General features: G+C 55.5%; 3 protein-coding genes across 5 annotated transcripts in view; 1 reads left to right on the top strand and 2 right to left on the bottom strand.

Moving 5' to 3' along the window:
* Nucleotides 1–2865: 2865 nt before the first annotated feature.
* MYL3 (myosin light chain 3) lies at nt 2866–8405 on the bottom strand. The gene is made up of 7 exons (XM_023231685.2): nt 8224–8405; nt 5966–5993; nt 5682–5831; nt 4469–4642; nt 3375–3452; nt 3222–3263; nt 2866–3092 (listed from the first exon to the last, which is right to left on the bottom strand). The coding sequence occupies exons 1-6, from the start codon at nt 8356–8358 to the stop codon at nt 3235–3237; spliced, it is 594 nt and encodes a 197-aa protein (XP_023087453.1). The 5' UTR covers nt 8359–8405; the 3' UTR covers nt 2866–3092; nt 3222–3234.
* A 14650-nt stretch (nt 8406–23055) lies between these two features.
* PTH1R (parathyroid hormone 1 receptor) lies at nt 23056–49219 on the top strand. The gene is made up of 16 exons (XM_023231686.2): nt 23056–23175; nt 26568–26622; nt 28994–29116; nt 39399–39501; nt 41210–41344; nt 43293–43403; nt 43512–43630; nt 43811–43905; nt 44097–44292; nt 44737–44890; nt 46394–46454; nt 46781–46847; nt 47133–47227; nt 47894–48035; nt 48118–48159; nt 48701–49219. The coding sequence occupies exons 3-16, from the start codon at nt 29042–29044 to the stop codon at nt 49085–49087; spliced, it is 1782 nt and encodes a 593-aa protein (XP_023087454.1). The 5' UTR covers nt 23056–23175; nt 26568–26622; nt 28994–29041; the 3' UTR covers nt 49088–49219.
* A 16072-nt stretch (nt 49220–65291) lies between these two features.
* The window catches only part of CCDC12 (coiled-coil domain containing 12), a 55775-nt gene continuing 52092 nt past the window's right edge, over nt 65292–68974 (bottom strand). The window contains exons 4-8 of one of the 3 annotated variants that reach the window (XR_002735534.2): nt 68929–68974; nt 68652–68686; nt 67551–67627; nt 67122–67454; nt 65292–67044 (exon numbers count right to left, since the gene is read on the bottom strand). The exon at nt 68929–68974 is cut by the window's right edge and continues 16 nt beyond it. Coding sequence is in view for 2 of the 3 variants with exons in the window: in XM_023231482.1 (XP_023087250.1) it covers nt 67587–67627; nt 68652–68974 (364 nt within the window). In the remaining variant the exon portion in view is untranslated. The other 2 variants (XM_023231483.1, XM_023231482.1) reach the window with 2 other exon arrangements.

Raw genomic sequence — 68974 nt, 5'->3', positions numbered from 1 at the left:
TGAGACCCCTTTGCCCATAGTGTCATCTGCTCTGCATGCACCCCTTTGGGGGGATTTTCTTCCTTCCCAGGCCCCCCCCCCCCCCCCCCCCCCCCCCCTCCCCGGAATCACCTTCCAGGCAGACTACTTGCAGATAGTCCTTGATCTGGCCCTTGTCTCAGGGATCACTTGTAGGGAAGCCCAGCCTAAGACACTCCATCTCTCCCTTTTTCTCCCTTTAGCAATAACTCCCCATCTCCCCTCCCCTAGCCCCTACCATTTGCTTTCTGTCTATGAATTTTGACTACTCTAGGACCCTTAGATAAGTGGACTCGTACAGTATTTTGTGTGTATGTGACTGATTTATTTCACTTAGCGTAATGTCCTCAAGGTTCACCCACACTGTTGCATGTGTCCACACGGCCTTGCTTTGTCAGGCTGAGTAACACTCCCTTGTGGATAGACCGCATTTGCTTACCCATCCGCTCCTCCACGACACCCGGGTTGCTCCCACCTTTTAGCTACTGCGAATAGTGCTGCTGTGAACGCAGGTGTGCAAATATCTGTTCAAACCCTGCTTTCAAGTATTTTAGGTACTTGCCCAGAAGTAGAATTGCTGGTCATCTGGTCATTCTATTTTGTGGGAAACTGCTATAGTGTTTTCCACAGTGGCTGCACCATTTTACTTTCAAATTTCAACAGTGCACAAGGGTTCTAATTTCTCCACATCTTCAACAACACTTGTTACTTTCTGTTGTGTTGTGACAGCCATCCTAATGGGTGTGAGGCAGTATCTCACTGCGGTTTTAATTTGCACTTATCTAATGATTAGTGATGTCCAGCATCTTTTCATGTGCTGATTGGTTATATCTGTATATCCTTTGGTTTTTTGTTCTGTTTTGTTTTGTTTTTTTGAGATGGAGTCTTGCTCTGTTGCCCAGGCTGGAGTGCAGTGGTGCAATCTCAGCTCACTGCAACCTCCGCCTCCCAGGTTCAAATGATTCTTTGGCCTCAGCCTGGGCTAATTCTTGTGTTTTTGTAGAGACGGGGTTTCACCATGTTGGTCAGGCTGGTCTTGAACTCCTGACCTCATGTGATTTGCCTGCCTCAGCCTCCCAAAGTGCTGGGATTACAGGCGTGAGCCACCACGCCGGGCCTGTATATCCTCTTTAGAGAAATGTATACATACAAGTAATTTGCCTATTTTTTAATTGGGTTATTTGGGGGGTGATTGTTGAGTTACAGAAGTTCTTTATGTATTTTAAATATTATCTTCTCTCCATTAAATCTTTGCTCAACTATTTCCTGCTCAGATAATCCTTGACCTCATTATTTAACGTGTCACCCACTTCCCAGCTTACACACACACACATGCATACACACACCACAGCCCTCCCTGCTTTCAGTCCTTCTCTGCCTTTAGCACCATTCGACACTCCACTGTCAGAATTTGTCTGGTTTGTGTGAGTTCTACAAGGGCAGAGGTTTCCAGTGCCTTCTCCACTGCAGTGTTCCCAGCACCTAGAACAAAGCCTGGCACACAGTCAGTGCTCAGTAAATGCTGAGAGAATGAAACAAGGATGCAACAGACTCCTGCGACATACTCACCCCTCACATGCACTCTCTCCCACATTGCCGGCAACCCCCATCCACACACACTCTCACACACACTCAGGACTCCCCACACCACACAGCCCCTTGGGCAGTCTGATCCACACCGGCCGTCCAAGTCGCTCTCACCCCACCACATCCCCCCTGCCACGCAGACACGCGCATCCACATGAGGTCATGAAAAGGCACCCTCTGGAGCTGCCCTGACTCCTGGGTCCTCCTGGCCTGCCAGGTGTTTCCCATCCAGTGTGGCCCACTCCCCATTTAAAGCCTTTGATCTCCCCCACATTTCTATATCTGGGGCCCCCAGCCTCTCTGCAGGGCTTTGCTCTCCCTTCACATCAAGCCTGCATGAATCATCTCCTCCAGGAAGCCTCCGCTCTCCATCTCATCAGCCTCCAGGACCCAGGGGAGGGACCCTGGCCCCAGAGCAGGGGGTGGAATGGGGCAGGGGTCTGCAGGTGTGTGCACCTCTCTCCACCACGCAGGGATTGCATGCTGCCTTCTGCTGAGGAGCCTGGGGCTATCCCCACAAAGCCTCTACCTCTGACCTAGAGCCACACTGCTGGCAGAGTGGCTCAGTTTCCCCATCGGAGTCAGGGCAAGGGGGAAGGCCTCTTCAGTTCTGACAGCCTGGGGACAAAGTTAGCTCTTGCCCTGCCACCCATTCCCAATGTCACTCAGGCAAGGCCATTCCCTGTGCTGGACCTCAGCTTTCCCACCCATGACAGGGTGGCTCTGGGCCAATGCCCCATGGTCACCCAGTTGGTGGATATGCAGTGAGATGGCTCAGATAGTGCTCTCAGGCTCCCAGCAGCCTGCATCCCTGTTAGTGGCCCCAGCACGACTGCCTCCTACAGAAGGCTGGTTGGGGGGCAAGCACAACAGAGAAGCACTCGGCCTCCTCCAGCTCAGCGTCCATAGGCCACAGAATTCACAGAGGCAAGCCAAGGGCCACAGAGAGGAAAGAAGGAGGAAAGGGAAGAGGGGAAGGAGAAATATGGGACAAAGAGGGAAAGGAAAGAAGGAAGGAGGGGAGGGAGGAAAGAAGGGAGGAAGGAAAGAAGGGGGAAGGAAGAAGGAACAGAGGGAAGGGAGAAAGGAAGAGAAGAAGGGGAGGAAATGGGAGGGAATGTAGGAAAGAAGGGAGGAAGGGAGGGAGGGAGGTGGGTAGGAAGGGAGGGAAGGAGAAAGACAGAAGGAAAAAGAGGAGGAGAGGGAGGGAAGGAGAGAGGGAAAAAAAGAGGGAGGAAGGGAAGGAAGTCAGAAAGGAAGGCCGGCAAGAAGCCATTTATTCATGAGGCCCATGGGGTGGGGACGGAGCTGCCTGCCGTCACAGGTAAGCACAGACTGAGAGGGGCCAGAGATGGCAGCCACGCAGAGAGGTCCGAGGGTTTGTGCAGGGTCTTGATACGCTCCCCTCCTTCCCCTGACTCCAGGCCGCTGGTGTCAGCATCACACATGGGAGATGAGAAGTCCCTGCACAGCCTTCCCTGGGCTTCCTGAGAGCAAAGGCAGTGCAGATTACAGAGGAGGAGGGAGATGGAGGCAGCAGGATGTCAAGTGAGCACTGCAGCTGGTGGAGTGTGGGGAGGTGGCAGCAGCGGGTTCAGGAGGGAGTGGGTGCCTACCTGGGCAGGAGGTTTAGCTGGCCATGATGTGCTTCACGAATGCTGGAAAGAAGAGGAGAGTGAGTGTCAGGGATGCAACACGGGGCAGCCATGGCTGGAAGCCTGGGTCCCAGCACTCCCCTCCCAGAAGACCCCTGCCCCTGCTGAGCCCACCTTCGTAGTTGATGCAGCCGTTGGAGTCCTCTTGCCCAGCCATCAACTTCTCCACTTCGTCTTCTGTCAGCCTCTCACCTGGCAGGAGTGGGAGGCTGAGTCAGCACTGTGCGTGCAGAGGCATGATGGGGTGGGGGCACCCACTGAATCCCTCTAGACGGTGGTTCAACCTCTCCAGTATTCCCACAGCCAGCACTGTTCACAAGACCTTGGCCATCACCCCAGTTCTGAGGCTAGGAGAATCAATGACAAGTTAAGAAGGGGCCTGGGGTACAGCATGTGCTGTCCTCTGTCCCACTAGGCTGAGAGGGGGTCCCTCCACCAGAAGGAAGCCAGGCCTCCCTAGAAGCAGTCCCTTGGGGCAGCCTCTTGAAGCTAGAGGAAGGGCCCATGGGGTGGAGTTGGGGACCTTGGGAGAGGGTGGTGGAGGGGGCCAAGAGACCACCCGCTGCTCCCCAAGTCTGGCATTCTTCTGCCTCTGTACTTCTGTGTGCTGTGCTGGTCCCCCTTCAAAGTGGCAGCCGCAGCTCCTCCTAATTACCCCCACCTCTAGACACACACACACAGAGAGAGAGAGAGAGAGAGAAGAGGGAGAGACCAGCACGGAGCTGAAACAGTAGGTACTCAAATGTTTGCTGCAGGAAAAAATCACTTTGAAGAGGGACCCCCTGCTGCAGGCAGCTGACGGTGGGGGTACAAGTGGGAGGTACACAAGTCTCCACAGAGGTCAGAACCCCCAGGGGGCAGGCACTCGACCTGCTTGACCACTTAGGGCTGTGGCCCTGGAATTTGACCTTGGAGTAATGACCACCAGGACAGTGGCCTGAAGTCGTGGGAAGGAAGGGAGCATATCAAGACAGCTCCTTCCTGCCCTGCTCTGTCCCCAGAGCTGATGTCATCCCGCTTCTGTGAGCTGCACCAGCATGCTTGCTTTATTCCCCTCCTAAGTAACAGTTCTGTTGTCTGCTGTTGAGGCTCCCTAACTATGTAACTCTCTCCATTTCACCAGTGGGTCCCAGGCCTGGGGGGCAACACAGTGGTTTCTCCCAGGATGCCCCTGGAAGGAGGGGGGTAGGGGAGGAGGCTGCCCTCACCCAGGGTGGCCAACACGTGGCGAAGCTCAGCACCCATGACAGTGCCATTGCCCTCCTTGTCGAAGACCCGTAGCCCCTCCACGAAGTCCTCATAGGTGCCCGTGTCCTTGTTTTTGGAAATGTGCTGGAGCATGGGCAGGAAAGTTTCAAAGTCCATCATCTTGGTATTGAGCTCTGCAGAAAAATGGTCCCAGGTTCCAGGGTCTAAGGCTGGGGTGGACACACCCCTCCCCCATGCCTGGTAATGAGGAGCTATCCCCACCGCTCACACAGTTCTACAACAGTCTACACCAGTTCTCACAGCAGTCTACACCAGTGTGCCATTTAAAAGCAAGCTACCACGACAAGGCACTTCATAGTCTACTGAGCAACGCACTGTTTCCATAGCCCTTTGCTATTCACAAAGGGAGTCTGCTGCCCTGAGCCACCACGGAGGGCTCTGTCCAGAACCCCTTGCCTACTTTTGGGAAGCAGTCCTCCCTTCATGGCATTTTCTTATAGACCTCACCCTCCACCACCTGTGATTGGGTGAGGAGCAGCTAGGCCAATCAGAGACCTTCCCTGGGACTTTTAAACCCTTGGTGGGGGCTTGGGCCTCACTCCTTTTTTTTTTTTTTTTTCAGCTTTAAAATTTTATTCATTTATGTATTTATTCATTTATTTATGTATTTATTTTTAGACACAAGGTCTTCTTGTTCTGTCATCCAGACTGGAGTACAGTGATATGATTATAGCTCACTGCAACCTCAAATTCCTGGGCTCACGGGATCCTCCTGGCTCAGCTTCCTGAGTAGCTGGGACCACAGGCGCATGCCACCATGCCAAGCTAAATGTTTAATTTTTGTAGAGATGGAATCTCACTATGTTACCCAGGCTGGTCTCAAACTCCTGGCCTCAAGTGATCCTTCCAAAGCACTGGGATAACAGCATCCCACTGCCCACTGCTGTCGCTGCCTGACCTTCTCACTCCTCCGTAGGTGTCAGCACCTACCACCAGGAGGCCTGGCAAATCAGCATGGAGGCAGATGCTCCAGCAAACCATTACCGCATGTCTCCTGGTCAGCATGGCCCTGTGACTGGCCTCAGTGTCCTCACTGGGACAACAGGAGGATGTCGGGAAAGATTCTCGTGCTACCCCGCAGGATGGATGGCAGCCCACCCAGGCAGTCTCCCTGGGACTGACACCATGGGGGCTCTTGGGCAGGTGCACTACCTTCCTGTTTTGGCTTCCCCAGGACACGGAGCACCTCCGCCTGTGTGGGGTTCTGGCCCAGTGCCCGCAGGACATCCCCACACTGCCCGTAGGTGATCTTCATCTCACACTTGGGTGTGCGGTCGAACAGCATGAAGGCCTCCTTGAACTCTGCCAGGAGAGGGCAGTGAGCCACGGACTCTCCCAGGCTCAGCCTACCCCACTCCCCACACCCCTGGCAGGACCCTCAGACCAGGAAACCCCAGCCCAATCCTGCAACCCCTGGACTCAAGACCCCTGCTCACCTTCAATCTGCTCAGGTGTGAACTCGATCTGAAAAGAGACCCCAAAGACTCAGATGCCCGGCTTAAAAGGTGGGACCACGCCTCCTCCTGGGCACTCCATGGCCAGCCCAGAATGTCAACTGTCTCAGCCTGTCCCATTCCAGCATCCCAGCCTGCACCCCCAGGACCTCCTGCAGTCCACCTTGACCCCTCCACCTGTCCAGCCAGAAGGCCTTGAGTCTGTGTGCACCCAGCCCCTGATTCTCGGTGGAATCAGGGGTAGCAGTGAGGAGGGGGGCTGCATGCCCAAGGTCTCAGGCCAGTGGGGGCCTTACCTGATGCTCCCGGTTCTGGACAGATGTACCTTAAGACGCAAGCCCCAGTCAGGCTGGCTTTGCTTGGGGCCTGGTGGGCAGGACTGTCAGCAAAAGTGATATGGGAAGGCCCAGGGTGGCAGGAGGAATAAGGGCAATGGTACAGGCTGAGGGCTCGTGGCAGCATCAGGGGTGAGCACAAGTGTGCATGTGTGTGTGTGAGCATGTGCCTTCACAGAGACCCCTGAGCCCTCAAGACCAGGCAATCACTCACCAGCCCCACTAAACCTATTTCTCACACACCCCGTCTGTAGGCCCCGGGAAGCTCCTGCACCCCAGGACAGCACAGGGCCGGGGCAGTGCTGCTGAGTGTTTGCTGAAGTCACATTGGGGCCACCTTGATTGACGTCCATCAAGAGGCCTCCCGGGATCCAGTGCCCCCTCCTCACCGGATACCAGGTCTATTTTTATCTCCGCAGTCACTCGCCCCAAGGTCAAGGTCACACGAGGGAAAGGAGCTTGGGGGAGGGGCATGACTGACATCTCTCTCATGGCTGCTGCCTCGGGGACCCACCAACGTCCACAGTGCATGCCGGCACACAGAGGACACCCTGTTCAGGGCCACCCTACCATGACTGTCCCTCCTGGCTTCCAGCTCGACCAGAAGAACAGGTTGGGAAGAACAGGTTGTCATTCCTGGCTCCCTGAGAGCTCTCTCTACCAGGAAGCCTGCTGAGATTAGGGTATCTGGGCTCCTGGGAAAGGTTCCCTGCCCTTTACCTGCCACCTGGGGATGGGGGAAGAGGGCCCATGCGGGGTCTCATTGTCCCTACCTCTCAGAAGGGAGTCTGTGCCAACCTCAGGCCTGGCGAGAAAGGACAATGCCACCACGGGCCGTGGCTGTGGTCAGAGCCTCACCACGAGGCCTGCAGAATGCAAGCCTGAGACCTGGGGTGACCAACGCCAGGTGCATATACTCTGAATGGTTCCCAGCAGCCCTGCAAGAGGGGACTTGCTGTTCTGTTTCACAGCTGAGGAAACCGCACCTCAGAGCACTGAAGAACTTGGCAACTAAAATGGAGCAGAGTTAGGATTTGAACCCTTGCCTCGAAGGACATGGTAGGTGTCTCTGGGAAGGGCTCATGAACAGGAGGCAAGACTTCACCGATGGAATGTAGGTCTTGCTGGGCATGTGGGGACGGGGAGGGTTCCACAGGGCTCCTGAGGAGGCAGCCAGGGCAGCAGTGGTCCCAGCCAAGAACAGGGAGCAGGCAGGACACAGGGTACGTGCTGCTATGCAGATACCACAGGTGGGAGTCATGGCTCCCTCCAAGTTTAGACTCTGAGAAAGACTTCCCAGCTGGGGAAGGGCTCCTGGGGCCACTGGTCATACCATCATGACCAGCTTCCTGCACAGCTTTCAGAATGTCCCCAGTCAGCTGATGCTTCAAGTTCCCTACCTAAAAGCTGAGGCCCGGAAGTGCTGTATCAGCTTTGGGCTCGGTGACTTGAGCGAGACCTGGACAGGAGCCCTGCTTCTTACTCCCCATCTCATCCACCCTGGGAGCGTGTATGGACTTGGGACCCTCAGCTGAAGAAGGAAAATCCCTGCCTGGCTCCCACTGGCTCCGGGATTCCCCAAGGATGAGAAGTCCAGGGAGAAGGGCAAGGGAGAGCCCATTTCCAAAACCACTGAAAAGACAGTCCAGACTCAAACCCCAGTCCAGACCCCACCCTTAGTTCTCAGCAGCACCAGGGGAGTCCTGCAGAACGTCTGACCACCATCCCTCCTGCTGCAGCCTTTCTGATGCCTGAAGCAGGCAGGGCTTGTCTGACCTCTGCACAGAAGCTTCCAGCATCAGCTCAGTGCTCACTTCCAGAGCCTGACCTGCCTCTTGCTAGGTCCACTCTGGGATCCACTCACTTGCCTTGCTCCTACTGCCACCAGCCAGCTGCCATACCCACCTTGATCTTGGAAGCATCAAACTCGACCTCCTTAGGGCGCTCAGGTTCAGGGGGAGGTGCGGGAGCGGGAGCTGGAGCTGCCTTGGTGGCCGCCTTGGCGTCATCCTTCTTGGGCTCTGGCTTTTTGGGGGCCATTGGGGCTGTAAGTACAGAGAGGGATGTGGAGAGAAGAATGCAGAAAGCAGGGTAGGTGAGCCGCCTCGCTCAGGCCTTTATCCTGCCCAGATACTTCATGACCCCAGCCCCACCCCTGCAGTGCACAATAGGGACAGGGCCATAAAAGGATATGGCTAGGCTCAGGGGCTATTTTGGGGCCTGGGGAGGGCATTGTTCGGGCTCAGGAATGGGTAGGGGAGGAGGGATCTCCATTCCTCCCAATCACCTGTTGGGAAGGGGGAGGGAGAAAGGGGGACAAAGGCCACTGCTTAACACAGACATACACACACACACACACACTCTTCTGCAAACCCGCACATACCCACGCAGGGCCCTGCTGCCCCTCCGCAGGTCCATAAGATGAAGAGGTGAAGAAGGGTGGACCAAGTACACGCTACGTGTTGTTTTGGGACCAGAAGGACTGGGATGAACTAAGGGCACCTCTGAACTTTAGCTCTCATCCATGCATCAAAGTCCCCTGTGCCTGTGTCTGTGTCTATGACCATGTCCGTGTGGGGGAAGGCGGAGGTCAGCATGTGTCTGTGTGTGTTGTCTCTGTGTCTGTGTCGGGTGTCTGTGGGTCTCCGTGTGTCTCTGGGTCTCTGTGTCTGTGTTTGTTGGGGGGTCTGTGTATACCTGTGTGTGTTGTCTGGGTGCCTCCATGGTGGGGGACTCTGTGTGTGCCTATGTGTGCTCCGTATCTGTGTCTACGTAAGGGATGGCCCAGGTGTCTGCATTTGTCTCTGAGGGTCTGGGTCTTTTTTTTTTTTTTTTTTTTTGTGACGGCGTCTCGCTCTGCCGCCCAGGCTGGAGTGCTGTGGCCGGATCTCAGCTCACTGCAAACTCCGCCTCCCGGGTTCCCGCCATTCTCCTGCCTCAGCCTCCCGAATAGCTGGGACCACAGGCGACCACCACCTCGCTCGGCTAATTTTTTGTATTTTTTAGTAGAGATGGGTTTCACCGTGTTAGCCGGGATGGTCTCGATCTCCTGACCTTGTGATCCACCCGTCTCGGCCTCCCAAAGTGCTGGGATTACAGGCTTGAGCCACCGCGCCCGGCCAGGTCTGGGTCTTTATGTGTGTGTGTCTGTATGTCTATGTGAGTGTATCTGCAGGTGTTGCTTCTGTGTGTTTATGTCTGGGTGTTTACATGTGTCTGTATGTGAGTATCTGGTCGTGGCAGGCAGCTGTAGCCCTGGCTATGGGTCCAAGGGTCTCCAGGAACCCCCCCAAAGGGCAAGAGAAAGGATGCTGCCCCCTGTAGGGCAGTCGCCCCAGGCCAGTCCAGCAGCCTCCCCTTCAGCCCCTGCTGGCCCAGAGACCAGTTTCTCAGCTTTCACCCCTGGATTCCTCCTTTCCTTCTCCACAGCCCCCAGGAATGCACATTTCCCCACACACCCCAGGCCTGGCTCCCCACTGCACCCTCTGCCCAGACTGCCCTCGCTCCCTCTGCCTGACACATTCAAGGCTCGGCTCTACTGGCGCTCTTCCAGAAAGCTCTCTCCAATGCTGTTCCACTGCCCCATGTTGCCCTCTGCCGACCCTTTTGGCAGGGGCTCTGAGAGGGTCTGCCTCTCTGAGGAACCGCAAGCTGCCGAGCAGGGTCTGCCCCAGTGCAAGGACGCTCACCCCCATTCCTACCACTCAGTGCCCACCTCCAGTGCCCATCCTGCAGTGCCGGGCCCTCAGGGTCCATCCCAAGGCCCAACCTTCAGCAGATGACAGTGACAGCCTGACGGGACTGCCACTTGGGGAGGTGGGAAGGCTGAAGTGGCACAAGGCTCTTCCCGCATGGGGACGCCGACAGTGGGGACATCTTGCAAACACATTGGGCTCTGTTCCTTGCCCAGCATCTGCGCCTGGGGGATGGGAAGGAGGCGCTCCTAGTTATTTTTAAGTGCCTGGAGCCTTTGATAGAAACTTCAGAGGCAGTGCCCCCACCCCCAGCGATTTCCCTGGTGTGGCGAGGGGCTAAGCCTGAGGCTGAGAGGGTGCCTGGGGCCCAGGGCCTCTACCTGGTGCACCCTGCTGTCTTCCTACTGGGCCCAGTCCCTCTCATCCTGTCACTCTGCCTCACAGGGAGGGACAGCAGTCCAGGGCTGGGGCCGGCCCGCTCCTGACTGGAACACATTCTGCCTCTCATCTGGAGGGCAGAACACCCACATCTGGAAATCTGACAACATCCGGGGCTGGCGGGGGGGTGGGGGGGGTCAAGTTTTTCACTTTTCTTCCAGATGTTTGGCAACAGTATTGAGAAAGAAACGGGTTGGGGGAGGGTCAGTAGAGACGAGCCAGAAATACCACAAGAGGCGAAGACAGCCAGAGGGACATCTTGCAGAGGGGCCCCGGGGAGGTCCCACTACCCAGGCCTGCCGACCCTCAGGACAACGGGCTCTGGAAGTCACACAGGAACCCCAGCCACCCACAGACACCGCCAACAAGACCAATTTTCTTGAGTTCATCATGAGGGAAGCAGAGGGTCAGAGCAGAGGACATACACAGGGACCCCTCTCCCATCTCATTTCTTTCATCCTCACACAATTGCCATCCCTTGGAAACCACCCAGCATCGGCCCAAAAGGGGGTAAGCCAGTGACAAGAGCGTCCTGAGCCTCAGTGTCCAGTTCTGTGATCTAGGATGGGCAGGCTCATGCAGCCAGCCAGAGCCACAGAGTGCCACCTTTCTCCACCTGTGTCACCAGGGTCAAGGCAGTGGCTTGGGCCCCTTCTGTCACACACAGTGCAAACGTGGTCCTGCAGCAGGGACAGGGTGCACAGAGCCATCCTCACTCCCTCGTCAGGACCCAGATGAAGGCTAGGGCCAGGATGGTGACTGCCTGAGCTCTGATTCTGGGCATGCCCCTGCTGGCTTGGGAGCAACAGTGCCCCAGGGCTCACCCACAGGCCCACCCTCAGACCTATAACAACTGCCCAGTCCCCAGTAGGGACTCTTCAGGACCAGCCGGAGCCCTCCCAGGCACACCGAGGCCGGGAGCAAGGCAGGGGGTGAACAGGAGGCAGGAAGGTGGGCAGGGAGTTGAGGGTGGAGGGAGGAAGGGTGGGCAGCAGTGGGCAGCAAGAGCAGGCCACACCACGCCTGGCACTCCCCTCTCTCTCCCACATCCCAACCTAAGCTTTGTGCCCTTCAGGAGTCAGCCTAGCAGGCAGGATCTGGGCAGGGCCTAGGGGGCCTGGAGAGCCAGGGCTGGGGGTCTGGGTCCCACCGCTTCAGCTCCCAAAGCTCTGATGTCTGAGCTGCAGCCCAGTGTGCTGCAGGCTGGCACACACCATGTCCCAGAGCCCTCTCAGGCAGCCACCTTACCTCTCCCTTCCCCCTAGCCAAGAGGAATGTGGGGAAGATGTGGGCCCTCACTTCTGAGGAGACTGTGGACTAAGACAGGAAAGCCCGACCACGCCAGCCTTCTTCCGGGCTCTTGTTACCTGGCGTCTTCCATGCATCCGCCTTCCTATGAATGTCAGCCATCACAGGAGGGAGGAATGTTCTTTTCTTCCACAGCTACATTTTCGCAGGATCTGGTACACCAAAGGCATTCAATAAATGCTGGATGAACAAATGTTCCAAATATCTCAGTTTACCCACCTCTCACAGAGGTACTGGAACCCCTTGCTAAACCCTGTCCTGGAGTGGGCCCAGAGAGATGGGGAGATTTGCCAACTGACTGACAGGAGCTCTGGCGGTGCAGACGGCACTCTGGGACACAAGTGCGGCCACTAGCTGCCTCCAAGCCCACCCACCGCTTTCCCATGCCCACCGCAATTCAGGCGGGCTCTTCATAGCCTAAGAGGTGAGGTTGACCCCTGTGGTACAGGCAATGACTGGACCACAACCAGCCAGCAGGGGGCGCAGAAGGGATGGGAACCGACCTCTGGTTCCTGAACTCAAACCCCAGAACCCAGGATCTCAACCCAGACCCCAGATCAGGAACGCAGAACCCCAAGCTCAGACCCCAGACTCAGGTCTCACAATTTGAGTGCCAAACTCAGAACCCAGAATCCAGATGCCAGGACTAGACCCAACTGTGGAGACCTAGACCAAAATCCTGGCACCCAAACCCTGATCGAAGACTCAAGACCCAGGATGGCAAACCCGGACCGTCAACCCGGACTCTGGACCCCAGACCCCAGACACAGGACCCATGATTCTAAACCCAGACCCCAGATCCGGGACTCAAGCCCCAGGACTCTAAACCCAGACTTCCAGGACTGCAAACCCAAACCCCAGACCCAGGACCCAGGACAGGGGCTGACGGGTTTCCAGATCAGTGTGGCCCTGTGTGGACAAGGCCAGTGGGAAGGGGCACCAGGAGGTCACACTCTTGGCAACAGCAGGGGTAACTGCTTGGCAGACCTCCCTGGTAGCGTTCAGAAGGGCATGAAGAATGTCCGTCATCCTGTCAGAGCCAATTTGGGGAGCTCAGACTATGGTTGCCACGTGGAGGGTGGGCAGAAGGAGGTAAGGGCCAGCTGTCCCCTGGGCCCAAGAGCCAGAGGCAGGGAAACAGGGTCGGGCTCCCCACGTGCCCTTGTCCCCTGGGCCGCAGGCTCCGCAGGCAGCCCTGGCCCGCCCTGGCCTGCCGGTCCCGCCCCTCCTGGCCCACAGCCTCTGGGCTGGGACGCAGGCCCACACTTCCCGGAGGAGTCGAGAACACGGCCTGGGCCAGACCCAGAGCCTTAGAAGTAGGTCAAATGTTGCCGCGCAGCAGGTCCTGGGGACCCTGTCCTGGTGTGGGCAGGCCCGTGGGCTGTAGCTCACTTACCAGGGCCCACTTGTGTGCCCACATAGATGTGAACCCACCGCTACACACTGGACACCCACGAACACAGACCCCACGCGGGGCCCCTAGGTCCCTGTCCAGCTGCACAGATGGGGAGACCGTGGCCCCAAGGAGGCAAGGGCTGCCCAGCAACTCTGACTAGAGGTGGCACGAGGCAGGCACAAGGACCGGGAGAAGGAGATAAATTTCTACACCATCCCATGGCCCTGGAGCCTCAGATGAAAGTCCAACTCCTAGGAGGCTTTCCCAGCAAGGCCGCTCTGCCACTAACAGGATGGAGCCCACCTCCCGGAGGCACAACCCCTGGCCTTGAGAGATGGAAAAGAGTACCCAAGGGGGAGGCAGTAGACTCTCTATGCTCCTGTGACCCGGGCTGGTCCCTGCTCCTCTTGGCCTCAGTTTCCCCACCTGTACCATGGCCATGGCTGTGGCAATGTGATTCCAGGTTCAGAGGACAGTCTCTGCCCCTGAGTCCCAGCCCATCCTCACTACCCCCACACCACACACAGACAACTCTGTCCTCGAGCAGGCCAAACACAACCCTCAGGCCCCTCCCTCTGCCCACTGTGCTGACGGGGACCAGATGCTCCAACCTTGTGGTTCTAGGGGTGGGGGTGGCAGGGCTCAGCGGGCTGGCAGGCAAACCCTGGTTTTGGCCCAGGGACCTATAATCAGCTCCTGCCCCTCTGATCCCGGCCCAGGACTGACGCTTAGGGCTGTGGTGTCCTGGCCGGCTGTGGCCACGGCCGCTATATTTGGGAGCCCAATTCAGCATGAGGGGGGGGTGGGCAGGCAGAAGCCTCTAGGGACCCAAGCCTCATGAGGGACAGGATGGGGACAGCACTGGCCAGGCTTGGTCCATTCTGGAAGAAGGGCATAGCCCTGACTTTTCAGGGGCCTGGACTGGGGGACCTCAGCCCTACTCTCAGCAGCTAGTCTCCGGAGGAAGATTGAAAATGTGTCTGGAGATACTACACCCCTGTTTAGTCCAAAGAGTGAGCATCAGTTGGGTCTGTGCATTCTGGATGCGTGAGATGGAGTCTCGGGATGCCAAGGGGTCGTGGGAGCTCTGAAGCAGTGAGGTTTGGGGTACCGGGGTCTGGGATAGGAGGAGGGGTTGCCAATGTGCTAATCAAAGGAGCTGAGAAAACAAAGGCCTGGGGCTTGGGTCAGGAGGAATGGAGCAAGGTGCAGCCCTGAGCCCCAGCTCCCCAGCTCTGCCTGCTGGTCCAGCTTCCGGACAGGGGCCTGGCCCCTCCCCCCAGCATGGCCTGTGGCCTCCCTGAACTGCCTTGGACATTCCCTGCCACTGGGCCAAACCCTGTACTCTCCCACCAGCAGCTTCCCAAAGAGCAAATATTTATTGTCCTTGGAAGAAAAAAAAAGACTCCCCTTTTAGGATCGGGGTCTGGGAGCTGCTACTGAGGTTTGCAGGGGCTCAGCAGCGGCCTGAAATGACCAGAAACCCCACCTAGATGGACTGAGGAAGAAAGGAGGGTGCGCCATGAGCCGGCCTTGGAGGAGACCGCCAAGGCTGCCCTGGGTGCTGGGCTGGGGCTCTGCCCAGCACTGCACCCTGGGCTACACTCCTCCCTCCCCTTGCCTCCATTTCCCCAAGGCTTCCCCAGAACAGGTCTGAGGACCTGCAGACACTGCCACACGAGGTGTGAACATGTGTGGCTGGACAGGTGCGGATAGTCTATGTGTGTGTAACCATGGACAAGAGGATGAGGCCACATGTGTGATTGTGTGGGAGTGTGTCATCTTGCGTGCTTTCATGTGTCACCATGGGCATGAGGCTGTGACTCTGCGTGGGCATGAGTGTGTCTGCGTGCTCCTGGCTCTGCGTGCGTGTCTGTCTGTGAGCCTGTTCATCTGTTGGCATGGGTGGGGAAGGGGCATGTGGACACAACCTCTGTTGAATGGCCAATTCAGTCAAAAATGCAAGTAAATTTAGCAGGGGAAAAAAAACCCGTCAGTCAGACGAGGAGTCTGAATTGAGTGGTTGTTTGAGTGGATGGACCGACTGTCTCAGGCAAACAGTTCACGCTGGCTGGGAGGAGGAAGCAGCTCCCCTGGGCCATCACAGAGAAACTGGAGACAGGGACCCTTGGCTAGGGCAGAGGTGAGACACAGAGACTGAGACAGAGATGGGAGGATGGAGAGAGACAGAGAAAGAGAGAGATGAGGCAGTCAGAAACAGTGGGGAGAGAGGGTTGGTGGGAGGGTCAGGGACAAATGTTGCCCCAGGGAAGGATGTAGCTTTCTGGAGCCTGCAGACACGCACGAATGCACACCATCCTGTCACCCCTCACCTCGGCTCCCAGCCAGTGTAACCCAAATTAATTCATTCCCACCTCTCATCCATCCTCAAGCAGCTCCAAGTGGACAAGGAGTGGGCACCAGACCAGGATGCAAGGAGAGAGGGTGGGCATGGGCACCTGGACAGAGGGACAGGATGACAGATGAAGAAGGCAGTGCCTAGGACAAGGATGACAGTGATGGAGGTGAAGACAGAAGGGTGACAAGGAGGCCACAGTGGTGGTGACAGTGAAGAGGGAGTGCTGGCTGGGAGGGCCTCCCTGCCCCCTTGCAGACCCCACCTAGCCATGGTGGCCCCCTACACCCACTCTGGCCCCCGCCCCAGAACCAGCTGTGGCCTTGCCTCCAGTGGCCATACAAACATTCTCTGTGGCCCAGGGTGTGGATGCTGCATTAAAAGTGGCCCAAGCTCCCAGCCAGGAATAGTTAGGGTCAACTCTGGCACCTGCCTGTGTGAGTATTTATATATCCACCCTCCCAGTGTGGCTACGTCTGAAACACACACACTATCCCCAGGCAGGCTAACCCACCCCTGATGTGTGTCTGTCTGGAGATACCCACGGGACCCTAGACACTCCCTACTCTACCTATTCCACCTTTGCCTAGTTCCTTTCCACCAGTACTGGGACAGCAGGAATCACACTGAAATGTGTGTGTGCACACGTAGCTTCCTGGAGCCTGTAGATATGCACTCAGGAACCCTAGCCCAAGGGAGCTTGGGCCAAGAGCAGGCACGCTGTACCACACACCTTTACCACATATCCTCATGCTTCATAGAAACCTTTGCATGCATGTTCACACGCCTGTGCACACATGTCCACACTCCTTTGTACACATATGCTTTCACACACATGTATACACACATTCACATGCCTTTGTGTACACATCCATGCACTATCCCACATACACCTAATGCACCACATATTTTAGCTCACAGGTATAGAAAGAACACGCAAGTATAATTTCCAGGCAGAAATGAGCACTGGAAAGGAGGAGCAGGGCTGGAGGCAGCCAAAATCAGGGAATCCTACCAGGCCTGCCTGGCACGGTAGTGTCCACATCTGTTTGTGTGCGAATGTGTGCATCCGGACATTTGGGACCTTTCCACTGCCTCCTCCCACCCCATCCCACCCTGTTCACAGAAGGGGAAACAGAGGCCCAAGCAGAGTAGCTGAGCGGGGAGGTCAGCGTCCTGGTTTGGGGCTTTGGAGCTTCAGCATCTGTGTTGTTCTTGGCACATCCGGGCCAGATAAGGACGGGGTCAGAGCTTGGCTCTCGTGGGAAAGGACTCTCTGGAAGGCTCCCGACCCATTCCTTTCCCAGATCTTGGACCCCAGTGCAAGCAGAGGGAAGACAAAAGGGAAGGACAGATGGTTGGGGGACAGGCAAGCTCCCATCAGGTCAGCCTTGAGGGCTGTGGGAAGACCACAGCAGGTTCAGAGACTCACAGGTACCCCCGAATGTGTAGTAAGCCCCTCAGACCAGCACAGGAACCCCCAAATGCAGAGCCTAGAGCAGACGGGTAAGGGTGAGGCCAGGAGCCCAGCTCTCTGCAGCATCTGGCCTTGGAGCCCTCTGCTCCAGGGAGCCTCATGCGGTTTTAGAGCCAGGGCTGAGGTAAATGCCTCTGTGCCCCAGAGGTCTGCAGCTGGGTTGGATAAGAAACTATTCTGGGGAGATAGTGGAATGTTAGGAGACACTGGAGCATCATCTTCCCACCCAAAGCAGATGAGGGTACAGGTCCTAGGATTGGGGTTGTGTTGGCTGGGGACAGAGAACTCAGTTCTGGTGCTGGCCCCATCACTGACTCCTGGAACTTCTTCCCCTGTGGAGACCTCAGTGTTCACACCTGTACAGTGGGGCAGGAGTTCCCTAAAGGTGGCCTCAGCAGGTGCGCGGTCCTCCCAGGGCAGTCAGGGTGTGGCATCCCTGGACCTGAGTCTCCTCCTTCCCCGCTGCCTCAGCCTGTGCCCCTGGCCAGGTCTCAGTGAGGGGCAGAGGGCTGGAGCTTGAAGCCAAGACAACAGGGGAACAATTGGCTGGCATTCTGCATAAACACAGGGGCTCATCCAAGGCTGCAGATGAGCTGGGAGGGGCTGGGGAGTTCCTGTGCCCCGAGGGAGCCCTGCCTGACAGTGAGCCCATCCATCCAAAGGGGTGCCCTGCCTTCAGGAGTCCTGGTCTGAGAGCATAAGCAGCAGAACAGCCTCTGTGGGGGATTTAGCAGGGGATGCTGTAGGGCCCCGAGACCCCCCCCCTCAGCCCACCCCCAACCAGCATGCTCATGGCCCCTGCCCCACCTAGAATCATTGGAGATACAGCTCCCAGGGGCAGGAAAACAAGGAGAAACCATCATCGACTGCGGCTGCCAGGAGCTGCCACCACCTCTCAGGCCCCTCCTCGCCTGACCTTGGGGTCCAGAGAGAGGACATGCCAGTCTCCCCACTCCCACGGTCTCACAGCAGCAGCTGCAGGGACAGCCAGGCTAGTCTGGGATGGGGGCCGAGGGTGGGTCCTCTCTGCCAACGACAGGTTCAGCTCCTGTCTCAGGGTTAGGCTCCAGCTCAACCCCTGGGGCTGCTCCCTGGCTTTCCGAGACGCTGCCGTCAGGCGGATTCCATCTCATAAGTTTCCTTGGAGGAAAATGTTCCGACAATGAAGGGATCTGTCTCTGATCCTGGGACCTGTTCGTGAGGAAACTGAGCCACCCCATGGCAACTGAGAGACAAACAGGTAAGGGAGCAGGGTGTTTGGAGTCCACAGCTCTGGCCAATAGGTGTGCCCTCCCCGAGAGATGGAGGCTTCTCAGCAGAGCCACAGAGACAACCCAGCCCCGTCCTCAAGGGCTCACCATCTGTTGGGACAGAAGCAGCAGCCTATCATGCTGTGCTAAATTTTCTAGTCAAACCAGGAGATCTGAGGTCGCACTCTGCTGGGAGTTGAAGGGTGCAGATCCAGAAAGGGTTCAGAGAGGAGGGGGCCTTTGAAGGGCAAACAAGAGCCACCCAGGCAGAGAAGGGAAGGACAAGTCAGACAGCAAGAAGTGCAGGGGCAGAGGCCAAGAGCTCATGGAGGATTCAGGGAATGGGAGCACAGGGCAGTGGGGCTAGGCAGGGAGTTGGCTCCCCTAAACTCTCAAGTCTTTGCATCTCCCAGCTGAGCCTGACACACAGTAAGGTGCATGCAGGGGCCATGGAAGGCAGGGCTGAGCTTGCACAACACGTCATTGTTCCTCCTCATCCTCTTCCTCTTTCTCCTCCTCCTCCTCTTCCTCCTCCTGCTCCTCATCCTCCTCCTCTGTTTGCAAGGTCATCACTTCCTTGCCCCACTCGACCTCCAAGGAGCCCTGTGTGGTTATACTTGATTGGGAAAATGGATGTGGAGCCGCTGAGGTGGAGGGCGGGGGTGGTCACTCTTCCATCTTGAACCCAACTCTGTTCATGGGGCCAGGAGTGGCTTCCGTAGCCAGCTGTGCTGAGAGAGGGTGCTGCGGTGAGGACAGGATGTACTGGATGGCCCTGAGTTCAGTGTTCCAGTCCCTTGCCTCCACAGCCCCTACACCAGCTCAGGGAAGGAATGCAGCGGGACTGCGGGAAGCCTAGACCACTGGCCTCCCCAAAAAGGTCATGACTAGTCTGGGAGGCAGAGAGACCCCAGAGATAGAGCAGAGGTCAGGGCAGGCAGGAGCTGGGTGTGTGACTTTGGGCAGAGGCCTGACCTCGCTGGGCTAGACTGGCTGCCAGTGTCCCCTCCAGCTTAAGGGAGGCATCTGAGTTATGCCTAGCCACCTCCCGTTATGCCCAGCACCTCCTCCACACTGGTGACCCACCTGTGCCCAGTGACAGCCTTTCTGCCTCTTCCAAAGAGGCTCACCTCAGAGGGCACGGGTGTCCGAAGGCCTGGAGACGTGCTCTGGATAAGGGGGGTGACCTTTGGCACGCCATTGCCCCTCTCTGGATGTCGCTTTCCCATACACGGTTTTATAAACTTCCCCAAGTGCTTCCCCTCTCCGGCCAGTTCAGCCAATGTCCACGGTGCCTCTGGGCCAGGCTCAGCGCAGCCTCCAGGATGGCCAGGGAGACACACCCCTGATTCCAGCCCTAGAGACGTTCCCAGTGTCCGCCAGCTCATTGCCTTGCCCCAGACAGTGTCCCCTGAGGCATTTAGAGTGAGAGGAAACTGAGGCCCAGAGACTTGGTCCCGCACGACCAAGGACCACCCACATAGAGGGTTCCTCCAGGTCTAACAGGGCAGGAGTGTCAGGACTAGGGGTTCTCCACCCGAAGTCTCCCGGCCACAGCCCCCGGCAAGGACCCAGTGTCTGAGCTAACCCCCTCCCCACCACCTCCTCCTTCCTGGCCCCCACCTCCCTTCAAACCACAGGGCCCAGCCGGCCTCTGGAACGCGTGCCCGGGACCTCGGTGATATTTTGAGTTTAAGAAAACTTTGCAGTCGGCAGGAGCTCTTAAAGGTTATAAATAGCAGCAGCGGGAGCCCATGCCGGGAGAGGCGGAAACACGTGTCAAACACGCCTGGGAGGGGGTATTCCGAGGCACAGACTCCCCCACACATACACACTAGGGACGCACTAGGCTTCTGGGGATTTTACAACCACTGGAGCGGGAAGTCACACTCCACCCAGAAGGCGTCTGGGAAACAGGACCCCCTTTGGCCCTCCAACCAGTGCCCCAGTGGCTGGCCAGGTTGCCCGGGCATGTGGGAGCACTGTTGAAAGGGGATCTGGTGGGGAGGCCTTTCTCCTACCCCACTCCCTGCCACCATGCCACCAGGGATCTCCCTCTGCCTGCAGGGGCTGCCCTTGGGAACAGCAGGGCTAGGGGTGGATTTGGAGAGAGTCCACTCTAACCCCTGTCTGTGGCAGGGAGAACTGAAGACCTGGGTGGGGAAAGAATTGTTTCCAGGTCATGGGAAAGCTAGAAAGGGTTTGGACCCCCAAGCCACAGTTCTTCCCATCGAACACTGCTGCTGCCTCTCTTCCATTTCCAGGGACCTCGGGACGATGCTCTAACTTACCCAAAGAAAGCACAGAGATGGGCACAAAGATGACAACACACAACACTGAGTGACGCGGACCTGAGGCCTCATTCCCCAGTATCCAATCCCAGTGCTTCCCCTTCCAGTGAAGACCTCCTGCTGAACAGATGAGGAACAGATCAGAGACTTGCCCTACTCCAGTGAGATGCACGCCCACGCCCATGCCCACGCCCGCCCTGCCAGGGAGTGGACTGTCAACAACCCAAGGCCAGGTATATGGTCTCAGCAGGGACATCAGCTCTGGTTCGGGCACAGCAGTCTCAGCCTTGCCTTGAGGGTCATGTGATTTGACGACATGCCCTCGGGAGCCTAGTCTGAGGAGACACCCTTCTGGGGCCTGATCTAAGAGAAATCAGTTTTGACGGCCCCATGGCCATGGAAGGAACCCTTCAACCTCCACCACCTCCCTGGATTTCCCAACTGCTCCACAATGTGCATGGGGCAAGAACTGTTACTCCACTGCAAATACCTGGAAACTCAGGCGTGTCTCAGGCTCCCACCCACCACCCCACTCACGCCTCACTCATGCCCCACCTGCTGCCCACGGCCCCTAGCAGGTCTGGGGGCAGCAGCCAGCCTTGGCATCCAGGCGTTCTGAACCTCAGGGAGCCCCAAAGGGTTTATGGGGCTCCCAATGAATGGGAGCCTGTTGAGCTCGGAGGGGGCCGGGCCCGAGTAAACATGGCTGGGTCTGAGCTGCCATTCTCCCCCTGCCTCTTCCCCAGGACCCAGGACCAAAATACAACTTCCCGTCCCCGGAGCTGAGGGCCAGACTTGCCCCCCAGAGCCCTGGGCTGGGGCCCACAGGAGGAACACAAACTGGCAGGCCCAAGGCTCAAGGGGAGAAAGGCCTTCAGGTTTTCAGATTCCCAGGTCTACTTGCATCCAAGACTCAAGTGCTTGGGCACTTTACAGATCCCCTTTGAGCCTGAAACTGCCCAACTGTTAACAACAGATCAGGAAACTGAGGCCATGAGTAGGAAAGAGTCTGGCTCAGGGCTCCGCAGGTCAGAGCAGAACAGGCCTCAGCCTCCTGCTTCCCTGGCCAGTGAGGATGGGGCCTGTGGGCAGAGCAGGGCAGTGCATGTGGACTCAGGGGAGGGAGAGGCTCCGGCAGTCGAGAGCCAGGGCAACAGGGAGGCTTGACAGAGCACAAGGGAGCTGTCCCTCCTTTGGGTACAAGTGCCCACTGACTCCCGCTGGTGCGGTCACAGAATGGCCTAAGTGTCCCGGGATACCCCTTGGAGCAGTGCACTTCAGAGTAGCTGGGGCAGGAGCACCGTAAGTGCTGTTTGTCATAGTTTCGCTATGTCCCCTGGCCAGTCCATTCTGCTTTTTGGTCCCGTTTCCCCCACCTGGAGGCCAGGTATCTCTGAGCTCCCTGCCTCCCCGTCTAACTTGTGAAACAAAAAGTACTTTGGAAACTGTAATGAGCGGTACCCTCCCCAGGAGCTTCGAAGACCCAGGGAGGGGGGCCCTAGGAACGTGCCCAGTGGCTGAGGGTGGTTGGGGTCAGCTGCCTCACATGCAGGGCGCTGGGGGCTACAGCTGGAATGTGCTGAGTGGCAGCTGCCACGTGAATCATTATACCTCATCAGGCTGAGCCTAGGACTTCCAGACACAAACCAGCTCAGACTGGGCTCAGGCAGAAGGGCAGCCTCCAGCCGGGTCACAGGGCTGGGGATGAGGCTTCTGGGATCTTGCAGGGTCTCTGCCTCCCTGTCTGCCCACATCATCATCCTGAGCAACCAGCCCTGGTTCTGAACACAGCTCGTTCTACAGACCCACAGAGAGGTCATCCTGTCCACAGCCCCCGACTTTGTGACCTGTGACGGCTTAAGCAGCCCCTGGGCCTGGAAGGGCCTGGGAGGCAGATAGAGAGGGCTTCCTGGCTGACTCCTCACCAGCAGCCCACATTCCAGCGGGCAAGGAGTCAGATATGGGGTGACTGTGGGGCTGTAGGGGTCAGGACCCGGGCTGGAGTGGAATGACGCCCCCGCCCCAATCTCTTCCGTCTAGGAGCCACTGGGTACCCAGTGCTGGCAGATCAGGCCTTCTTGGGCCTCAGTTTTCCTGCCTGTGACACAGGCAAGAACCACCTCCAGCCCCCCTCTGATTTCTCGGGTGCCTTAAACTTGAGTGAAGTCACTAGTAGGGGCTGCGTTCATACCTCATGGTGGCCTGATATTCCTGAGATGTGGAAAGGACCAGAGGGTCAGACAGGGACACAGAGACTAAGAGAGAGGCGTGGCAGGGCAAGGGGAGGACTACTGAGGCACACACATGTCTGGCAGCCTGAGTGGGCCCGGTTACCTGGCAGGCAGACCCATGGGTGCTGAGAGGAGGGCCCAACCCAGGGCATCTGAACACTGGCACACTTGGATCTGCCTCTGTTGCCTCCTACTCCCGACTAGGGGTCTGGGACAAAGTCCTGGGCCAGTGTAGGGCTTGGTAAAAAATAATTAATTTTTCTTTTCAAGTGGAAGCTCTGACTCAGGCCTTTTCCTGTCCTCAGCTTAGGCCTGAGCCACAGAAGCTGCTCAGGGACTATCCATGGCCTCCCCGTGGCCAACTTGAGTCTGCTCTGCAGTTGTAGGCCCGACTTGGAAGGCCCGTGGGCTCCAGGTGAGCGGGGGCCAGGGGAGCCTGGGGGCCTGAGCACAGCTGGGAGGTCCAAGTCTGTGGTTTCCCCGGGGCTGAGTGTGTAAGTACCTGGGCCGTGCTGTGGGGCAGACAAGACATGCCTGCATGGAGACACATCTGTGGACCTGGTGTTATGACAGCAGGGGGCTTGTAACCATGAGGCCAGCTGGGACAGAAAGCCCATACCTCTAGCTCTTTGGGAGTGCTCCCTCGCTGGGACAGAGCCTGCTGGCCCCAGGTGCCCCCATCGTCCCTCCCTTCATCTTCCTGAGAGGCAAGAAAGCCAGACAGCCATGCTTCTGCTGCAAGGGGAGGGGGCTGCCCAGCCAGCTGCCATGGGAGCCTCCAGCGACTCAGCCGGGTGTCAGGGGGTGTTTATGAGCAGCCGAAATGGCTGTAAAAGTGGCACCTCGCTTCACTTATGGCCTGGCCATCCCCTCCCCTACTGGCCTCTTGCCTCAAAAAGCTTCCAGAGGGGCCTGGAAGCTGAGAGAGGTCTGGGTGGAGGCACAGCTTGGGGTCAGAGTTCAGCCAGGGGCTAGAAATCAGATTGAGATAAGAACTCAGCCTGAGGTTGTGGCTCATCATGGAGATAGAGCTTAGTCTGGGATCAGGGCTAAGCTTGGATGCAGGCTGACTTTGGGGCTAGTGTTGGGATGAAGCAGTGAGGGAATATAAGGACTCAGAAATAGATGTGAGCCATTAGTCCCAGAGAATCCCTGGTCTGGGCAAGGGGTTTTCTGAGGGAGGGAACCAGGCTGCATTGCTCAGAGAGCTGAGCCTCTGCCTTGCTTGTTGGTGTCTGATGCCCACCCTGGCCCCAGGGTCTGTGTACCTTGGCCAGAGCCCTACTCACAGTGGGATGGCTGCAGCAGAGGCCTGTCAGACTGGGGCTGCCACACCAGCAGGGGTGGGGCCAGAGTCCAGCCCCTACTGCAGTTCTGAGATCCAGTGACCACCCTGGCTCCTCCTCCTAGGCCCCAGCCTGGGGATTAAAGACAGGGACTCACTCCTACTCCCCACCCTCAGCCAGGCCTTTTCAAACTCCAGTGAAACTAACACTGACCTGATACTAACCAGAAACTGACTAACCAGGCCCCTGGGGCCTGCTTGTCAAAAAGGGCAAGCTGACTCCGCCAGGTGCTTAGGTGCTACCAGTTAATGTGTGACACCCCCACCCCATGGTGGCACTTTAACCAGAGGCCTGAGGGTAAGAGGGAGGATCTGTGGCCCCACCCACAGCTGTGGAATGTCCAGCAGGGGACTATGGGGTGAGGCACATGAGTTATGGCAAGGGGAATGCCCTTAAGAGGCCCAGCACCCATCAAAGATTCCTCTCTGCAGCCCTCTCCACAGCCCACTCTGGTCCTCCCAAGTACAAATAGTATGTTTCTAAATCTCAAGTTTTCCCTGGTGTCAGATCTGAAAAGATCTCCTCCCTCAGCCTCTAGTTTTATCTCTCAGTCCTTCCAATCCCTCCATTAATGTTCTTTTCTCATCACCAAGGGGGAAAGCAGGCTGGGAGATCAGTGGTCACAGAACCATAAAACTTAGAGACACAGAAACAGAGGCATAGGCCAGGTGCGGTGGTTCATGCCTGTAATCCCAGCACTTTGGGAGGCTGAGGCAGGAGGACTGCTTGAGTCCAAGAGTTGGAGACCAGCCTAGGCAACAAAGTGAGACCTCATCTCTACCAAAAAAATAAATAAATTTAATTACCCAGGTGTGGTGGCTCATGCCTGTGGTCCCAGCTACATGAGAGGCTGAGGTGGGAGGACTGCTTGAGCCCAGGAGGTCCGGGCTGCTGTGAGCCGTGACCGTGCCACTGTACTCCAGCCTGGGTGACAGAGCAAGATCCTGTCTGGAAAAAAAAAAAAAAAAAAAAAAATGCTGGCTGTGGTGGCTCACGCCTGTAATCTCAACACTTTGGGAGGCCAAGGCAGGTAGATCACTTGAGGCCAGGAGTTTGAAACCAGCCTGGCCAACATGTAGAAACCCCATCTCCACTAAAATTGCAAAAATTAGCCAGGTGTGGTGGTGTGCAACTGTAATGCCAGCTACTCGGGAGGCTGAGGCCAAAGAATTGCTTGAACCTGGGAGGTGGAGGTTGCAGTCAGCCAAGATCACACCACTGCACTCCAGCCTGGGCAATAGCCCTGTCTCAAAAAAGAAAAGAAACAGAGGCATAATAAAGCTGAGACCATTAAAATATAACACCGAAGAACCACAAGTGTTCTTTAGGTGCCCATTCTGGCACCTGGGCCTCTGTCCCAAGGAGTCTACATACCATAGGAGGCAGCCCTGAAATCACAACCTCCCTCTCCAGTAATGGAGGATGTGGGCACACAAGGAGGGAGGGAAGTGTCCTTTACACCAGGCAGAGGAGTATGATCCTGGCAGAGGACGCAGCAAGGACAAAAGCAGGAGAGTGGATGTGTGAAGAAGGCCAGGAGTCTAGCAGACAGTTCCTGTCAGGGAGAGTCATTTTTGGAGGAAACTGTCTCAAATAGCACTGCCCTTGAACACCAGAACAAGAAATGAGGGCAGTGGGCACAGAGAAGGGAGGCAGCCATAGAAATGCATGGGGAGGGCCAGGGCTGGTGGCTCACACCTGTAATCCCAGCACTTTGGGAGGCTGAGGCAGGTGGATCACTTGAAGTCAGGGGTTCGTGACCAGCCTGGCCAACACGGTGAAATCCCGTCTCTACCAAGAAATGCAAAAATTAGCCAGGCTGGTGGTGCACACCTGTAGTCCCAGCTACTTGGGAGAATCACTTGAACCTGGGAAGCAGAGGTTGCAGTGAGCAGAGATCATGCCACTGGACTCTAGCCTGGATAACAAAGTGAGACTTCATTGAAGGAAGAAAGAAGAAGGAAGAAGGAAGAAGGAGGAGGAGGAGGAGGAGAAGGAAGAGGAGGAGGAGGAAAGAAGAAAGAAAGAAAGAAAGAAAGAAAGAAAGAAAGAAAGAAAGAAAGAGGGAAGGAAGGAAAGAAAGAGAGAAAGAGAGAGAGAAAGAAGAGAAAGAAAGAGCAAGAAAGAAGAGGAAGAGAGGAAGAAGAGAGAGGAGGAGGAGGAGAAGGAAGAAGAAAGAAGAATACAAGGGGAATGCACCTGGGAGTGCAGTCTGGAAGCTGGATGGGCTTGAGCCAGCAGAAGGGTGACTGCAGCTGGATCCTAGGCCCTAGGGCTTGGGCTTGGCAGATTCACACTGAGGGTTAGAGGACAGGTTTGCTGGCTCTGAAGAGCTCAATATCCACAGACTGAGTCTGGAGAGCCCCTGGAGCCCATGGGCCAGGACGCCCACCCTCGTGGCAACTAAACAGTAAAGTTAACATTGCACTTGAATCAGCTGGCGAACCTCTCCATTTTGCAGATGAGGAAACAGGTCCAGACAGCCGAAGAGTGGTAGTGTCCAGGACACACAACTGGTAAGCGGGCAAGCACAGGCTGCTGCTTAGCCCAGACTCATTTCCTAGGGCCTCACACATTCCCTTCCTCCGCCATCCTTAAAGCCCTCCTCTCCAGGCATCCCCAGCCCCTCCTTCCGCCTCGATTTCCCCACCTGGTACCGGGAGGTGGTAGGTTTGGGGTCGAAGGTCCCCTCCTCTTAGAGCTCCAGCGTGCTCTCCCCAGCCAAGCACAGAAATCCCGCCCCGTTCAGCCCCAACCCCCGCGGACTCCTCCTTGCCTTCCCCTAGGTCGAGGGTCCCAGGCGGATATGAGCCTGCCGATAGCTTTTGGGAGTGGGGGTGGGGACGGGGGAGGGAGGTGAAGCCTGAGAGTGGGTGTCTGGATTGAGCCCCAGGTCTGGCAGCCTCAAGTCGCCGGGGTTGGGGCCGGGAGAGCTGGAGAGGCCCGGCCAGCAGCTGAATGGGTCGAGACTCGGAGACCCAGACCCGAAGAGACGCTGGGCAGGGAGGGAGCGGGATGTGTGGCTGCAGACCTGGGCAGGGGTCGGGGCTGGCCTAGGGCCGAGCGGAACGACAGGCCTGGGTTGGGACTGAGGGTAGGGGACGAGGCGAGGGTGGGGCTGGAAGTGGGGGAGGGCGGCAGCAACCAAGCCCGGCTCGGGCCTGGCAGCCTAGAGGCCTCCCCAGGGACCCCGACCCAGCCCGAACTGGAGCCCAGTGGACTGACAGCGTCACGGCCGGGGGCGCGCGGGGGTAGCGGGCAGCCTCCCCAGGGGATTCGCCCATGAAGAAAGAGAGCTTGCTTCTCCGCTGAGGGTCTCTATTCGCCAGCGGGGACCGGATGATCGGGGGGCGGGGGGGCGGGGGGGAAAGCCCGTGCTTTCCAAAAGAGAATGAAGCAGCGACGGCGTCCCGGGTTCCCTGCTCGGGTCTCGATGTCACAGCTGCCCCCGCCCCGTTTCCCCAGCACTCACATCCCGCCGCTGTAAGACCCCGGGCCTCGGCCTCTAGCGCAATGTCCCGGGGCGGGGGGCGGCGGGCTCCTCTCGGCCTCTCCACACTCCCGCGTCGTCGGCGGCGGAGGGGGTGGGGGCGGAGAGGCCTGGGAGGGCGCGGGGGAGGGAAGAGGCGCCCGACCTGGGGGGAGGGGAGCGGCAGACGCCGAGGAGAGGGACGCGCGCTGCGGGCGGTGGCTCCGAGCGGCGGCCGGGCGGGGGGCGCTGGAGGCTAGGCCGGCCAGTGGGGGGGTATCCCGAGAGCTCCATGAAGTCCCCCCGGGGCCGCGGACGGGGCGCTGGCTTGGGGAGGCTGTCGGGGGGGCCCCGACATCCATGGCAAGGCGGGGGCCGCGGCGGCGCGCTCGGAGTAAGTCGGGGCTGGGGACCCGCGCCGAGGGGAAGTGGCCGGAGTCGGGGAGGAGCGACTCCGGGCCTGGCCGGAGCAGCCAGGCTGCTCTGTCTCGGTGTCAGTCGGCGGCGCCTCCTCGGAACCCGGGGGAGTCGCCAGCCCCACGCCGCTCGGCTCGGTGGCTTTTTTGGAAACTTGCAAATGTTTTCGTAGAGAGAAAAAGGGGAGGGAGGGAGCGAGGGAGTGACCGAAACGGAGCTTGGGGCCGCTGGAAGAACTGAGGCCAAGGCCGGGGTAGCTAGAGACGGACTGACAGACAGGCAGACCGACAGAGCGTCGGGGCCGCTGGCGCGCTCGAGCGGCACAGGCGCAAGCGGGGCTCGGGCAGAGGATGGGGAAGGGGTGCGGGAGGCGACTGCCACTGCTGAGGGGCTGGGGTCTCAGGAGGCCGAGCGGCCGTGGGCTGGCGGCCGGAACACCGAAGGGCTCAGTGTGGCTGCAAAGTTGGGATCGCATCCCCTAGCTGCACGCCCCGCGCGACTCAGAACGCGCCCCCTGCTCGGCCCTGACTCCCTACGGGCGAAAGCCGCGGAGCTAAAAATAACAGTCCTGCGCGCCCCCCGCAGACCGCGACCCCGACCCCTCCCCCGCCCCCTCCCCCCACTGGGCGTGGGGCGAAGCCACAGCTCCCATTTCCCCAAAAGAAAAAAAAAAGAAAGAAAAGGCGGCGCGGGAGGGGGGCGGGGGGCGGGCCGGGGGCGGGGGGCCCGGCCATATGGATGTGATTTCTCCGCTCCGAGGCAGACGGGCCGCTCCGCAGCGCTCGGCGCCCGCCCGCCGCCCGCCCGGCCTCCGGCTCTCCCTCCCTCCCTCCTGTCCCTCCCTCCCTCCCTCCTTTGCGCTGCTCGCTCGCTCGCCCTCAGCGCATGGGCCCCGCGCCGGGCCCCGGGGCCTCGGGCCGCCGGGACGCCGGGGTCCCCTAGGCCGGGGCGTGGGCGGGGCGGCCGACCTGACGCAGCTCTGCACCCCCTACCACCACCAGGGCCGGCGGCGGCGGCTGCCCCGAGGGACGCGGCCCTAGGCGGTGGCGATGGGGACCGCCCGGATCGCACCCGGCCTGGCGCTCCTGCTCTGCTGCCCCGTGCTCAGCTCCGCGTACGCGCTGGTGAGTCCCCCGCCGCCAACACTCCGGGACAGGCTGCGGGCTTACCCTGGGGTCCGCGGGATAGGTCTAAGGCACGCAGTCTTGAGTTCCCCTAGTAGTTAGAACTTTAAGTGAGAGTCCCCTCTGATCCAGGATCCTGGGTGCCTGCTGTCTCTGGGATGTCTGGACTGTGGGTTCCAGCTGCCTGAAGCCTCCCTATTTCTGAAGCCTCGTTTGGGGTCCCAAATCTGGAAATTTGTGGTTGAGGTTTCCCCATCCTCTGCTTCTGTGAGCACCATGGCTGTTTCTCCCTGGAAGATGACAGTGTGACCCAGCAGAAGGCTGGGCTTTGGCCCTGCTATGTACTCCCACAGACTTTGCTTTGGGGACCTCTGTTTTCTGCAAGTTTTGTTGCAGTTCCGGACACGGGGAATGTAGGTCTGAGGTCAGAATCATCCAGGCAGGGGGTAGGATTTAGGGGGCCCCTCCAGCCCTCACACACACACATGCACACATGTCTGGCTTCACCCAGGGTAGAGGCTGTTTCTCCAAGGAGGTGGGTGTGGTGTGGCATGGAGGAGCGATGGAGGTCCCTAAAGGAGAGACTGACCTCACAGTGCACCCCTGTAGGAGAAGCACAGCATACCCTGTGGGGAAGTGAGGAGACCCCTGGGAAGACTGTCACTCCCTGAGAGTGGAGACCTAAAAGCAGAATGGTTGGGAAGGCTAGAGGGAGAGGAGAGACAGAGACAAAGCCGGGTGGGGAGGAGAGATTCCCCCCAGCTAGAGGGGTGGACAGACCAAGAACAGCAAAGAAAAATAGGGAGAGACAGGCAAAGGCAGAGAGCTGGAGACGCAGGGTCTGGGGGCCACTTTCTCGAAGGGGGCTGTCTCAGACCCTCAGTCCTATTCCACAGCAACCCCATACCCTGGGACCAGCCAGTTCCTAAGGAGGCTGTCTGCCTGTGCGCCTAACTTCAAAGCCCCTTCTCCCTGCTCCCCAGTGGGGGCATCTGCCTGCTAGAGAGTGCCGCAGTCAGGTAGCCGCCTCCTCCTAACCAGCTGCAGCTCCCTACACAGGGCAGAGCTCCAGGCGGTTCCCAGGAGCCTGGAATTCCTCCACCTTTGCATGATGCCTGTGTAAGCCTGGGCTGTCCTTCTCCATGCCTCAGTTCCCCCATCTCTAAAAAAGAGGGCCTGGAAGAAACATCTGCCTGAGAATCCCATAATCAGAGGCTCTCGCTTTCTCTGTGGTCCTCAGCACTTCCCACTTACCTGTGCCTACACCCTCACAATTCTGGCCCCAGCAAAGGCTCCCCACCAAAGACAGCCCCATACAAGGTCCTGTGGATGGGGAAACTGAGGTTCAGAAGAGCTCAACACCCTCTGCAGAGACACTCCAAGTACTGACGAATGCCAAGGGATAGAGCCACCACCACCCCTGCCAGAGTTTGGTGTGTGATGGTCTGAGGGGTAGACCGGGTGATGGGTGTGGGTGTCCTGAGAGTAAGTCTGTGTCAGAGCAGGGCTCTGTGGGACTCTGGGCATAGTGTTCATCTGGGTCTGTGTGATTGTGAGTATCTGAGTCCCCGTGTGAGTTCACGGTGAGCTTCAGTGTCTGAAGCTGTGGGTGCATGACTTGCAGGCGCAGTTGTGTGTGTTTGTGTGTGCCTTTGTGAGCGCCTGTGCACCCAGGCCTATTGTTTTCATATGTGTATTTCATAAATGCTTCTGTAGGGCTTTCTACTTGCCATTGTTCTAAGCAATTCACATACATTAGCTAGTCTAATCCTTCCAATCACCCTTGGAGGAAGGTTATTGTCCCCATTTTTAACTGGTCCGAATCACACAACCACAATGACCGTTATTTATCTCATGCCAACCCAGTGCCAAGCCCTGTACCTCTATGTGTGTATGGAGTATGGGTACCCAGAGCCCCACTGCTCTCCAGGGAAGCTGGGATATATGCAGAGAATCTTCCTGGCTTCACCCTGGCCCATGTCTGAGGGTAGAAGGAGAGATGCCAGTGCTCAGTCTGCCCAGGACCTTGTTGGGGCATGTGAGTTCACTGGCCACTCCTTGGCTTTGGGGCCAGAAGATTGGGACTGAAGGGCGGGGGCAGCCTACTCACCCATCCAATATCCTATGGGCCCCCTGGACTCATCTGGGGCCAGCAAGAAGCTGGCAGCCTCCCAGCTCCCTCTCCTGAGCCCAAAGGGCTACTGCACCCCTTTAGATCTGCACCTATGCCCCTCAAGCCCACCAACCTTACCTCATGGCCAGTCACCAAACCTGTATGCTATCTGCCCAGCTGGTCCCAAGACCAGGCTCGCATCTCCAGTGACCTCACATTTGGGGGCCAAAGAGCATTCCATCGGGGGGACACTGGTTGTGGCCAGACTCAGCTGGTCCATCTTCTGCCGTACAGGAAATAGTTACGTGGGAGCCTGAGGGTCTGGGAGGGTGGAGTTTGGAGGAAGGGATGGACCCACAGATTGCGAGTAGTAGGCAAAGTGTCACTCTTGTCCTTGAGGATGCGTCCTCCTAAGGACGCATGTACACATGTGGAGGAGAAACTGCAACAAGAGAAGCTGGAGCTCAGCATGGGGCAGGCCTTGGATGTGAAGATGTGACCACTGGGTAGGACTCACAAGAGACTGTGGTGTGGACTCACAGGCTGGGAGTGTGTGGGACCTTTTCCAGCCTGCTCTGGGGGCAGCTTGGCCATGTTGCTTGCTTTTTTTGTTGTTGTTGTTGAGATGGAGTCTCGCTCTGTGGCCCAGGCTGGAGTGCAGTGGTGCAATCTCGGCTCACTGCAAGCTCTGCCTCCCGGGTTCATGCCATTCTCCTGCCTCAGTCTCCTAAGTAGCTGGGATTACAGGCGCCTACCACCACGCCCAGCTGTTTTTGTATTTTTAGTAGAGACGGGGTTTCACCGTGTTAGCCAGGATAGTCTCAATCTCCTGACCTCATGATCCACCCGCCTCAGCCTCCCAAAGTGCTGGGATTACAGGCGTGAGCCACCACGCCCGGCCGGTTGCTTGCTTTTAAAGACAGGAAGAAACCAACATGTACAGAACAGTGGCTGTCCCCAGATTCTGAGCTAGAAACTCACAGATCATTTTCTCATTTCATCCATTCACCCAGTGATTTCTACGGGAAAGGGCCCTGAGAGTCACACAGTGAGTCTATGGCACAGCAGGATTTGAATCCAGATCTTTAGACCTTTGCACTGAATTCCTTCCTCCAAAGCAGCATGAGATTTGCTGCTGGCAGGAGATCCTCATGCCTCACTCTGGGTTTTCTCTTTTTCTTTCTTTTTTAAAAATTAAATAATGACCAGCTGCAGTGGCTCACGTGTGTAATCCTAACACTTTGGGAGGCCGAGGCAGGCGGATCACCTGAGGTCAGGAGTTCGAGACCAGCCTGGCCAACATGGTGAAACCCCATCTCTACCAAGAATACAAAAATTAGCCAGGCGTGGTGGTACATGCCTGTCATCCCAGCTTCTTGGGAGGCTGAGGCAGGAGAATCGCTTGAACCCAGGAGGCAGAGATTGCAGTGAGCTGAGATCACGCCGCTGCACTCCAGCCTGGGCAACAGAGTGAGACTCTGTTAAAAAAAAAAAGAAAAGAAAAGAAATCCTTTTGTTATTTTGTTATTTTTAACTTCACAACTGATATATGAATATGTTCTTATAAAAGAGTCAAACAAGTCTGTAATCCCAGCTACTTGAGAAGCTGAGGAGGGAGAATTGCTTGAGCCCAGAAGTTCAAGGCTGTAATGAGCTGTGATCACGCCACTTCACTCCAGCCTGGGTGACAGAGTGAGCCCCTGTCTCTGAAAAGAAAAAAAGAGTCAATCAATAAAAATTAAACAGAAGCCCTCCTTGATCACTCCCAAGCCCCAGTTCCCTTCTAGGGAAAACCATTTTTAGCGGTTTGGGTAGAGGGGCGTTCTCCTTCCTCTTTCTGTGTGTTTCCAAATGGTACCTCTTTGTGTACATATCAAGTAGATAGTTTCATCATTGTCTATCTGTCTGGTTGGTTGTTTTTAAATAAATGGCATCGGTTTCTAGATAGGGCTCTGCCACATACATATTTTGACGTAAAGGTGTGTCTTAGAGATCTTCATTTCAGTAAACATGAATTTTTTTTAATGCTACATAGTACTCCAAAACCTGGGACTCATTAAGTAGTCCATAGGAATGTACATTTAGATCATTTCTGCATAATTTGTGTGTATGTCTATGTGTGCGTGATTCCAGATGGTGGCAGGGAAGCTCCTTGAAATGCCCTCTGGTGTCCCCATGTGACTATTTCCTAGTAGGATATTTCTAGATTTTGTCATTGCTGGGTCTGAGAATACACACATTTTTTATTTTAATAGCATAGCCAAAAAGCCCTCTGAAAGGCTTGTGCTGCTTTATACTTATACAACACCAAGACCAACCAGGAGGGCCTCTCTCCCCATGTCCACTGTCTCATAGGATGTTAGGAGGATTCTTTGTGTTTCACCTTTGCTTTGATAGGTGAAAAATGGTGTCTCTTGTCATTTTAATTTGCTGATTACCAGTGACTTCTGGGCTTTACAGTGAGAGCTTGCTCAGGGCCATTAACCATCGTGCTATGGGTTATTTGTCTTTTTCATATTGATTTGTTGAAGCTTTTTATATCACCTGCCCTTAAACGCATTCACCTCAGCTCTTGAAACGGCTTATGGACAGAGCACTAGGAGGGGGGCCAAGCCCTCCCAGGAACTTGGGTTTTCTTCGGAATGTTTTAATGAGGCGTCAAGTAGCCTCCCCCAGATTCCTGTTGTGGGCCTTCTGGGGACACTCCCTGGTCCAGCCACCACATCAGGAAGGCAGCTATTTCAGAAGGAGAGTCCTCAGGAAAAAGAAAAGGTGGGGCGAGGGTTTTGCAGACCTCTGAAATTGTCTGCAAAATATAGTGTGACTGGGAGAAGGGCGCAAAGTTTTGCTCAGGTTTGCAGAAACATCAGAGACCTTCAAACTCTTAAAAGCCCCAACTCTGGGGCCAGTCTTATGCCCGAGGTGAGACCTAGTGGGATTCCATTCTGCTGAGCAGGCGATGGCTTAGATTAGGCCATACTGTTCTGGGCCTTGATTCCTCAGCCCAGGTAGGGGCTGCTTGTGAAGATCCACCAGGTCCTAGCAGCCAACTCCGCTATCCCAGGCTCCATCCCACTGCCTGCCCCGAAGGCGGCCACGCTGGCTGGCTGGGATGAGAGGCGTCATAGTGCCTCTTCCCCCCCCAGCCCCTCCCAGCCCCAAACACAGGCAGCCTGTTCAGGAAGGCCTGGCGAAGGGGAGGAAAAGTCAGCACTTGTCAGCGGTGGTGGGGTAGGACGAGGAGTCTGCTCAGGCCAGCCGGACAGAGAGAGGGCAGCAGGGGTTGGGGAGCAGTCCCAGCCAGCTGGCACAGGAGACATCCAGGGGTGCCAGCATGGGTCCCAGTAGTAGAACCTGGAGGAGGGCTGTAGGAAGGCCAGGAGGTCACGAAGGGATCTCCTGTTAGCCAGGGTTTTCTCCTTCTGGCTGTGCTGGAGGCATCAACGGCCTCGTTCCCAACACCAGAGCCCAATCGTCCTCTACCCAGTTACAGCTGGGGACAAGCTGCCATCACCGGCATCACTGTCACCTTTATGTCTACCCACCTCCGCTCCTGAATCGGCTTTGGGGAGGCTGCCCTAGGAGGTCTGCAAAGGGAGACTTGTTTAATGCAGCAGCTAAAATCCAGGATTGTGGAAAGATGATACCGTGGCTAGTGCCAGGGTACCCGTGTGGCTGGGCATTTCCTCCTCTCTTTCCCGTCTTCCAGGGCTGCTGCTTCAGTGTCAAGCAGATCTTAGCTCCATCCCTGGCCCTCCTCTTTCTGTGACTCTTGGCCTCAGTGTCCCTGTCTGTAAGATGGGGATGTGGTAGAAGGTGCAGGAGGCATGCGTTTTAAAGCTCCTTGCTGACCATGGGGAGGATGTGCTACAGTGGTGGGTATTGGAGCCAAGCACCGCGATGGCTGGGTTGGGGGAGTCAAGTCAGCCCTCATCAGGACCATAGGAAGAGTGTTGGGGGGATATGGGACACCTGGTGCAGGGCTGGGTAGCCCATAAGTGGTGGTATGAACTAAGTAACCCCTGGCCACAGCCCAGCCCCAGTCCCTCAGTCCTTACCCCTGAGTCCCAAGATGTGCAGATCCGCTGGATCTAAGGGGATGCAAGCCTAAGTCCTCTGCACCCTGGCACTGGGCCAAGAAGACAGGAACTCTTCAAGGGGGAGAGGGTAGGAGGGGCGGGGAGAGGCATGCCAGGCTGAGACGAGTTACAGCTGTCAGCATTTCCCCTTCATCCACAGGAGATAAGGCCTCCTCAGCCAGGGCAGAGGCAGAGGAGAGGGTCCTTTTTCCTCCTAAGCTCAAGCTTGGGGGCTCTGGCACTAACCTGGAATCCTAATGTAAGTCCAGAGTGGTTTCAGAAATGCAAGGAGCCATTGGGATATCCGTCCATCCCAAAAGCTTGCCAGGAACACCTTATCTGGCAGGTCCTCCTGGGTCCCTGCCCCCAGTCCTCCCTGGGGCTCCATCTCCCATCTACCCCTCACCATGGGGATGGGATAATCTCCCCCAGTCCCTGGCCTGGCTGGGAGCACCCATGTCACCAGGCAGCAGGGGTGCACATGGCGGGGGTGTGACTTGCTGCTGCTGCTGCTCACAGTATCAACAATAGCAACCAGCTTTTCCTGAGCTTCACCCCTGCACAGGCTTGTTGTGAAGTGCTTCATTTAACCTTCACAACAGCCTTTTTTTTTTTTTGTTTTTTTTTTTGAGGCGGAATTTCACTCTTGTTGCCCAAGCTGGAGTGCAGTGGCACAATCTTGGCTCACCAGAACCTCCACCTCCCGGGTTTGAGCGATTCTGCTGCCTCAACCTCCCGAGAAGGTGGGATTACAGGCATGCACCACCACGCCCGGCTAATTTTGTATTTTTCAGTAGAGACGAGCTTTCTCCATGTTGGTCAGGCTCATCTCAAACTCCCGACCTCAGGTGATCCGCCTGGTTTTGGCCTCCCAAAGTGCTGGGATTACAGGTGTGAGCCATCGCACCCGGCCAACAACAGCCCTATTATTACCCTGATTTTACAGGAAAACTGAGGCACACCGGTTAAGCAACTTTCTCAGACACGAAGCCAGTCAAGGGTGAAGGTGGGATTCACACTCTGGGGCTGGTGGCAGAATCTCCTTGAAGAGGAGGGCACAGCTGGAGAGAGGAGTGAACAGGAGTGGGGGCATTCCAGGCATGGAGCTGTGAGCTAAGGTTTGGAGGGGTAGTGCACTTGGTGTGGGGTTGTCCTCCTCTTCTTGGGAAAGTGCTTCCTTAACTTTAACATGAGTTATTCTTGTTGCAATGACTGTGCTAACAGAGAAATAGGTCCTGAAGTTCAGGGAGGCCAGAGGTGTGGCCTCAGGGAGGCCAGAGGTGTGGCCACCACTCCTATGGATGAATGAGGGAGTGTGGGAGCCATGAGTGCTGGAAACACATATCTTTTCCTCTCCTGAACATCCCAACTCCAGACAAAGGGGTGTGCCTCCTCCTGGCCATGGAGAAGGTAAAGCCAACAGCAGGAGGTAGAGGCTGAGCCAATTCCTTGAGCCAGTGAGGGGTGTGTTGGTCAGGTTTCAGCGGTCAGTCTGCCAAATGGCCACGCAGTTTTCAAGCCATGACTACCTGCCTGTAGTCTAGGCCATCAGGGGTGACCCCCAGTCATATCAGTAGGCTGGTCTGTCTGTTGGGAGGCCCGGTGAGTCAGCAAGTGTCTAGGGATGGGTGGGAGCCTCCATCAGTCACTCCAGAGCTCTCCATCAGCTAAAGAAAATACAGCACAATGGGTTTGTCTTGAGAGGGGTGGAGGTGGCAGAAGGAGGAGGATAGTGGGGAGGGGGTAAGACAACAAGATGGCAGAGGCAGTGTAGATGGTAGTTATTGGACAGGTGGTAGTATTGGTGATGGTGCTAATGTTGCCTTGGTGATGCTGGAGGTGGTGGCAGTGGTGCTGGTGATGCACCAGTGGTGATGGTGCGGATAGTGGTGATGGTGGTTATATTGATGGTTACAGTAGTGCTCATGGTGGTAACGGTGAGGTGATGCCAGTGGTGGTGGTGGTAGTATACTGGGAGGGACTGGTGATGCTGGTGTTGGTGTTAGTGACAGTAATGATGGTTATTGATGGAGGTACTAGTAGCAGCGATGGAAATGGTAGTGAATGGGTGCTGTAAATGAAGTGGGGTGAGCAGGAATCAGCTCCCTCAGCAGCATGGATCCCCCATGTAAGAGGCACAGGGAGAGCTTCAGGTTAGTCTTGGAGGCCCCTGGATCCTGGCAAGTCCAAGTTGTTCTCCCTTAAGCCATCCAGTCATTCTGTGTCCACCTCTACCCCAGCCGGCTCAGCCATAGCTGTGGAAGCAAAGGGACTAGGATAGAGGAGCTTAGGCCAGCCGCCAACACGTGGGGATCTGTTCCAGCCCTTCCTGGGGTCCACAGCAGTGGTCCAGCCGAGATCTCAGGGTCCACCTCAGCCCCCAGAGACACCAGAAGCACGGGCCACCCACAGACTCAAAGGCGAAGGAGCTGCCGCCCCACTCACAGACACGCACACGCCGCCCTATGCCCAGAAATACATGTGCACGTTCAAGCTCACAAACACGTCCGGCTTGCACCCCACACTGACGTGCTGGACAGTCTCCACGTGAGAACGCACACGGACGGGCACACACAAGTGCACGCGCCGGCCACTCAGGGGATGCGCCGCCACTTGCGCGCGCACGCAGAGGGACGCGCACGCGGCTCCGCTAAGTGGAACCAGCAGAACCCGAGGCCGGCGGAGCCAATTGGAGACTCCTTGGCCCTGGAAGCCATCGCTGCTGCCGCCAAGAGACGCGGTCAATTAACTTCTGCCTGCAGCCAGGCTCCCTGACCTGGCCCGCCCCATCCCCGACCCGCCTCCTTCCTCCCCTGCCTCCTCTGGGTCCTCCCGTCCTGCACAACCACGCTCGAACTGCTGGGCCCCGGCCCCGCCACGGCGCGTCTGAAGGATGCGGCTCTGCCCCGGAGCTGAGGAGACGTAGCCTTTTGGGAGAGGGGTGGAGGGGGTCATCTCAGGGGACATACCCCTGCCCAGGGGTCGGAGGAAACACGGCCCTGAATTAAGAGGGATGGGGCTGAGGGCTTCACAGCTCCGCCCTGGGGAGGTATCAGAGACCGCCTTAACCTCTGCGGGTCACACTCACGGGAGTGGCTGGGCTGGGCACACCAAGCTGTTCCCGGGGCGGGATGCTGCCTTTACCCCGACTCCTTTTCTCTTAAGTCAGAGGACAGAGGCTCAGACCCCTCAGCAGCCACCTGCTCAGGGGTGAGCCTCCACCCGCATATTTCATTTCCTTTCTTATAATGAGGCCAGTGAGTCCCTGTGGGTGACAGCCAGGGCCCAGGGTGTGCAGGCTGGACGGAAGGGAAAGGACATTCCAGGCAGAGAATAGCAGGAGTGAGGGCCTGAGTGTCATCAGAACTCCGGAGTCGGCTTGGATGGAGGGAGCTCCCAGATAAGCAGTGAAATGAGAGGGACTCCCACCCACAGCCAGCACCAGAGTGCCCAGCCGAACCCAGGCCGCGTGCCAGCAGTTCCTCTATCCTTTCTCTCTTTCTCTCTCTCTCTCTCTCTCTCTCTCGGGATTGTAAGGAGGGGAGGCACTGAGGCACTCATCATTCACTGGGGACAGCATTGACTGGGGAGCTGGGCCGAGATGGAAACTGGTGACTCCCAAGGCCCCCCAGGGTGCCAGTACTTGAAGGACTCCAGGCTGGGTTTGTCTCCCCAGAGTTCACCACTCCTTATCCACCCCTCGCCCCCGACTCACGTCCCCAGCAGGCAGCCGGGATCCTATGTGGATCCACCCTGGTACATTCCATTCCAGTCCCATGTACCCCTGGGGAAAGGACTGGACAGAGAATATCAGTGACTGCAGCCTACAGGGTTACTGGTGGGCAGGCAGGAGACAGCCCCCCACCCTTTTTCCCTTCGATCAGGCAGGCCCTACCCGTCAGAGCCACAGCTCCCATCTGTAAGGTGCGAGCTCCATAGAGCAGATTCTCCACACTCAGGGGAAACCCCACCTTCCCTCTAGAGTCAGGGCCTTTTGAAAGGGGGTAATCCCTCTGGGAAACTGGGATGTCTCTGGGACCTGCTGCTGCGCCAGAAAGTCCTGCCTGTGGTCTGACCTTCGGCTTGGCAGGTGGATGCAGATGACGTCATGACTAAAGAGGAACAGATCTTCCTGCTGCACCGTGCTCAGGCCCAGTGTGAAAAACGGCTCAAGGAGGTCCTGCAGAGGCCAGGTGGGGGTCAAAGGAAGAGGGTCTGGGGATGAGGCCAGGTGAGGGAGGGGCCAGTCGAGGGGGGGACCCAGGATACAGAGCCAGGTGAAGGCTCTCTGTGGGGGTGGACTCAGGTAAAGGGGGCCAGGCCGAAGTGAGGACTGAAGTGGGGTGTGTGGTGCAAGAGTGGAGTCAGCAGGCTCGGGCATCCTTGGCTTGTCCTAAGTCTTGAGCTCAGGTCCCTGTGTTGCCCACCACCAGCGCTCAAACTGATGGCTGTCGGGTTAATCTCATCAACTGAAGAGGCCCAGACCCCAACTGACTGAAGGAGAGGAGCAGCTTCCTCCCCTGACAAGCCCTTAGGGTTCTGCCGGGGTTGAGGCTGGTGCAGGCCCAGAACACAAGCACACAATGACACACACACTCTGTGGCACACGGATTTTGCTCACATCCACAGAGACTCACATGGTCTCTGCAGTCACAGCCCCACCGATGCCAGCCCCAGCAGTGGCTCCCAGTCACATCGAGATCTGGGGGGTCCGGTGGGCCTCCTCGCTCTGGGTCCTGGACCCAGCCCCTCTTCTTAGTTGTGAAAGCCTGGAGGGAGCCTCTCTTTGCCCCTCACCATCCACCATGGAGCCTGTCTCTTCCTGCTCTACCGGATCCTGCTACCCACATCCCCACACTGAGGCCCGAGGGTGGAGGCAGGAAAATGAGCACAGTCATTCTCATCCCAGTCCAGGCTGCCTGGACTCAGCTTCCCATCATTGCCACAGACCCGACATGTGAGGGCCAGTGGGGCCGAGCTTGGGCGGTGGCTGAAGGAATACAGGTCAGAAAATGAGGAAGACTTTATGGCTAGGAAGAAAGACCTCTCCAGCCTGGGCAACATAGTGAGATCCCATCTCTACCAAAAAAATTAAAAATTAGCCAGGTGTGGTGGTGCACACCTGTAGTCCCAGCTATAGGGGAGGCTGAGATGGGAGGATCACTTGAGCACAGGAGTTTGAGGCTGCAGTAATTCGTGATCATGTCACTGCACTCCAGGCTGGGTGACAGAGGGAGACCTTGTCAAAAAAAAAAAAAAAAAAAAAAAAATGACCTCCAGCATCTCTCCAATGAGAAGAGAGGCCAGGCTCCATCTCAGATGAGGCATCTCCAGGGCCACTGTGGAAGCAGTGAACATCATACTTGAGGGTCCAGGGCAGGGGATGGGGTGGCCTTCTCTGTCCACTCTTGACTGTACCACCTTGCTCTTGTCTTCTCACCACCAGCTTCTTTACCTGCACAGCACTCAGGCCAGACTTCATTCTCGCCATGTAACCTGTCCAGTGACATCTCCACCCACTCTGCTTTCAGCGTGCGCCCCCTGGTGGGGCCTTCACTGCTGCGTGGCCTTGGCCCCCACTCCTGACTCCTGGGTGGGAGGACACCGCCTCTGTTCTGTCTTGCTCAGGTTTAGTGCTCACCCCACTAGCTGATCCTACACTCCCATTCCAACCCTGGGGGACAGTCTCCGCCTCCTCTTATTACTTCACCTGGCAAGCACTTTACACTTTGTTAAACACCTCCTCACCCATCGTCTCAGATCTCCCAAAAGCCTGGGTGTCAGCAGGGCAGGAGACAACCCCCCCCCATTGGACAAAGGGGGAGTCTGAGGCTGAAGAGTACCCCGGGTCTCCTGTTGTAGCACAGCTGACAGCCATCATTACCACCCTGGTTTCTGCAGCCAACATAATGGAATCAGACAAGGGATGGACATCTACGTCCACATCAGGGAAGCCCAGGAAAGATAAGCCATCTGGGAAGCTCTACCCCGAGTCTGAGGAGGACAAGGAGGCGCCCACTGGCAGCAGGTACCGAGGTATGTCTCTGCTTCCATGCATCCAGCTGGCATGGGCTTGGATCCGCCCACGCCCATTGCACTGCCCCTGTCATGTGAGCACATGCTTCTTGGCTCTTATAGAAAGTAAAAGGCAAGGGGCTGGGAAAAGACAGAGTCTAGTGGGAAGGAAGGGGAGCTGAATGGCTCAGGCCTCAGAGAGAGATGAACAGAGAACTTGCCAGCACCACGCCAAGAGTGGACCCAGGGTTATGGCGCCACCCATGGAGAGAGAGATGACAGAGAACCCTGGGGGCAGAGAGGCAGGGAGAGATCCACAAAGACAGAGAGAGAATGGCACATAGAGAACGACAGGGAGAGGCATGGAGACAGAGATCAACAGAAAGGCAGGGAGAGACGGTCAGAGAGAGAGAGGGGACCAGGAGGCACACACTGAAGTCTAGGGCTCAGTGTGTCAGAGGAGGTACACGGGGACACATAGTGGGGAAGGCCACAGAAATAGAGCAGGAGAGGAGGGCAGTGGCAGAGGTGGGGCCAGAGGCAGTGGGACAAGTCGGGGAGAAGAGAAGGGAGGGAAGCAGATGAGGAGAGGTAGCCACAGAGCCCAGGCTTTGGCCACAGGGCCGGTTTGAACCGGCCGGGTGGGCAGCGGATTCCAGATGGGCCACATCTGGGAGGCTGTGGTCACCCTGTGGCTCCCTGGGGACCAGAGGGAATTGTGGGCCTGGCTGGGTGGGGCTGGGAATATGGCGCCCAGGACAGAGAGCCTTTCACCAAGCCAGGGCGGGTCCAGCCATTGAGGCAGCCTTCCAGGGTGGCTGGAGAGTCCTGTGGTTGGAGCCCTACAGAGAGAGAGAAGGGGGCTATAAGCTGGGAGTGGAATGTGGAAGATCCAGAGGCTGGGGAACCTCCAAGATCACTTAGCCTCCCTGCAGTGAGGCTGGGTCTCCAAAGTGGGATGCCACCCTACTTTGAATCCCACCGTTAGCACTGAGATTTGGGGAATCGTATCTCCCCCAGCAGTGGCCGTGGGAGTCTCACAGCAGGTACTCAGGGCAGGCATTGGGTGGTGGTAGAAGCGTGGACCGATGTGGTTAATCCCAACTTCCCAAGGAGGAAATGGAAATAGAAAGACCGGGGACACCTGCGTGAGGTCAGCAGCAACTTGGAGTCCAGCTGGCACTAAAAACCAGACCTCCTGCCTCCTGTCCATGGTCCCAGGGGAAGGGGCACACAGGGAGCCTCCCAGCTGAGGGAGAGTGAGTCTGGGTACTTGCTCTTCTTCAAGGACACCTGGAAAGTGGTTCCAAGAGCAGAGAGAAAGGCGAGAAGCCTGGCCTGGGGTTGAGGACTTGAAGAGGACAGGGCCCTGTGTTGTATGACCTCAGCAACTTGCCTACCTCTCTTGGCCTCTGTCAGCCCATCTGGAAAATGGGGCCAGTGCCAGTACCTGTATCCCAGGGGCCATAGTAAATTCTTTGAGGCCAGTTGGGTGCAGGGCACAGAAATCTATTTTCTCCAGAATGCTCCAAAGCCTGAATTTTTCTGCCTGGGGCACACCTGTCCCTGCAGGAACCAACAACTACTGATGGGCCAGGCACGGTGGCTCACACCTGTAATCCCAGCACTTTGGGAGGCCCAGGTGGGTGGATCACCTGAGGTCAGGAGTTTGAGACTAGCCTGACCAAGATGGAGAAACGCCATTTCTACTAAAAACACAAAATTAGCCAGGCATGGTGGCGCATGCCTGTAATCCCAGCTACTCGGGAGGCTGAGGCAGGAGAATTGCTTGAACCCAGGAGGCGGAGGTTGCAGTGAGCCGAGATCACGCCATTGCTCTCCAGCCTGAGCAACAAGAGCGAAACTCCGTCTAAAAAAAAATCACACTGATGTATTCATCCTTCTGGGTCACTAACCATGGCCTTGACTCTCCCTTGGTATCCCCTACCCTATCTGTCTCTGGGCACAGGGCGGCCCTGTCTGCCTGAATGGGACCACATTCTGTGCTGGCCGCTGGGGGCACCAGGTGAGGTGGTGGCTGTGCCCTGTCCGGACTACATTTATGACTTCAATCACAAAGGTGAGGCCTGCTGGAAGGGGTGGGGATCAGAGGGAGGCTGAGATTTGGAGTTAGGGGTTCGGTGCCTCCAGACCTCCCTGCCTGCCCTGACCTCCCATGGACCTGCAGGCCATGCCTACCGACGCTGTGACCGCAATGGCAGCTGGGAGCTGGTGCCTGGGCACAACAGGACGTGGGCCAACTACAGCGAGTGTGTCAAATTTCTCACCAATGAGACTCGTGAACGGGTGCGAGCCTTTCTCCTTCCCAGTGTGACCGGGATAAATTCACTCCCACCCCACGGGTGACCCCTGACCCAGCCCTGCCTCCTAACCTTGACTCCTCCAGCAACCTTACCCTGGCCTCTTGCTCTTACCCTGACGCTAACCCTGGGTCCCAGGGATCTGACTGTGTCTCCCCCCGCACAGGAGGTGTTTGACCGCCTGGGCATGATCTACACCGTGGGCTACTCCGTGTCCCTGGCGTCCCTCACAGTAGCTGTGCTCATCCTGGCCTACTTTAGGTGGGCGGGGCGAGAGGCCTCGGGACATGGTGGAGGAGGGGGTGGTGGCCGAGGTCTGATGCAACCCCTTCCCTGCACCCATCACCCCCGGCGGGTGTCCCTACCTACCGCACACAGCCCAGCTTCCTGCCCATGCCCACCTGCCATGCGTCCCCGTGCCCCCACCCACGGTGATGTCGCGCGCCCCGCAGGCGGCTGCACTGCACGCGCAACTACATCCACATGCACCTGTTCCTGTCCTTCATGCTGCGCGCCGTGAGCATCTTCGTCAAGGATGCGGTGCTCTACTCTGGCGCCACACTCGATGAGGCTGAGCGCCTCACTGAGGAGGAGCTGCGCGCCATCGCCCAGGCGCCCCTGCCGCCTGCCACCGCCGCTGCCGGCTACGTGAGTGCCCCTCCGCCTGCCCACTCCCAGTGCCGCCACTGGCCTCTGGCCTCTTGGGGTCCCGCCCCGCCCCCCTCCAGCCCAGCCCTCGCCCTGCCTGCCTCCTGCCAGCCCCACTAGCTTCAGTCACTGAAACCTGTCTCACGGGGTCCCTCGCAACCCTCAGCTCTGCCACCAACCCTGCTGCCAAGAGCTCAGGGTCCCACACGCCCCGTGCTGCCATCAAGGCTCCTGCCTCAACCCAGTACCCCCAGCCACTCTACCTCTTCGGTTTGCCTCCTGCCCCTGACACCACACCCCACTGAGAGAGCCCCCAAGCGGAGCCTGCCCCTTCCTGGACTGTTTGGCCTGCACCACTTGTCCCCTCCCGCCGCCCCAGCCCCCCAGCCCAGCCCTGACTTCCAGGAGGCAGGCCCTGCCCTCTAACACCAGCTGGTCTCTTAGGCGGGCTGCAGGGTGGCCGTGACCTTCTTCCTTTACTTCCTGGCCACCAACTACTACTGGATTCTGGTGGAGGGGCTGTACCTGCACAGCCTCATCTTCATGGCCTTCTTCTCAGAGAAGAAGTACCTGTGGGGCTTCACAGTCTTCGGCTGGGGTACGCGGGCACAGCGGGTAGTGAGGCGCCAGCAGGGGTGGGATCATGGGCGACAGGGAGAGGGCAGCCCCTGGGGGGAGGCGCCCACACAGCACATCCCACCCCAAGTGGAACAGCAGGAGAGAGGCCTGCCGCCCTTCTGTGATCCTGACCCCATTCCAGGCTTGGAACAGCAGGGCTTGGCCAGGGATCAGGTTCACCTGGGGTTAGATTCACCTGAATTGAGGCTCAGCCCAGGACAGGGGAAGGAGGGACCATCAGGCCAAAATTCAACTCAGGATCAGAGTAGGATACTGGGACAGAGGTCAGCCTGGGGCTGGAACTGGGATCTGGCCACACCACTGCCAGCCTCAGCAGGCCTGCGGGGTCCATGGCCCAGAGCCGTGGGCCCAGCACCTCAGCATCACCTGGGCTTCACAGCCTCTCTGCAGAATGGGTTGCTGGAGCCGTGCACTCCTCCCAACCCCCTACAGGCTCTGGGATCCAGTTACCGATAATTGTCCATTATTGTTGGCAGCTGCAGAGCTTGGCTGGGCTCCGGGACAACTGGCCAGACTGCAGAGGGGTGGGCCGGGTGGCTGGAGCCCTCTCCGCAGTCAGCACCCAGAGGCCTGCAGGTCAACAGCCACCACCTGCCTGACCCTCGACATACATCCTGACCCTGACCTCACCATGACAAGCCCCACAGTTGGGGAGACCTGAGCCTGGTCCCAGGAACTGATGCAGGCTCTGGGGCTAGGAAGTGTCCTAGTGGGCTGGCAACATGCAGATTGGGAGTGCGTAGGATCCTGGGGCACAGGAATGTCACAGCTCTTTTCTTACCCTAAATCCAGGTCATACCCTATCCCTCCAAGGGTGGACCAGGCCTAGAGTCAACTTGGTGGTGTGCAGTCGGGGAGGACCTGGGGCTCCCTTCCCAGAGGCACAGCTCACCCAAAGATGCCACGTGCCCCTTGAGCTGGCACAGGCCAGGACATACCGACATACTGAGGCTTCCCTGTGGCCTCTGCTTGGGACAAAAACCTCTCACCCCATCCAGTCTCATCCATGAGGGCTGGGACCTTTCAAACCAGGTTGTGGGAGTGCTGTACTGGGGCAAAAAAATAAAAAATAAAAAAAATAAAAAATAAATGCGGAAAATAGGCTCTCTCCCCATGGGAGCTGCAAGTCCAAAGCAGTGCCCTCTGCAGAGGAAATGGACAGGGCATGGATCAGTTAGTGATACCTTATTATTATATTATACCTTGTACCCCATATATGTGCATATGACATGGAGCCAAGATGGGGGCAGAGGCTGAGCTGGGTTTTGAGGGCTGGAGCTCCAAGGGGAGGCTGTTAGGGCACTACATGGCAGAGTGTGGCTCTGTCACCAAGTGGCCCAAGTGCCCAGGGTCAGGGGCTCAGGGCAATGGTGGGGTAAGCTGGGGGTCATCAAGGATGAGGGGGGATGACCTTGTGGACAGTAGCCACAGCCCCGCACACTGTCCCCCTCTGTGCCCACAGGTCTGCCCGCTGTCTTCGTGGCTGTGTGGGTCAGTGTCAGAGCTACCCTGGCCAACACCGGGTAGGTCCAGGTGGAGAAGGGGCCCAGGCCAGAAGCACCCCTGGGTCCCTTTTCTTCCAGGAAGCATGTGAGAGGGCCTCCTGTACCCTGGCCTCAAATGGCCCAGCCTCAGGAGTTCTCAGTCTAGCCTCGAGCCAGGAGCACCCTCAGGGTCACAGGAGGCTAGTTACAAAGATGCCTGTGAGGGTGGCCTGAGGCCTCGCCCCACCCAACCCCCCTGCCCTGTGTCCTCAACAGCTAATGTCACCAAACCAAATCTGGGCCTCTGTGGGCAGTCTTAGGATGGGAACAGGAGGGGTGGGAGCTAATGCCTCAACCTCCCCCAGGTGCTGGGACTTGAGCTCCGGGAACAAAAAGTGGATCATCCAGGTGCCCATCCTGGCCTCCATTGTGGTAAGCACGGGTGGGCTGCTGGCCACAGGGGAGGGTGGGATGTGTGCCTGGGCCCCCCGGAACCAGCCCCTGACAGGGACCTAGGAGGCTTCCCTGGACCCCAGTGTCAGAGCCACAGAGGCCGGAGGACCAGCTGATCCACACTCCAGCCCAGAAAGGAAAACCAAGGGCCCAAGGAGCCACCCAGAGACGCAGTGACAGAGCAGAACCTATGGCCGTGGCTGCCAGGCCTTGCCCCGCCCCGCTAGGGTGCAGCCTCCAGACGCAGCCCCCTCACTCCCACAGCTCAACTTCATCCTCTTCATCAATATCGTCCGGGTGCTCGCCACCAAGCTGCGGGAGACCAACGCTGGCCGGTGTGACACGCGGCAGCAGTACCGGTGAGCCCGCCATGCCTGCCATGCCCTGGCTCCTCAGGGGTCCCTGAGTCCCGGTACCATGTACCCCAGGAAAGACAGTGGCCCCATGAACGAGCCTGGGGCAAGGGAAAGGACCCAGCGTCTGACTCCCTGGCTGTCCTCACCCACCTGGCCTGCCCAGCAGTGATGGGAGGCCCTAGGGGCACCCCAAAGCCAGCCTGCCCATTTGTATGAGGCCCTGCACTAGAGCTGGAGTCTGTGAGGGTGGGACAAACTTGAACCTCTCCTCAAAGAGTTGGTTGCAGGGAGTCTGAGGAACAGGTAGGCGGTAGGTGGCCCCAGGAAGGCTGCAGCTCAACTGAAACCTGAGCAGTGGACTGTGGGATAGTGAGGTTTGACCTTGGAGGGGAGTGCTTGCCAGCTGAGGGCTCCACAGGTGCGAAGGGCCCAGGGACAGGGGGACTGTCATTTGAAGTCCGCTCCGGGACACCGCTGAGAACCAAGGGGCCCTATTAGCACTTGGCCGGGACGGCAGCCATGCAGGTGAACTGGGTTGTCCTCCTGTGGTGACTTGAGCCCTGGGTCCCTTTGAGCTTCCGGAGCCTGGGGCTGGCAGGGTGGGGGGTGGCACGATGCTTGCTGAAGGGGAAGTAGCTTGGCCTTGACCTACCTGCCCCGCTGGCCCAGGAAGCTGCTCAAATCCACGCTGGTGCTCATGCCCCTCTTTGGCGTCCACTACATCGTCTTCATGGCCACACCATACACCGAGGTCTCAGGGACGCTCTGGCAAGTCCAGATGCACTATGAGATGCTCTTCAACTCCTTCCAGGTGCGCAAGGCTGGCCCTGGCCTGGCTGAGGGTGGGAAGGGTTCCGGGGACAGGCCCTGATTCCAGACACCCCTCTTCACAGGGATTTTTTGTCGCCATCATATACTGTTTCTGCAATGGCGAGGTAAGCAGGAGACAGTGTTGGCGCAGGGCAGGGTGGGGCACATACCCCAGAGGCTTCCTCAGGCTCATTTCTCCATTCTTCCACCCCGTTACTTCTTTGTTCCTCCAAGAACACCCCTGAGGACATGCTGAAAGCAGAGCAGTCTTTCCAGATGATGCAGGCTCAGGATGTGCTAGGATCTGGGGACTCTTCGGTCACCAGACACTTGGCATTGCCAAGTGCCTTCCCAGCCTCATGGTTGAATTCTCTGACCCAGATTGGAGGACTCAGGCACCTTTGGGGCAATCTGAACCTTGTAGATTCTGGGTGTGTCAGTTGCCTGCAGCCAAGCACCCTGTTCTGAGGATGCGATGTAGATTCTGGGTGTGTGAGTTGCCTGCAACCAAGCACCCCGTTGTGAGGATGGGATTTCACTTGGCCTTGGAGTTTCCCAGGAGCCCCCTATTCCCGTTTTCATTCCGTGCTGGGTGTCCAGGGGCAGGGATGGGGCATCGCTGGGGTTGGGAGACACACCTGACTGCCTCACCCCTACTGCCCCAAGGTACAAGCTGAGATCAAGAAATCTTGGAGCCGCTGGACACTGGCACTGGACTTCAAGCGCAAGGCACGCAGCGGGAGCAGCAGCTATAGCTATGGCCCCATGGTGTCCCACACAAGTGTGACCAACGTCGGCCCCCGTGTGGGACTCGGCCTGCCCCTCAGCCCCCGCCTACTGCCCACTGCCACCACCAATGGCCACCCTCAGCTGCCTGGCCATGCCAAGCCAGGGGCCCCAGCTCTGGAGACCCTTGAGACCACACCACCTGCCGTGGCTGCTCCCAAGGACGATGGGTTCCTCAACGGCTCCTGCTCAGGCCTGGACGAGGAGGCCTCTGGGCCTGAGCGGCCACCCGCCCTGCTACAGGAAGAGTGGGAGACAGTCATGTGACCAGGCGCTGGGGGCTGGACCTGCTGACATGGTGGATGGACAGATGGACCAAAGATGGGTGGTTGAATGGTTGCCCACTCAGAGCTGGGGCCAAGAGGAAAAACAGGGAAAAAGAGAAAAAAAAAAAAAAAAAGGAAAAGGAAGCGGTGTGTGGCTTCCTGTAGCCCAGACTGGGGACTTGCTCCAAGAGGGCGGGGCTGGGAGCCAGAGAAAGCTGTGGGGGGAGGGCCGTGAGTCATGGAGGAATCCTCAGGTCTCACTTTAGAACCGGGAGGGATCAGGCCTATGGTATCATCCAGCAGAAAGGGCCCAGAGAGGCTCAAGTCTGCAGGGGTCACACAGCAGCCAAGTGGACCCATGAGGGAATCCAGCCTCAGCCTCCGTTGCCGCCAGCTGTGGAGCTGCTCTCCACACTTGTACCGAGGCCCCGTGGGGAACCAGGCTCCTCTAGGCCAACTCTTCTGACTGCTGGTCCCCATCACTGCCACCCAGGGCTGCTGGCAGATAACTCAGGTCCCTGGCCACACCCCCAAGCCTACGGCCCTGCCACAGAGTGGACCTTTCCTGGCTGTCCGGTGGCCGCTCAGGGAGCCCTCCACGCAGGAGCTTTAGCATCCACCCGCAACCTGACGTGCCTCCGTGACTGAGGTTGCAGGAGCACCAGGCCAGCAGGTGAAGGGTGGGCTGGGTCCCTGCTCTGGCTCAGGACTTGTGGGGAGCCAGGAATCTGAGTCCAGAGGGCTGGCTGGGCAGGGGCCTGCAAGGTTGGACACATCCATTCACAATGCATCCGGGACAGTCACTAAATGTCCCCACCTGATACCTACCTACCACCTTACTCACCCCCTGGACCCTGCCCTCTCCCACCTTGGGCCATTCGTGGGCCCCAGAGTGGCACAGAGCCCCTTGGCCCAACACCCTGAGGACTGACCCTACAGCGTGCCCACCCTAGGCTCTGGCCTGAATGAGCTTCTTGCTCTTGCTCCAGCCTGAAGACGGCCCCGCACGAGCCCCGCCCTGCCTTCCCATCTGCTCAGTCCGCCTCGTTCTTCTCCATGGACTCAGCATCCAGGAGTGCACCCCGTCTCCAGCAGCCCACACACACCCCGTAGGGCATAAGGGAGGGGTCAGGAGGCCCAAGACAAAAAACTCAGGTGGGCATTAGGAGGTGTGGGTGCCTGCTGAGCAGCCTCAGGCCCAGCCCTGCCTGCCCTTCCAGATGACAGACAGGACCAAAGGCTGTCCAAGGGCCTGGTGCACCTGTAGAGCTCCATGCAATGGTTGAGGGGGGTCATAGGCCAGTCTTGAAGGGCCGCAGAGCCAGGCTGGGAGCCACTGGAAGTTCAAGAGAGAAAGCAACAAGGTCTGAATGTTTAAAAAGTCCCCACATCGGCCTGGTATGGTTGCTCAAGCCTGTAATCCCAGCACTTTGGGAGGCCGAGACGGGCGGATCACGAGGTCAGGAGATCGAGACCATCCTGGCTAACACGGTGAAACCCTGTCTCTACTAAAAAATACAAAAAACTAGCCAGGCGAGGTGGCGGGCGCCTGTAGTCCCAGCTACTCGGGAGGCTGAGGCAGGCGTAAACCCGGGAGGCGGAGCTTGCAGTGAGCTGAGATCCGGCCACTGCACTCCAGCCTGGGCAACAGAGTGAGACTCTGCCTCAAAAAAAACAAAAAAGTCCCCACATCAATGTGGAGACAAGAGGAGGCTGCACAGGGGTTGGAGAAGAGGTGGCCTGGCAGGAAGCAGGCGGCCAGGCAAGGAGGTGGTGACAGGGAGGGCAACAAGAGTTGGCTGGGGGAAGGAGACCTCAGCAGGGCAGACCCTCATCCTCCTCCCCAGGGATGTCCAATGCCGCTCTCCAGGGTCTGAACGGGAGGTTTCTGAAGTAATAAAGCCCATGAGGCCCATTCACCCAGAAGCATTCAGACTGGGCACCTCCCAACAGGGCTGTGGCTTCCCCCTCAGACTAGGTGCCCCCCCAGGTGGAGGTGGGCCTCTTCTCTCAGACTGGATTCCCTCTAGAACACGGTTTGGTCTCTTCCTACAACCAGGGACCCCCCAATCCCCACCCACATCCCAGGACAGGGCTGTGTCTCCCTACTCAGTCTGAGTACCCCAAAGTCAGGGCTGAGCCTCTGTCTCAGGCAGAGTGCCCCCCAGAGCAGAGGTGCGCCTCTCCTCTACCCTACAGGGTCACCCCAAGACAGGGCTGTCGTCCCCATTAGACTTGTCACCACCTTCCCTTTAGATGGAACTCCCCTCCAGATAGGGCTGTCCTTCCCCTTTGAACTAATGCCCCCAGGACATACTGGGCACCCATATCTCAGGTTTGGTGTCCCCAGGCCAGGGCCAGGCCTCCCACACCAGCTGGATGCCTCTAAGAGGAGGACCGCCCTCCCTTGAGGATATCTGCAGGGCAATGCCAGGCCTCCCCCTTTAGGCACCATTTTTCTCCTCGGTCTGGATGTCCAGGACAGGACTGGACCTCTCACCTCAGTCCAAGTCCCCTAGGCTAGGACCAGTTCTCTTCCCTTAGACTAGAAGCCCCCAGGCCAGGGCTGGCCTCCACTCAGAGAGGCCTCAGAGCCCCACCTGGGCCATCCAGGTATTGGCAGCGGAAGTGGAGCCCTCAGCAGGCCTGGCAGGCAGGCAGGACCCTGTTTGCCTTGAGCAGGGACTGGATCCCGGTGGTCGCTTCTCCCTTCAAGGCCCCACAGCAAGGCCAAGCCACAGGGAACACGTAAACATTAGCAGAGCTGGGCGGGGTGGTCAGCAGGGAGGAGGGCACCTGGAGACCCCAACTCCTCAGCCTCCTTGGCTATAGGATCCGGCGCCTTACAGGCTGCCCCAGACTCCAAGGCAGGCCGGTACAGTGGCCAGGTCCTGCTCCCACCTGTCTTGAACACATGGACGGCCCCATCCCTCACTGGCCTGTCTCCCTCAGCCCAGGCTGCGAGAAGGATCGCCTAAGGCCCTTGGAAGGAATGGACCTCCTGGGGGTGCTCGTCCAGCCCTGGAACACAGGCCTAGCCTCAAGGGGAAGCTGAGTGGATGCAAAGCTCCCAACTCAGAATAGGGTCGAGCTCTGCCACCCCCAACCTGCCAGTGCCTGTCGAGAGCAAGGACTGAGCTGGGTCCCAAGTGGACGGGCAGTGAGGGGCCACAATCTTCAGCCCTCAACCTGGGAGGTGGCCAGAGGGGGTGTGGACAAACAGGAAAGGGAGCTGAGTTCTCTGGAGGTTCAAGAGGGACACAGCCCTGCTCTGGGGGTCTGAGGGGACGTGGACCTGCCCTGGGGGTCTGAGAGTGCACCGTCTCTGCGCGGATTGCTGGAAGAGCCGTCTGGTTGCAGGGACCCGTTGTGGGGGGCTGGGATGAGGGGGTGCAACTCCCTGTCCCTGGTGCCTCCTCAGCCAACTCCAGGAGAATGATCCCAGCCCGAGGCTGCCAGGGCCAACTGAAACAAACCTTGCCTGAGAGACTGGTCCCACTGGCTGGGAGGGACAGAGGAGGAAGGGACTCCAGAGCTAGGCAGGGACCTGAGCCCTGGCTGGCTCCAGATGTGTGCTGTGTGGCTCTGGGCAAGCCACCTCCCCTCTCTGAGCCTCAACTTCTCCTCACAGCTCAGGCCCCTGCTCAGGCGGCATGACCTGAGTGGGCTCAGGATCCTACCTTGCTCCTCAACAGGCTACGAGGCCCGGACAAGGATAGGGACAGGACCCCTATCCTTCCCTCGGGCAGGTGAGAGAACCTCAGGACCGCCCCCTGTGACCGGCTCTCTCCCTCTTCAGTGCCACGGGCATGCAGGCAGTGGAGGCCAGGTGAGGGTGGATTCTTCTTACTCCAGCATTTTTAACAGGCAGGAGCAACCTTGGCACGGACCGCACCCTGGCCTTTACCCAGAGGCCACAGTCAGACAACCTGCCCACAACAAACTCATGTCCACACATCAGCAAGACAGAAGGGCGCGTTGGGTGTCACTCTCCATGTGCGAGCGTTTGTATGCATGCGCTGCTTGTGTATTTCTTCGTATTTGTGTACATGAGTGTCTGTGTACCTATCTGTGTCTGTGCTTGTTTGCGTACCTGTGTATGTGTGGCCATGTGTGTTTCTATGTGTGTGTGTGTCTGGATATACCTGTATGTCCATTTGTATGTGTCTATGTCTTCTGGTGTGTCTATGCGTGTGTGGTTGTATGTGTGTGTACCAGTGTGTCTATGTATTTTTGTGTCTGTGTGCATTTGTATGTCTATTTGTGTATTTCTGTATGCGTGTCTATTTGTGTGTGTATATCTGTGTCTTTGTATATGTGTCTGTGTATGTGTGTGTGTCTACGTGTCTATGCTGGTGTATGTATGTATGTGTATGTGTATTTGTGTATTTATGTCTGCGTGTCTGTATATGTCTATTTGTGTATGTCTATGTGTGTATTTATGTGTCTGTATGTTTATTTGCGTATTTGTGTATTTGTGTCTATTTGTGTCTGTGTATTTGTGTCTATTTGTGTGTCTATTTGTGTATATGTGTGTGTGTCTATTTGTATGTGTCTGTGCGTTTGTGTGTGTATGTCTCTGTGTGTCTATTTGTGTGTGTGTGGACTCGTGGTCTAAGAACGCCGCCTGTGGGTGGAATTTGGCTCACAGACATGTTTGGTTTGGCACCCACAGTATTTTCAACATCTTGAGCCAACATTCAAAAATCAGGATATTTCACATAAAAATTCAGCTTTCCAACTTCTCTTAAAAATTCAGAAGCCCTGGCAGCCCTGGGCCTGCATTCCCATGAGGCCACGCTCCTCCGGAGCTGCACAGGGCTGGCCTCCATGCACCCTCCACAGCCTCGCCCACTTGTCTCGCCCACCAGTGTCTTGAGGATGGCTGAGTTTGTGAACCCAGTATGTGGTCACAACTGAGGATGGCTGAGTATGTGAACCTGGCTGTCAGGGAATGTGTGCATGAGTGGGGTGTGTGTGCATGTGTGTGAAATGTGTGCACGCATGTGCAAAGCAACTCTGCATATGAGGCAAACCTGTGTGCGGTGCGTGTGAATGCCTGCATGTGCGGTGTGTGTGTGAAGAGTCTGCATGGGAGAACACGTGTGTGAAGGCATGGATGTGCACGTGTGTGCAGGGGAGTGGCCATATTTGTGACTGTGTGGAGTGTGTGGGCCACAGAGGGCTGGCATGCTCTGCACAGGGGCCCCTTCCGGTCTTTGAGGGGGAGTTGGATTCCCGGCTTCTGGCTGGGCCGCCTTGCGGGATTTATTTCTGTCTCAGTGCCCGCTGGAGGCCTGAGTAATGGGAACATTTAAAGAAAACCAGTAAATACATACAGAAGGGGCAGGCTGGCTGGGAAACTCAGCCCAGACACCCCTGCCCAGCCCACAGCTGCCAGAGCCCCTGGGGCAGGCCTGAGCCCAGGGAGAAAGGAGCCCCCACATGCAACAGCACCCCTCGCTCTGTGGGATGCCCACGGCTACCCATGCAGGCCCCCACCACCTGGATGGATGGTCCCTGGTCAACACTGGGCATCTTGAGAGCTTGCTTGGCTCCGAGCATAGATGTTCAGGAGATTCAGGGGATGCCAGCTCAGGCCTGGCCCAGGGGCCAAGAGGACCTGACCCTCCAGGGGTGCCCTTTCCCAGCCAGGCTACAGGCATTCTGCCCACACACACCCTCTGCATATGCAGACACACCCACAGTTCAAGGAGGGAAGAGGCTGTGCTGACCTGGCAGGGCTGGGTGGGAACTTGATACCCCACCCAGACCTCACACACCTGGCAGTGCCTTGGAACCTCCTCTCCCAGCACACGGCCCCTGCTGTTCTGGGTCTCAGGCTGACTAGACCCCACTCTCTGGATCGTCTGATGAGCAGTCACTTACAAATGACACAGACCCCACAGGAAAGGATAGGCGTGCGTCAGGTAGAGGAGTGACCTGCTTTACAGAAGACCCGCTGCTGGCAGGAGCCGTTTGGACCAACGCCCTGTCAGGGTCCCCATCAAGCATCTCCTGCTGCCCCCCAGTGGCCATGGGAGGACGACGGAGAAATCACAGCTGCATGGAACTGCTCATCAGCCTGTCTGAGTGGACTCTCAGGGCCCCACGTGGTTCCCAGCCAGACAGTTATGGGGAAGCCAGGCCTTTCAACTGGTCTGAGGGAAGGGGCTTGGATCCCAGCACAGATCTGGAGACCACCTGGAAGGTCAGCTCCTCAAAGGCAGAGCCGTCGTCAGTCACAGCTGCATCCCCGGTGCCCAGCATGACGTGTGTCCTCGGGAAGCATGCTGCACTAATGGCCCACTCCCTGGGCTCCTGGGGGAGGGCAGCGCTGTAGCAAGCCCTGGGCCCGGCTCAGAGCCCCATGGAGAGGCTGCCTGAAGGTCAGCAGGCATCTCACATGTTGAAGCCTCCAAGGCAGTGAGGGACTTGGGCCTGAGGCTGGACAGTTTTCACTTGTGACTTCAGGGATTGTGCCTATCTCTGATCCCAAGCCCATAGCTCCTCACTGTGGTTACAAGGCCCTGTGCTGGCTGGTGGCCTGCCTGGTTCCTGGCTCTGCAAGCCCAGGTGGAACTTCCTCCCAGCCCTCTTGCTGCCTCCCCAGCAAGAGTCAGAACCCAGAGGCCCCGCACCTGGGTCTCTGGTCAGCAGGCCTTGTTCTCCTGTCCTCTTCTGGGGAAGGGACATCTGTGCTGCCGTGGAACATCCCAGGCCTGACACCTCTCCCAAGATGAAGAGGCCGGGTGTCCTAGAGAACCATAAGATGGAGGGACCTTAACACTGCGAGGTTGGTTAGGGCTGTCCTGGAGAAGTGCCTGGGCAGTGATGGACCAGGCAGTGGCAGGCACACCAGGGTTCCATCCACAGTGCTGGGCACTGGCCCCTGGCCCATCTTAAGCCCAAAGGGCTTAGGACAAAGGGGCTGCCAGGGTCTCAAGTCACCCTCCTCACCTAGCCCTCCAACCAAGGCCAGGGCTTTTTTTTTTTCTTTACCAAATTCTCAGGGGATTATGAATCGCTGAGACTAACTCTGAACTATCCTCACCTGATCTTCCCCAAGACTATGGTCCAAATCCCAGAATGTTTGTTTTAAATGGAGAAAGCATACTTTAAAGAAACACACATTTCAGTAACATGTTTTACCAGTTTCTTTGCTCACCACCTGTATTTTTAAAACCTTTTTATTTTGAAGTACGGATTCATAGAAAGTTTGGTTTTTGTTTTTTTGACAGAGTCTTACTCTGTCGCCCAGGTTGGAGTGCAGTGGCATGATCTCGGCTCACTCAACCTCCGCCACTAGGATTAAAGTGATTCTCAGGTCTCAGACACCCAAGTAGCTGGGACTACAGGTGTGCGCCACCATGCCCAGCTAATTTTTGTTTTTTTAGTAGAGATGGGGTTTCACCATGTGGGCCAGGCTGGTCTTGAACTTCCGACCTCAGGTGATCCGCCCACCTCAGCCTCCCAAAGTGCTGGGATTATAGGCGTGAGCCACCGTGCCCCGCCAATAGGAAGTTTAAAAGTACAGAGAGGTCCTGTGTAACATTCACCCCGCTTCTGCCTGGTTCCATCTCCCATGGCTGCAGTACAACATTGAAACTAGCAATCGGACATCGGTGCAGTGTGTACAGCTCTACTCCATTTCATCAGGTGCACAGACACAGGTAACCACCACCACAGCCAAGACACACAGAGCTATTCCATCACCACCATTCCAGAGATCTCCTGGGAGCCACCCCCTTTAGAGTCACCTGTCCCCACCATCACTAACCCCTGGCAACCACTGTTCCCTGTCTCTATAATTCTGTCACTGTAAGAATGTTACAGAAGTGGAACCATACAGTATGTGACCATTTTATACCTACTGTTTTCACTCATCATAATGCCCTTCAGATCCACCCAAGCTGTGGCAGGTATCGGTCCTTGGTCCTGTTTTATTGCTGAGCTGTATTCCATGGTACGGATGAACCCCAGCTTAACCTGTCCCATGTTGAAAAGACCTTTTCCCTAGCTTTTGGCAACCTACAAATAAAGCTGCTATGAACATCTGTATATGCATTTTTGTGTAAATGTTCGTTTTTATTTCTCTGGGAAATAAAAATAAAAAGTACATAAAGTTTTTAAATAAATGGCCAAACGATTTTCCAGAGTGGGTACTCCATTATACATTCCCACCTACAATGTATGAGATTCAACTTTTCCACTTTCTTGTCAGCATTTATCACTATTTTTATTTGCTCAAATAAGTGTGTGAAGATATTATGATCTTTACTGGTATTTCCTTAATGGCTCGTGATGTTGAACATCTTTCATGTACTTACTATTTGTATAACCTCTTCAGTGAAATATTTCTTTATGTCTTTTGCTCACTTTCTAATTGTTTTTTTGTTTTGTTTTTCTTACCGTTAAGTTTGGGAGTTCTTTATATATTCTTGATATAAGTCCTTTATTTGATTTGCAAATATTTTGTTTGTAGCTTTTCACTCTCTTAACAGGGTCTTTGTTGGAGCAAAAACTTTTAAGTCAAACTGATCAATTTTTTTTCTTTATGGCTTGTGCTTTTGATCTCAAGTCTAAGAACTCCTGACCGAGCTGTAGGTCCTGAAGGTTTTCTTGCTTACTTCTAAAATTTCATAGTTTTGCATTTTACATTTAAGTCCACAGTACAGTTTGAGTTAATTCTGTATAAGATCTGAGGTTTGGGCTTGGGTTTGTTTGTTTTTTGCCTATGAACTTCCCATTGCTCCAGCACCATTCGTTGAAGACCGTCCTTCCTCCAATCAATTTGTTTTGCACCTTTGCCAAAAATCAGTTGGTCAGCCTGGGCAACAAAGCGAAACCCCATCTCTACCAAAAATACAAAAGTTAGACAGGTGTGATGGCAAGCACCTGTAGTCCCAGCTAGTCAGGAGGCTAAGGTGGGAGGATCGCTTGAGTCTAGGAGGTTGAGGCTACAGAGAGCTGAGATCTCCCCACTGCACTCCAACCTGGGTAGAGTAGAGCGAGACCCTGTGTCTCAAACAAAAACAAAAACAAACAAACAAAAAAACAGTTGGCTGTGCTTGTGCATTCTGTCTTGTTGATCTGCCTCTTTTTCCACTAACACCACAATCTTGACTGCTATTACTGTAAAATAAGTCCACAATAGGTAGTAAAATGAGTAGTATTCCTTATGCTTTTTTCTTCTAGTTAAAAATTGTTTAGCTATTCCAGTTCCTTTGCCTTTCCATACACATTTTAGAATAATCTTGTCTATATCGAGAAAAAAATCTCACTGGGCTTTTGTTACACTAAACCTATCAATTCTCCAATGAAACACCTGGGCTTGGAGGTTTTTCAAGACTTTAAAATAATAAATTCAATTTCCTTAATAATTATAGAGCCATTTAAATTATCCATTTCATCTTGGCTGAGGTGTGGTATTTGTGCTTTTCAAAAAACTGGCCCCTCTGAAGAACCTGTGGAGTTGATGTGGGTACGGTTATCGACGGTGTCCTATTCCCGTCCTTCTGATGTCTGTGGAGTATGACGCCCTTATTTCATTGCTGATATTCGTAATTTGACTTCTCTTTTGTGTCAGTCTTCCTAGAGGCTCATCAATGGTATTCATCTTTCCAGCGTTTGCCAGTCTCTTTCCACACCACTCTTTCCTGCACCCTGTAGCTCACTACTGGCTGCCTTCCCAGGAGCTTCTACCTTCCTCACACAGTCTCAATTCATTGGCCAAGTGCCCAGATTAAAACACCCATATCCCCCCGATGCCTTCGCGGCTGCTGACACAGTCATGGCCAATGCAAAGTGAAGACAGGTCTGTGGACGGAGTTGAGAGACAGGGTTTCCTCAGCTGGCCTGCCCTTTGCCCTTCTCCTCCTGCCAGTACCTCGAATCTGTGGTGAGGAGGTACCCAAGGGGTACCCCCATGGGGAGGTGAGGATGGCAACTGGGGAGACAGAAGGGACTCACGTCCCTGGTGGCCTCAGGGAGCCATGGTACCAGCTTGGACTTAACACAAGAATAATAAAACCCCTCCTTCCTTAAGCCCAGTCGTGGGTGGCTGTCAAACAGTCCTGATTCCCATATCCACTCCTCGCTCCCAGACTGGTTTTTGCTCAGCATCCCATCCTTTAGTTCTTTTAGCAAAGATCAGTGCATGGTAAACACTTAGTGTCATAAGCTTGGAAATGTCTGTCATGCCCCTACTTATGGTAACTGAGCAGACTTGACATCTGTTTCCTGAGCACTTAGGAAAACTGTCTTCTGGTATCTATTGTTGATGAAAAGTGAAACTAATTCCTTTGTAGGTAATCTTTTAAATTTTTTACATGTAGCTTGTGTGACTTTTCCCCTTTAGCTTCGATGTTCTCATCTATAGACCACTGGAATCAAACTACAGATGTAGTAAAACTACTCTTAAAAAAAAAGAAAAAATAGGCTGGGCACGGTGGCTCATGCCTATAATCTCAGCACTTTGGGAGGGGAGGCAGAAGGATGGCTTGAGGTCAGTTTGAGACCAGCCTGGCCAAAATGGTGAAATCCCATCTCTACTAAAAATATAAAAAAATGGCGTGGGCTCACGCCTGTAATCCCAGCACTTTGGGAGGCCGAGGCGGACAGATCACAAAGTCAAGAGAGAAACCATCCCGGCCAAAATGATGAAACCCTGTCTCTACTAAAAATACAAAAATTAGCTGGGCATGGTGGCACGTGCCTGTAATCCCAGCTACTCGAGAGGCTGAGGCAGAAGAATCGCTTCAACCCAGGAGGTGGAGGTTGCAGTGAGCCAAGATCGCACCACTGCACTCCAGCCTGGCAACAGAGCAAGACTTCGTCTCAAAAAAAAATAGGCATGGTGGCACACACCCATAGTCCCAGCTACTTGAGAGGCTAAGGTTGGAGAATTGCTTGAGCCCAGGAGGCAGAGGTTGCAGTGAGCTGAGATTGTGCCACTGCACTCCAGCCTGGGTGACAGAGACTCCATCTATCCATCCATCCATAAATAAATAAATAAGCAAGCAAGCCTGTGTGTTGAAATACTGCATATATACCAATGTGTATAAAAATAAATACATCTAGAGAATAAAATCCCATCACTCGAGCCAGGAAAAACACTTTATCATGATCTCACAGGGCCCTTTTGAGCTAACTACAAGCCTGAAGTTGACGATCACCACCTTGCTCTTCTGCCCTGAACTTACCACCTGAGTGTGTCCTTACATTGTCTCACTCTGCCTGTTTGGAACGTCACACAAATGGCTCATACTTTCTTCTGTGACTTGCTTCTTTCAACATCTATCCATTTGTTGCACATGACTGTAGCTCTTCTCACAGCTATGGAACACTGCACTGTCAGAATGACAACTTATCATCACCACATTCTGGCTTTTAGTGTCTTCGTGTGTGCACACATGTGCCTGTGCTATTACAAACAATGCTTCTGCAAGCATTTCTGTCCCTGTCTCCTGGTGTACATGTACAACAGTTCTCTGGTGCACTGAGGGCAGAACTCATGGGTCCCAGGGTGCACAAGTTCAACTTCCCCAACACAGTTACACATTTCCCACTCCTACGGCTGTCGGGGGAGGCGCCACTGCTCCACAGCACAGCGGTGTAGCTAATGACACTTCTGAAAGTCTCCCTTGCCTGCCTCCTCCTGCCACCTCCACTTTATCTTGTGGTTGATACAGCTTTTCTAGTCCCATTAATCTTTCTATTAATTTATGAGGCAGGGTCTCACTCTGTCATTCAGACGGGAGTGCAGTGGCGTGATCAAGGCTCACTGCAGCCTTGACCTCCCAGGCTCAGGTGATCTCCCACCTCAGCCTCCCAAGTAGCTGGGACTACAGGCACACACCACCACGCCTGGCTAAGTTTTTTATATTTTTGTAGAAGATAGGGTTTCACCACGTTGCCCAGGCTGGTCTTGAACTCCTGGACTCAAGCAATCTGCCTGAGACTCAAGCAAATTCAGCCTCCCTAAGTGCTAGGATTACAGGCATGAGTCACTGCACCTGGTTGGCTTCAGGTTTTTTAAAACTCAGCAAACTGAGTTTAAAGGGAAAAAAAGAAAGAAAAGAAAATGAGGGAGGGAGGGAGGGAGGGAGGGAGGGAAGGAGGGAAGGAAGGAAGGAAGGAAGGAAGTCTAATACCTTGCCATTACTGATATATTTGGATTCAACTACTCAATCCACCTTTTCTCTCTGCTTTCTTTTGGATACTTTTTTCTCATTCTGTTTTTTTTTTTTTTTTCTCTCTCTCTCTCTCATCTCCTCTGAAAGTGGTACACTGTTTCTACTCATTTCAAGTTACCCTAGAAAGTCTCATCCCTCTTTCCGAGTGAGCGTTTTCCAGGACTGTAACCCCAACCACCTCCCACCTCTGAACTTACATACCATTGTTGTTATGTATTCTAAATGGCCCTTGCTTTACCCTACAACACATTTTTCTTCTATAAGGTCAGTGCTTATTTACATTTATACTTCATTTCTCTGATCTTTCCATCGGGGATTGTGCCCCTCAGTCTGAAAATATTCTTTATGATTTTTTAAAAAGGAGAATGCTTATTTCATTTTTAAAAAACAACTTTATACATATACAGTTCACCCATTAAAGTGTACAATTCAATGGCTCTTGGTATATTCAGTATATTCACAGATTTGTGCAACCACAATCACTTTTAGAATATTTTCATTACCCTAAAATAGATTTTTGCTTAGTGTTGAGTCTGCTGGGGACAGAATCCCTGACTTTGTCGGTCTAAAAACAGGCCAGGCGTGGTGGCTCATGCCTGTAATTCCAGCACTTTGAGAGGCCAAGGTGGGCAGACCACTTGAGCTCAGGGATTCAAGATCAGCCTGGGCAACATAGTGAGACCCCATCTCTATAAAAAAACAAAAAATACGTCTCATATTTTCCCTGAGTATGCAATTCTAGGATGACAACTTTCTTTCATTCCTGTTTACACTGGTTATAGCTGAGATACCTGCTGCTATGTTGCTCCTTGAAAGCTAGTATGTCCTTTCTCTCTGATTTTAAGGTATTTTCATGGTCTTTGTGCTCTTTAATGTTATTACAACGTGATTGGGTATGTAGTAGTTTTTAAATAAGTCCACAAATTCTTACATTCCTCCCTTCAGGAAGTGGAACCTAATTCTTCTAAGTGTGTGCTGGGTGTAGTGACTTGCTTCTAACAAACAGAATGTAGCAGAATATCACTTCCAAGGCCAGACCATAAGAAAGCCCCATAAGCTCCCTCCTGCCTTCTCTCTTGGATTGCCACTCTGGGAAAGACACCTGCCATCTCCTGAGAACACTCAGAGATGTCCATGTGGCGAGGCACAGGGGCCACCAATCAACAACCCCATGAGTGATCTTGGAAACAGATCCTCCAGCCCCAGTCCCACCTTCAAATGAGTGCAGCTTCCCAAGTGACCCCAAGCTAGACTCACCCAGCTAAGCCACTCCTGATTCCTGGCCCACAGAAACTGAGGTAATAAGTGCTTGTTATTTTAAGCCCCCAGTTTTGGGTAATTTGTGTGTAGCAACTGATGATCAATTAAAAGTATGGAATTTTTTTTAAGTAAATTTGCTTACTTAGAATAAACATACAAAAAGTGCATAAAACATGTATACAGTTCAATGAATATTCATAAAGTACAAATACCTACTTAATCATCACCCAGATGAAGAAACAGAACATTTGGATGTATATTTCTTCCTATCAACCTGCTTGAGACTTGCTGGTCTTCTTGAATCTGTGAACTGGTGATTTTCAAAAGTTCTGGAAAGTTCTCAGCCACTGTTTTTAAATATTGCTTCTGACTCATTTTCACTGTTTTGCTTTGTTTTTTTCCACCTGGAACTCCATTGTTTTACATTGGATCTCTTCATTCTATTCTCCATGTCTCTCAGTCTCTTGCTTTACATTATCACTGTTTATCTTGCTGGGCTGCATTTTGGAAAACTTCAGATCTAGCCTCCCATTCACTAATTGTCTCTTCACCTTTGTCTAATCCACAGATACAAGGTTTTTAATTGCCATAATACACTACAGTACTATATAGTCATTCCTTATCCATGGGGGGGGGGATGTTCCAAGACCCCCAACCCCAGTGGATGCCCGAAATGGTGGCGAGTACTGAACCCTATATATACTGTGCTTTCTCTTACACACACATACATATGATAAAGTTTAATTTATAAATTAGGCACAGTAACAAATTAACAATAACTAATGAGAAAATTATAACAATATACACTAATAAAAGTTATGTGAATGTGGTCTCTCTCAAAGTATCTTATTGCATGTGATAGTTTTGGACATGGTTGACAACAGGTAGCTGAAACCACAGAAAGGGAAACTGGAGATGCCCGGGGTGGGGGCAGATTAATGTATTTTTTATTTCCAGAATATTGGTTTGGTTCTTTTGCAAATCTGCTATTTTCGCATCTTTTAGTTCTTGAGTAATTTTTAAACATACCTAAATTCCATGGCTGATAATTCTGATGTCTGAAGTCTTTACAAAGTCTGGTTCTACCAAGTTATTTTTGATGTTGGTTATCTTGCACCTGAGGCTCTGTTATCTTGCTTGTCTGATGAGCCTTTCTGCAATCTGTTCATTTCTCTTTTCTATTTTAAAAATAACTTAAAGCTCTTGGCTCAAAATTTATTGCTCCCTTCCTTTGATGCTCATTTCCCAGCAAGCCATCGTCCTATATGGGGCCAGACTCCTAGTCGCACTGTGGGGAGGGACAGGTGCTGTGCCCATCATACTCAGCAGCGGTGAGGTGGTACACTGTGAAGTGGCCCAGGTCACGTTTGGGGATGATCCTTGAGGGTCACTGTCCATCAAGGGTCACGGAGTAGGCCCTAAGATTCTCATATGTCTTGGAACTTTATAAGTGAGAATTCTCTGAGAACCAATATGAATAAAGCTTTGTCCAGGTAGGATCTACATTTTCTTCTATCAAGTGTTTGAGACTTCCAACATTCTGGGACCAGTGGGACCACTTAAATTCTTGGATTCTCATGTGCAAAAACCCACAGGAAGGCTGGCTCAGTTCTCAAGGAAGACCTTTTTTTTAGTCGAGTAAGTGGCAAGGTTTAATTTTTGTATGGGAAGCCAGGATTTGGCTGTATGGGAGGGCAGACTTGCTATTAGTTCACAGAGAGTGTCACCTTTTGGGGACCCAGCTTTATAGAGAGTTCTATTAGGGCCCTCATTTTGCAAAGGTTTTGGTTTGCCTTCAGCCCAGGCATCAGGAACCCCCCAAAAAACAATGTTCAGTTTCACCTCGTTTGTCAAATACTTTCAAGGCAAAGGTCAGACTTTGGCATTCTGCTATCTCTTTTACATTCTGCCAAAGTATTCCCTATTTTCTTGCCAGCTCATTGCTGTATTTTTTAAATATTTGTTGTTATTCTTTATTTACCTAGAAGTTTTAGCTGTTTGCAAAGAGAGGATCAGTTCAGGTAACTATTCCACCATGAAACTAGAAAGAGAAGTGGTTGGCCGGCTGGGTGCAGAGGCTCATGCCTGTAATCCCTGCACTTTGGGAGGCCGAGGCAGATGGACCACCAGAAGTCAGGAGTCGAGACCAGCCTGGCCAACATGGTGAAACCCCATCTCTAGTAAAACACAAAATTTAGCTGGACGTCGTGGCACGCATCTATAATCCCGGCTACTTGGGTGGCTGAGGCAGGAGAGTAACTCGAACCTGGGAGACTGAGGTTGCAGTGAGCCTAGATGGTGCCACTGCACTCCAGCCTGGGCGACAGAGTGAGACTGTCTCGGGAAAAAAAAGAAGTTCTTGGCCATTCTTTCTTCAAGTACCTTCTTTCTCTAGTTTCCTTTTCTTGGAACTCCTGTCATCTATAGGACATGTATCAGTATGACAAGGTTCTCAAGCTACCCTCCATCTCGCCCTCTTTATCTCTCATGCCACCTTCTATATGGCCATCTCAGCTTTAACTTCCAATTTACCAATCCTTTCTTGGACTACAGGTTAATACTTGGCTCTCTAGCGAGTTTCTTTTTTTTTTTTTGAGATGGAGTCTCGCTCTGTCGCCCAGGCTGGAGTGCAGTGGCCGGATCTCAGCTCACTGCAAGCTCCGCCTCCCAGGTTTATGCCATTCTCCTGCCTCAGCCTCCCGAGTAGCTGGGACTACAGGCGCCCGCCACCTCACCAGGCTAGTTTTTTGTATTTTTTAGTAGAGACGGGGTTTCACCGTGTTACCACGTCTCGGCCTCCCAAAGTGCTGGGATTACAGGCTTGAGCCACCGCGCCCGGCCGAGTTTCTTAAGAGCTGTATTCTTTCTTTCCAAACTTTATCATCAGTTCTTTCTTATGTCTAATCTCTGTTCTTAGGGTACCACACCCTCTTTTATCTCTCTGATGTAAAAACAAATGCTCATTTTTAAAACCTTGTAGGCTGTTACTATTTCAGTTTGGGTATAAATCCTCCCACTTGGGTTACTGGTCATTCTTTAAGGCACTGGATTTTCTCATGTATTTTGTAATTTTTGTTTGCGTACTCATGATGCATGGTACTTTGTTTTTCCTTCTAGGACAACACCCAGGGTCATAAAACCAGAAGCATACCTTTCAATAGCTCTCGGGACTGTCGTACTGGGGGATAACCCTACCCTAGTCCCAGAGCTGATGCTGAGTGGCAGCTTAGTTGCCAGTCACCAGGTATCCATGTCCTTCCACTGCTACAGACATGCATCCTGTTTCCAGCTGCAATCCCAGGAGATGCAGGGAGTCTTTTCACCCTTTTTTTCCATAGGAAAAACAGCCCAGCTCCAGTTTTGCCAACTGGACAGAGGGAGCCTGGCTCCAGTCCTGCATGTACCACTGGACCTAGGAAATATTGGAAGGGTTTCTGCCCCATGTGGGAGTCAGGGTCTTGGTCTGGTCTTACTACTCAATGCAGAAGCTGGCCAGCTACCACTTCAGCCCTCACCTACAACTAGAAGTTTCTGTTTCTTTTCCACACAGGAATTACCTTCCAAGAATAGTTGCATAATTTTAACTTAAAGGGTTTTCTCATTGGTTGTGTGAGTGTGCTGGTCTCTGTGTGCACAAACCCACTCTGCCTCTATGACCGGAGTGCTTGGCACTGTCCTCCAGAGATGGGTCACTGTGTTTCTGGAACACCGTGGAGAGGAAGAACACACTAGACGGCTTAGGGCAGAGGCAGGAGGCTCAAGGTGACATCCCGAAGGAAACTCAAGGGTGTAACCATCCTGGAGGAGATGCAAGTCCAGTTGGCCACAGGTACTGCAGTCAGAGATGATGCAGCCAGCCAGCTACCCTGGAGAGTCAGCTCCACAGAAGAGGCTCATGTCCTAAAGCCAGAACCTTGGGGATCTAGGGTCCACGACCACACCTGAAACCCAGCCTGCAATGTCCCCGTCTCTAGCAGAATGGGCCACCCCTCCCATGCAGGGTCTCTGTCCTAGGGGAGCTACAGTCTAGCTCTGACTGGTGGAGCAGGGAGAGGGGCCGCCTGGGGCTGGGGTGAGTGAGGAAAGCAGTGACAGCAGCATCAAATCTGGAGTGGCCCTGAGTTGGGGCTTGCCAAGGCCCAGTCTCTCTCATACTGTGAGAAGATCCCCAGAGGACCAGGGTGGGAGCCTCTCCAGCTACTCCACAGACCACTGCAAGGCCTAGGCCCGGGGGAGGTATTAAAAATGACTTTCTCAGACCCCGTCTCTATCACCCAAGGATCTTGAGATAACCAGCAGTGACCATGGACTGGGCCAGGACATGGCTGCAGAAGGCAGCCCTGAGTGTTCCCCACCCCTCCAGCCTTAACATGCCCAGCCCAACACAGGGATTACTCACTCATACATATCAAGTACCACCTCTGCAGTCGCTCCATCTCCACCCTGTGGAGCCCAGATCCACAGTATCTACCCCGAGACCTAGGAAATATTTGACAGATTTCTGCCACAGACAGGGTTACTTGTCTCTATTTCCAGATTTTTTTTTTTAAAGTTCAAAATATATACATATATACAGACCTATTTACATTCACATGGGCAGACACAGGCATGCCCAGAGTTGTTGCTGGTTCTGCCGCCATTCAGAATGGCAGGGGCCACCCGGGAGACACGGAGCTGACCTCACCGATAGGGGTTTCAGACTTGATGGGGCAGGGAGTCTCTGCTCAGAAGCCAAACTAGAGTTGACGGCAAGCCGAGCCCCCATCCCTGCCCAAGACCATCCCCTGCAGGACAGGCCTGATGGGCGAGTGGTGGGGCAGGGCATGACTTAGTCAGAGTCACAGGCCTTTTGCTCGGTGGCAGCATCCACGGCAGAGGCTAGGCTGTCGTCCTGGCCTTTCAGCCTTTCACCTGCGATGGACAGCAGACAGAAGGAGTGGGAAGGGTTCCTGTGCTCGGGCCACCACCCAGTGGGTAGGACCCCACCTTCCCAGGTACTGCACTTACGGATCAGCTCGGCAATGGCCCTCTGAGTCCGCTTTTTTAGTTTCTCCAGCTTCTTGGCCACATCTCTCTTGAGGTCCCTGGAGCAGGGAGGCAGGGAGAAGCAGGAAGGTGAAGGTTGGCCTGATGTGGCCTTGGACCCCCTTCCCTCTTGCAGCCCTCTGGCACACGAGTCATGCTCAGTTGCTTGAGGGGGCTGCCCTGGGGAAGAGGCCAGGACATTTCCCTTCTGCACACTCTGAAACCCAGCACGAACCATTATTTCCTGTCCCACTGAGGCAGGGGGACTAGTACCACAAACCCACCCAACACAAGGGACTGAGCTAAGACATGCAAAAGCGGATGGTTTCTCAGGGACCCTCTCTTGCTCTGCTCCTCCGGTCACCATCAGGGAGTGACTTGCTCCCGTCCACTGTGGGCCCTGCTCCTCCTCCAGCCACAGGCCCAGCCCCTCCACTGTGGGCATCCAGAAGTGCACAAGCACTCAGTCCATTCTCTCTGGCTCTGGGATTCCCAGGACATACGCCCCATGCTTCTGTTTCATCAAATTAAAATACCCTCAGCTGGTGTTAAGTCGACCCAGAATCAGACGACAGGGATACAGCCCTACCTCTGGCTCAAGATGCAGACAGACACAAGCCTCCCAGCCCACAGCACCCTCTCTCCCACTCTCTCTCTGCCCAGCAAGAAGGATGATGACCTTCATTTCAGAGAGGAGGAAACCAGGGCCAGAGGGAACAAACTATGGTGGTAGAACAGGAACAGAAAACTGTGTCTGCCCTTCCCTCCACCCCTGGCCCCCAAGGACAGCGGTTGGGCTGCTCAAATGGGGGCTCTGGAGTAGATGGGCTCTCAACCTCTCAGGAGGGCCTTCATGAAGGGCCTGCTGCTCCCCGCACCTGAGCCCCTCTCCATCACTCCCCCTCATCCTGCCACTTACGTCCTCCTCAGCACTGGTTTCCAACAGTAGCTATCTCGTGCCAACTCTATGTCTGTACTGCCAGTCTCTGCACTGTGAGGGCAGGAAGGGCCAAGCCCCTGGCCCATGCTGGCACCAAGAGCCCCCAAGTCAGCCTGCACCAGCCCCACACGGGTAACACTCACCAGTCAGGCTTCCGAGGAGCGAGGTTGGCCAGGTCCTGGGAAGGGAGAAGACACATATCAGGGTGGAGGGGCCGCCCCAGGGAAGGGGGAGGGCAGGCTTGGGAAGGAGGGAAATGGGAAAAAGAGGAGGAGGAAGGAGAGGGACGAGGGCAAAGAGGCAGGTGGGAAGGGAATAAAGAAGTGACGAGAAGGAATGGGGGGCAGAGGGAGAGCAGGTGGCAAAGAGAAACAGGACACACAGAAGCAGGGAGTATGCCAGGGCAGCCCATGCACTTACCACCTCCTCGATGACGGGCTCAGGCTTGGCGGCCTCCAGCTGCTCC

Source organism: Piliocolobus tephrosceles, chromosome 2 (assembly GCF_002776525.5).
Source record: "Piliocolobus tephrosceles isolate RC106 chromosome 2, ASM277652v3, whole genome shotgun sequence".
Classification (NCBI taxonomy): domain Eukaryota; kingdom Metazoa; phylum Chordata; class Mammalia; order Primates; family Cercopithecidae; genus Piliocolobus; species Piliocolobus tephrosceles.
Note: the sequence above shows the minus strand (reverse complement) of the source record. Positions and strands in the feature narration are given on the sequence as shown.

Excerpts from the sequence above, each read along its gene's own strand:
- MYL3 (XM_023231685.2), bottom strand. The coding sequence starts at position 8,358 with ATGGCCCCCAAAAAGCCAGAGCCCAAGAAGGATGACGCCAAGGCGGCC. Across the intron at positions 5,832-5,965 it reads CACACCTGAGCAGATTGAAG|AGTTCAAGGAGGCCTTCATG; the intron begins GTGAGCAGGGGT and ends CTCTCCTGGCAG. Across the intron at positions 3,453-4,468 it reads CCACGTGTTGGCCACCCTGG|GTGAGAGGCTGACAGAAGAC; the intron begins GTGAGGGCAGCC and ends CACTCCTGCCAG.
- PTH1R (XM_023231686.2), top strand. The coding sequence starts at position 29,042 with ATGGGGACCGCCCGGATCGCACCCGGCCTGGCGCTCCTGCTCTGCTGC. Across the intron at positions 46,455-46,780 it reads GCTACCCTGGCCAACACCGG|GTGCTGGGACTTGAGCTCCG; the intron begins GTAGGTCCAGGT and ends AACCTCCCCCAG. Across the intron at positions 46,848-47,132 it reads CCATCCTGGCCTCCATTGTG|CTCAACTTCATCCTCTTCAT; the intron begins GTAAGCACGGGT and ends TCACTCCCACAG.